This window comes from Zingiber officinale, chromosome 8B (genome assembly GCF_018446385.1).
Source record: "Zingiber officinale cultivar Zhangliang chromosome 8B, Zo_v1.1, whole genome shotgun sequence".
Taxonomy (NCBI): Eukaryota; Viridiplantae; Streptophyta; class Magnoliopsida; order Zingiberales; family Zingiberaceae; genus Zingiber; species Zingiber officinale.
This window is the reverse complement of record NC_056001.1, coordinates 68,739,585-68,811,673: the sequence shown is the minus strand read 5'-3', so window position 1 is coordinate 68,811,673 and position 72,089 is coordinate 68,739,585. Positions and strand designations below refer to the sequence as shown.

Here is a 72,089-nt window from a genome sequence, read left to right as displayed (position 1 = left end):
GTGGAGTGAGGGTAGAAGATAATATGTTCGTTGGGATCCTCTGGAACTGTGATAATGGTAGAGAACCTCCCAACGTCGTCTATCTTCACGTCCCAGAACAGGTGGAGAAGATTCCCACAAACGACTCCAAATTGATCCTGTTCAGAATCTGAGTCAGATGGACCGTCGGGTGAGGTGGATGGAATGTTGACCGAATCGCGATGTCCCCGAAGAGGGTATGCTGAGTTGGTTTATATGTTGACCAAGTCTTCAGAAGTCCCCTGGTCAACGCTACCTGTAACCAGCGACCGGGTTTCCCCCGGTCCTTGGTACCCCGAGGCTCGAGGCGGATCCAACGAACATATAAGTAACAAACTAATACTGGAATAATAAAATAAATGGAGAGTGAGTACTGTTGGAATTTCAAGGTGTTTTAATGTGATCAAACAAGTTAAACTAGGTCCTGTTTGGTTTAACCCTTCTGTCTAAGTGTGCAGGAGCTTAGGAATATAGGAAGTCGAGCGGAAGGTGCGACTAGCGAGAAGGACAGCACGGGAGAGAGCCGACGGGTTCGGTGCGTCCGAGGGACGAGGTGATCGCGGAAGAGTATACCGGTCGACAAGAAGAACGTACGCGATGTTCGAGGGACGAGAAACCGATAAGGAAAGCTGCTCGAGGAAAAGGCCGGAACTTGGGTTCGAGTGAGCCCTATTCCGGATGGCCGAGATCATCCAAGCTAGCGGAATCAGAGCGGAAGACCCAGACCGAGACGAGCTGAACCGGAGCAGAAGAACCGAACCACAGAAAGTCAACTTGGTTGACTTAATGGTCCGGGCGCCCGGAGTTGGTCTTTATCCAGATCTGTTAAAGTTTTATCCCCCTAGGGTACCCGGAACCCCTTCGAGGCTCCCCGACCAAGGCTATAAATATAACCATGGTCCAAAAGCTTTTCAACAATCACAAGTAATTCAATTCCAGCACTTGTACGCTCCATTTTAGAGTTAAGCTTCTATTTTTTGTGCGTCAACATTGTAAGAGGCTTCTCCGCCCAGAGGAGATCTTTTCTAGTACGCTTTTCATCTGCCTTGGATTAACAACCTATCCGATTGTAACCAAGTAAATTGCGAGCCTCGGTTTTTCTGTTCTATTTTGTTTATTCTATTTGTGCAAGTGTTTTAGTTGAAAATCCGAGAAAGGGATTATTTTATTTTGCAGGGTAATTCACCCCTCCCCTCTTGCCGGCCTCCAAAAGGACCAACAAGTGGTATCAGAGCGAGGACGATTCAGAAGGACTAACCGCCGACCGAAGCAAGCAACCAATGGCCGGACCAAGCATCGTTCCACCAAAATTCGAGGGGGACTTCGCACACTGGAAGCGTCGTATGGTGGTATTTCTAAAAGCTGATTTCAAAATTTGTCTAATTATAAAATATGGTTTTGTAGCTCCTACGAATCAGAATGGAAAAGAAAAAAAAAGAGCCTTTGGACAAAGAAGGAACAAAATGATTCCGTTGCAAACAACCGAGTGGAATATCACTTGCTGAGCGTGCTGCTGCCTCAAGAAGTCAACCCCATCGAAAGTTAATCGTCGGCCAAAGAACTCTGAGAAAAATTCCTGGAACTCCACGAAGGGACATCCGAAGCCAAACTTGCAAGGAGAGACATACTTTGGAACAAATTGACGAACATCCATCTTGAAAGAGGTGAGAAAGTAACCGATCTACACGCAAAGGTAAAAGAGTTAATTATCAGACTCAAGAATCTCGGTGAAACGGTAACCAACCGGGACACCATACGCTATGCACTCAACGCTTTTTCCAGAACTCCAGAATGGACATTAATCATCAACGCCTACTACATTTCAAAGGACCTGGAGGTAAGTACCCTAGAGGAGTTATTTTCTACTATTGAATTACATGAAACTAGATATGCAGGGATACAAAGGAATCGAACCAGATAATGGCGCTAAATGCAACCAAGAAGGATGAACCTGAGTCGGATTCAGAAGAAGATCAAGAAGCATATATGGTAAGGAATTTTAAAAAATTCTTTCGATCTAATAAATTTAAAGAAATGCAGAATAAGAAGAATTCAAGAAATAGAAGAAGGCTTCGTTGCTACCAGTGCCAAAAAGAAGGACACTTAAAAGAGGATTGCTCATAACTCAAAAAGGACAAAGTCAAGATAACCAAGAAGCACAAGAATCTAAAAGTTACTTGGGACGACACTTCATCATCTGAATCCGAAGTACAAGAATATGTCGGACTAGCACTGATGGCGAGCTATGAAGGGCAAAGTACATCGAAACCCAGCATCGATGAAGGGGGAACGACTTCAGATGAATGCAGTGAAACAGGAGGAGAGTCAGGCTTCAAGTCTGATATGGTAAGTGAGGTATGTCTCCTACCTCCTAATCGGCTTTATTTCTATATTAAAGTTATGACAAAGTCTATGTATAAATTAAAAAGTGAAAAATACTAAATTAAAAAAATGAGAACTTAGAAATAAAAATAACTTTAGCAAAATCTTGTCTGATAGAGGATTTTGATAAAATAAAATTTGAAAATGAAAAATTAAAAGAAGAAATTGAAAAATTGAAAAACTCTACCTGTTCGAATGTTTCTGCTTTTAGAAATTATAGAGGATTAAACTGGTACTATAGGTTTCACCAAAGTCAAATCAGAAAAATATCAAAAGGCTATATACCTAGAAAATATTTAATTAATCCTGTAGGAAGGAACCTCTACAGGGTTCCAAAAACCTGTTTAACTTAAACTGTTAATTAAATTTAGCGTTTTCAGCGAGAAAATTGAACAGTGAATTTTTTATAAGGCTTTGTCTAAGAAAGTGGTTGTTGCTCCAATACCCAAGAAGGCCTAGTGTCTCACCACTGCCTGAAAGCTAAGTATTGAAATAAACAGTTTAATTGACTAACTGAAAAAGTATTAAAATTAAAATTACTTAATGCTTTAAAGGGTTACTCAATTTGTTTTAAAAAATATTTTCAAAAATATTCATGTCTACGAAAACTTAGAAAAAAATTTTTTGTTAGAAAATCTTTCCGCAACAAATTTAAAAATAAAAAAATATATATTCTTGCCTTAGAAATTTTTTTACTTAGAAATTTTTTTCTAAAAAATTTTTTTCTTAGAAATTTTTGCTTCAACACTTATGAAAATTTCTTATTTTGAAAATTTTGAAATATACCTCAAACTTTGAAAAATAATTTTAAGTTATTTATTCCGTTGCACAAATTTTTAACTTAGAAAATCAAACGTTTTCCAACTTACTTAGGTATTTTTTACTTGCCAATTCCTTTTAAAAGTTTAAATTACCTTAGATTTATTAAAATAACCTCAATTTTTTTATGTGATCTTAAAATTTCTTTCATTGAGAAATCTTACTTATACTTATTTACAACATTATTTGTTTTTATATTATGTTTGTTTTACCCTAACTTAACCTGTGTTGCTCACATAAAAAAGGAGGAGATTGTTGGAACCCCAAGGTGTTTTGATGTGATCAAACAAGTTAAGTTAGGTCCTGTTTGGTTTAACCTTTCTGTCTAAGTGTGCAGGAGCTTAGTAACACAGGAAATCGAGTGAAAGATGTGGCTGGCGAGAAGGACGGCACGGGAGAGAGCCGACGGACTCGGTGCATCCGAGGGACGAAGTGATCGCGGAAGAGTACACCGGTGGACGAGAAAAACGTACGGGACGTTCGAGGGACGAGAACCCAGGAAGGAAGACTGCTCGAGGAGAAGGTCGGAACTTGGGTTCGGGTGAGCCATATTCCGGATGGCCGAGATCACCCAAACTAGAGGAGCCGGAGCGGAAGACCCAGATCGAGACGAGCTAAACCAGAGCAGAAGAACTGAACAACAGAAAGTCAACTTAGTTGTCTTAATGGTCTGGGCGCCCGGATCCATTCCGAGCGCTCGGAGTTGGTCTTTATCTAGATTGCGGTCAAACTGCGATCCGTGTGTTGGGGATAAAGTTTTATCCTCTCCGGAACGCTCGGAACCCCTTCGGGGCGCCTCGACCAAAGGCTATAAATATAGCCTTGGTCCAGAAGCTTTTCAACAATCACAAGTAATTCAATTCCAGCACTTGTACGCTCCATTTTAGAGTTAAGCTTCTATTTTTTGTGCGTCAACGTTGTAAGAGGCTTCTCCGCCCAGAGGAGATCTTTTTTAGTACGCTTTTCATCTACCTTGGATTAACAACCTCCCCGGTTGTAATTAAGTAAATTGTGAGCTTCGATTTTTCTGTTCTATTTTGTTTATTTTGTTTGTGCAAGTGTTTTAGTTGAAAATATGAGAAATGGATTATTTTATTTTGCAGGGCAATTCACCTATCTTCTCTTGCCGGCCTCTAAAGGGACCAACAAGTACGGTAACATACCCTGGCCCAAGGGGGCGCCCTCAGATGGGACGTTGCTCGAGTTGTCATGACCCGGAAGAGTTATGAATGCACCGGACGAGGAGCTGGATCTGACGACGCGGAGTCTGACGCGACATGGAACCGGAAGACGAGCTACAGGTCCAAAGATAATAACGACATGCAAGCCGAGATAAAACATCGGCACGTAGATTGGGATAAGATATCGGCAAACGAGCTGGGATAAGACTTCGACACGCAGGCCGAGATAAGACACCGGCACGCAGGCCACGATATGATTTCGGCAGGTAGGCCGGGAAATGACAACAAAAAGAACACTAGACACAAAACCCACAACCCAAAATACATCCACAGCTCAAAGGCTAGAGATTGGTCAGATTGGAGCATAATGGCGATAGTGGTCCAGAGACTCGATCGATGGAGAAAACATATAACAATACGGATCGAGAGCCGGAGAACCGGACCGACAGATCTGCGATGGTGGTGGACTGTGGAGCGGGTAACGATGTTGGAAAATGCAGGGATGGTCGGTGGCGTGCCCCACCGACGATAAGGGATGCGACAACTGAGAAGGAATGGACGAGGTGTGCGAAAAAAGAGGGAAAAGCAGTTGTGGCGGTCGACTGCAGTGCCGGCAGCGACTCCGATAGCAGCAGCAGGAAGAGAGGAAGAAGAGGGCAGTGGGATGTTGGCTCTGACGACGCTGGTGGCGACTTGAGAGGGCGACATGTGCGGAGCTATAGACGAAGGCAACGGTCGAGATGGAGAAAAGAGGTGGTCGGCCTTGGGGGCAGCCGACTTTGGAGGAGAGCTGAGGCGGTGATGTCAGCGGTCTACGTGGAGAAGACCTTCTCTTTTGCGTGCACCTTTGGCAGCGACTACGGGAGGAAGAGAGTGAGAGGAGCGATGGCCGACTTTGGCAAGGAGAGGAACGCAAGAGGGAGATGCTGTGGTCGACGCCACGAGGAGAAGGAGGAAGGGGAGAGACTGTGGTAGCCGACAACCATCTCTCGAGGGTGGCGGCGAGGGAAGAAGAAGCGGTGGCGGCGGAAAAACCCTTAGCGGTGAAGGCGAGAGAGTGTGAGAGAGGGGCGGTGCGCGTAAGCAGGGAGAAGAGGAGGAGGTGGTGACCGGAGGAAGAGGGGGAGAGTCACCGTCGGGCGACGTCGTTGGTGAGGAGCGTGAGGACGAGGAAGAATATCTGCTTCCTGGTCCCTGTTGGCGGCTGCGAAGCAAAGGCCACCCCCTGTTGCTACAGTATTCTTCCTCTTAAAACCTTCGACAGTGCTTTTACCAAATTACCCCTCCTCCCCCCTTTAATTCCTCCTTTGCCCCTAACCCATATCCACATCACAGTTCAAACATCTTGCCTAGTTCTCCTGATTTTTTTTTATATCTCCACCTGTATATGGCATAGCTGTTGAGCTCATAACTGGAGTTTTCTCCTTTGGTGGCTCAGGTCGGCCTAAAACATACAAGCCATTGCTTAGCTGATGGGAAGGAAATCTTGAACCCATTGGGTTTTGAAGCTTTCTCAATTTTCTTGACAAGCTAACTGTAAACGAATAAGTGTAATTCACACTGACTAGTGGTGGAAAGTTGTAATAGCTGGAAAACTCATATCATGTTCCTGTTGTAGAGGGTAGAGCAGCTTTCTCAATTTGTAGGTTTTTGTAAAATTTGGAAGCTGGAGATTTTTGATGGGCTGGATTTTGTGAAAATTTATGGATGAAGAATCAAAATCGTGGTGGAGCTGATTTGAGTTTGCTTCTTTAGTGTTAAACTAAAATTCATGTTGATTAGCTTGTAAATATTTGGTTTGGTTCTCAGGATTTTAGTGTGAATGTATTGATGTGGGATTTGTAGATTTTGTGATGATATTATTTTATGGTGATAAGTGGATGAGATTTGGTGTATGGCTGACATTATGTTGGTTTGCTATATGGTGATTTATTTACATTAATTGGAGGATTATATTAATATTTGTAATTTTCTTGTCACCCAAAGTTGATGTATTTGTCTACTTCTGAGAAGCTACAGAAGCATTAATTGAAGGATTACATCTGCATCTGTTTCTATGCTTTGATCTATATAGTTTAGTTTATGCCTTTCCCAATTGTTTGAACAGATAGATGGGAGAAATTTTCCTCGCAAAGTGTCTTCTTTTTTGTTTAATTATGGACTTGAATTTAGCTCACTTTAAAATATCCCCATTTAACAATCTTCTTGCAAGGCCTAGATGGCTTGGTGTTAATTTCCTGCTAAAAAATGCACTGTTTATTGCTAATGTATACGGCTTTGGTCCATGATTTATGTTTTTGGATGGCTGGGATAGAAAACCATTCAAAATTCACTAGCTGGAAAAGTAATTTTGTCATTGGTTAGTTGCCCTTATTTCGCTTACCAAAAATAATTAACAACATTTTTTTTGGTATTTTGTTTGGACAAGATTTTATGTTCAACAAAAACCACTTATATTTCTCTAAAAAACATAACTGTTTTTCGTTTTTTTTACTTATGTTTGCTACTAATGGATGTAGGGATGTCAACTCTCCAGTTCCATCCAAGCATAGTATGTGACATCCTTTTTTTCAGGAAAAGCACATGAAATGAACAATGGTATCGGAACATACTATGACATCCTCTTTTTTAGGAAAAGCACATGAAATGAACAATGGTATCAGAATGCCAATGTTTTCTGTGATAGATAATTTGGATATATCCACACTATAAACTAGGTTTACTTTGAACTGATGGATCATATTCAGATACAACTTGTAAGTTAAGTTTGCAAGCTGCGTGTCTTGAATTGACTCTCTCTCACTGGATCAATAAATCCTTGCCCTACATTCATGAGGATATTTAGTGATACACTTACAAATCTTGTGCAAATTCTGTAATATTATCTTTGTATCGATTACAACCTTACAAGCTATTTCATAAATCAATCCAAGTTACTCGGCTAGGTTTTTATATGTTTCAATCTGACATTTGTGACCCCCATTCATGACATCCAACATGTTTTCCCTCCTTGCAATATGATATAAACATTGTTGCAGTATAGACAATAAAAAATAAGTTTACACTATGATATTTATGCATTTGGTGTATGTACAACCATTCTCGGTATGCATTTGTTACATCTAACATGTTTCATTTGTCTTTCAACAGGCTAATTGAAAATAAGCTTCTCTACACTCTGCAACAGGAACATGATATGAGTCTTCCGTGTCACGCCCCGGAGGAGTCCCTGCCCGAAAAAATTTTGGCAGCATTTCCCCTGTACGGCGGACAATCTGAAACTTTCTACATCACCATATACCTCAGCCACATGCGGCTGGAATAATAATAACAATAATAATAAACAAACAACCACACCATCCACACAGTTTATATCAATTTCAGCCTTTGGCTGACACAACCACGTAATTTAGTAGTAAACAAACAGAACAGTAATACGATGACTCGAAAACAACCCTACTCATCTACACCCATAAAGCTCAAAACATATTCATACTCCACTACACTCGTAAAACTCAAATCCGACGATAAAACCAACTTACCTCTTCTGCCATCTAGGCAGGCATGTAGTAAAAGTAAATCCAAAACCAAATCCATCGACATCACAAAATCCATACAATGTCCATACCATCAAACAGAACAAGTTTAGCATAATCTAAATAAGAAAACTAAAAGACCAACAATATCCTCGTGGTCTGCAGGGGACTAGCAACTGGAACTCTCTCCTGACAGCATCAACCTGAAATAGCAACGGAGGAGGGTGTGAGTCCAACACTCAGCAGGTACAGCTGATATGCATAATAAAGAATATAACAACTATCACTAATCATGCGTACAGTCTCCTGACACAAGAAAGGTAAATGCAACTGAGGAATGCAGGAGAAAAGCTGTACTAACCCGGACCAAGGTATAAGGGTAACAGGGTCGTCAGACCGAGGGTGTCATAATCCTGTATGCATGTCAATCATATGCATCCATATAAATGCAGCAAGTAAATGCAGCAAACACAAGCAATAAATGCATCATGCATATGATGCCAATGACATGGTCACCCCTGACGCCAGTCAGTCATCACACACACAATGGTGAGTCCGAGGGGATAGGGCTGTGACAACCGTGCACTCTGACATCACTGCCCCTGATGAGTGACCGAGTGGACGGGATGCTATCGGAGTACACACATACTCCTACCCCAAATCATAAATGGGGGAGCGCAATGCTCTCATCTCCCGGTACACAATGACGGGGAGGAATCTCTGCCGACTACCACGCTGCGTCACACTATCCATGAGCGGACCAACGGAGCCAAACAGAGTCCAACCGCCTGCATGCTAGCACGCTGCTACACTAAACCAACGTAGCTAAACAGAGCAGAACTGTCTGCCGGCTACCACGCTGAGTCACCAGTCCAACGGAGCCAAACAGCAGAACTGTCACACACCTGTCTGATCTACCACTAACCCATAAGTGGTGGTGTGTATGGAAACATGTAACCGGCGATGTGCTTGATAATAATGGAGCAGACTATCACACAACATGCAATCATGCAAAATGATGCATGACACTAAACATGACAATATCATGAATAACATAGCAAGATCCATATATAAATATAAAATGTGTACCACAGGACAATGTATCAAATGAAAGGTACACAAATCAGATAGGGTATCAAATAAACCCTAGGTCCTGAACATAATGTATAATATGATTGTGTTACTACCTCTAAAAGCAGGTATGATTAGGTAAGTACCAACATGCAGTGCATAATAAGTAAACAAGCAAGCATGAATCAGATCATGTAGTGACCAACCAAAACAAATGGAAAATACAATCATTGCTATTTGTTAAACACATTATTATGCATATCAAAAGACATAAGTCAAAGTACCCGCCTCCGATAAGAAATGTCCAATATGGTCCAATCAGACGTCGAGATACTCGTCTCGCGTCAAAGCCCTGTGTTACCAATTGAATATATTTTTTATTTAGCTACATTCTTATAAATAGCTAAATAAACTCTCTAATCCTAAATTAGGGCAAATCCCTAATCAACACATAAACCTAATTCAACCCATACATGATCAATAGCATATATCAAATTCCTATGCCTTACCTTAAACTCACAGCCGTTTATCACTGTTGGAAGTAGGGTCGTTTGCTGCTGGAATCTACTTGCTGCCGGAGATCAAACGATGCTGCAGAAAAACATTCACTACCACAGTGATCAGCCAAATCCATTCAGCGCAAGCCCCCAAATCAAAATCCAAATACCTAACATGCCTTACCTACTCGATACCTTCTTGTTTTCTCTCTACCGGCAACTGGTGGCGAAGAAAGAAGACTCACAGTGGAGTTTAGGGCATGAAAGTGAGCAGGGGGAGGCACTCTGCACTATGGCTCGCAGCGAGAAGGAAGACTAGGGCACTGTGGTCGGCTGCCGGCACTAGGGCATAGCAAGCACGGCAACACCACTGCTCCGGTGAGGGGAAACGCTGCCCAGATGTCAATCGGCACAGGGAGGAGATGGCGCAATGTTGCTTAGCACGATTTGGGGATCTCCGGGACAACCAAAAGAAGGGTAGAGGATGCTAGGGCATAGGGGAGTGTCGATAGCGCCTTTGGGATCTCCACGGCAAGGGGCAACGACGCCGGCGGCGTCGTCGGGCAGTGATGAGAGGTAGGCGGACGACGACGCGATGAATCGAGCTAGGGCTCGGCTCCGGGTCGGAGTGGCGGCGATGCTATTCGATGCGATTCGGGGATCTCCGCGGCAAGGAAACGATCAAGGCAGTAGCGTGGGTTCAGGCGGAGAAGCATCAGGGAAAAGAGGAGGAGAAGAACTGCCGCGTGCGGTTAGGGCACGGGCACGCGGGGGATTCGGCAGGGAAGGGAGACTCGGGCGCGCATGGCTTCGGCGAGGAAGACAAAGAAAGAAAATAAAGAAAAGAAAATAGAAAAGGAATTAAGAAAATAACATTTCCTCGCTTAAATGGGAAACAGACTTTTCCGGGACCCATATTTATCCTTGTAAACTCGCTCATACAAGCTTCGAAAAATTCTCGAAAAATTTCTAAAAATTCTGGAAAATTCCCTTATTAATATTCGTCTATTTTCGGTATTTTACATTCCAACTGTTACAACTTCCCACCATCGATCAGTGTGAATTACACTTGTTCGTTTCCAGTTAGCTTGTCAAGAAAATTGAGAAAGGTTCAAAACCCAATGGGTTCGAGATTCCCTTCCCATCAGCTAAGCAATGGCTTGTATGTTTCAGGCCGACCAGAGCCACGAAAGGAGAAAACTCCAGTTATGAGTTCAACAGCTATGCCATATACAGGTGGAGATATAAAAAAATAAGGAGAACTAGGGAAGATGTTTGAACTACAGGTGGAAAAATCCAGAAAATCTAGATCTCTAAATGCCCCTCCAAGGAACACATCATTTGGAAGTGCAGCTTCTCATACAGGGCCTATCATACCGAATGCCTCTGGTCGGTCTAGCTATTCTGGTTCTCTCTCTTCCGCAGGACCAATTTCTAGCACCTCACTAGTTAGCGGAGGTCCCATCATGCAAAAATCTAATTCTGAGCCACTTAAACATGGAGATCTTTTGAAGAAATCTTCTGGTCTTCAATCTGGAGGGGGAGCGATGGAATTCGGGGTCGTTAGAGGTCGCTGGAAGTCGCCGAAAGGAGGTTGAGGGTGGTCGCTGGAGGTCGGTGGCGCTGGAGGGAGGGCGCTAGAGGTCGGCGATGCTAGAGGGAGGTCGACGGAGCTGGAGGGAGGGCGCTAGAGGTCGACGATGCTAGAGGGAGGTCGACGGAGCTGGAGGGAGGCCGTAGGTGACGAGGGAGGCAGCGCTGGAGGGTGGCGACGTCGGAGTTCGCTAGGGCTTATGTGCGTTGGCGCGTGCACACGTTTTGCACGTGAGGGAGATATTTATATCGATGTGTGATCCAGGGAGAGACAAGTAATAAAGGGTCTAGAAGATCCGGCCCCCTAAATTTCAGCACAAGGTCTAGACTCAAGTTTGTTCAGCCATCTAAAAAAAATACACCACTTGGTTTAACTAATTGTACCAAAAAGTTTACTAAATTCGTTCCTATAATTCTCTATCAGTGCACACCCGAACGCATGCTACACAGAACATAAAAGGGAAGTAGGGTTTTGCGGGGTCTCTAATAGGGTCGTTTTTAGTCCTTGGGTTGTCGCTTGACGGACCGACGCGATGCTTCAATCCCTGGTCCGCCGCCATGCCTTCCTTCCTTCGACCCAACTCCACCGCTTCTTCTTCTCCACCGGCACATCCGTCTCCGCCTCAGGCGCCACCGCTTCTCCCGATCCCCACTTCCTGGTCGAGTACCTCGTGGATACATGCGGGTTCTCCGCCGACGATGCTTCCAAGGTCTCCAAGTTTCTCCCTCGTATTCAGTCCACCGAGAAGCCCGACGCCGTTCTTGGATTCTTCAGATCTCAGGGCCTTGATGGTGCTAATCTGAGAAGGATACTAGCTTGGAAACCAGGATTGCTCTGCTGGGATGTGGAGACGAACCTCGCTCCGAAGTTTAAAATTTTGCGCGAAATGGGATTATCTGAATCCGACATCATCAATGTCGTTCGGATTAACCCTATGGTTATTGGCTTAAAGAGCCAGAACACGCTTCTCCTCAAATTGAAGGCTTGGGAAAATTTATTTGGATCGAGGGAGATCCTCCTCAAGAATCTCCGGAGGCGTGGATGGTTTTTTTGCAGCAACATTGAGAATGTAGTGCGCAACATGAACTTCTTGCTGGACGAATGTGGTATTCCTGAAGACCGGGTTTCTCATGTCATTAAAAACCACCCCAGCTTCATCGTGCCAAACCCTGATGCCGTCCGGGCTCTAGTAGATAGAGCTGATGGGATTGGTATTCCCCGTGGATCCGGCATGTACCTCTGGATCCTTTTTGTGCTGCGCGGGGTCAGCAAAGAAAAATTTGAGGCCCAAGTTAAGCTCATGAACAGTTTTGGTTTGTCGAACTCTGATTTCAATACTGCAGTCCAGAGACATCCAACTTTTTTATGGAGTTCCACAGAGGCATTGCAGAGGAAGATGGAATTTCTTATCAAGGATGTCGGGATTGCACCTGTAGACATTGCTTACCGCCCGTCGCCTTTAGGATTAAGTTTGGAAAAGAGGTTGATTCCTCGATTTCGTGTGATGGAGATATTGAAATCTGAAGGGTTATGGGAGTCAACAAGCAAGCTACCTAGATTTTTCTCATTGTCTGGTCCAATCTTTTTGCAGAAGTATGTGCTCCCTTACCAAGATAAATTACCCAAACTGCTTGAAGTCTTGTGAGTTGTAGTCTCGAGTTCTAGGGAATAATCCAAACTGCCAATGAATGCAAAGATTTAGATAGGTTTGTTTTTGATGGATAAACAATGATATTGAACCATTCTTGTTCTAGTTTCTCATATGGTTTACGTATTACTTTCCTAGTTGATCGATTATAAATGTTAGCTGCTAATGTAGACATGAGGATGCTTGTTTTTTCCAAATTCCTTTTTACAACCTGTTTGACTTGCAAAACACTTATTTTAGGAAGTTTTCAGTTGAACTCCTCTCAAAGTAGAAGACATTGTGTCTTTTAAAATGTGAAAAATGTGTTCTGTTTTCCTTTTTCTGCATCTGCCAAGGTTAGTGAAAAATCACTTTCCTTCTATTAAATCTATCCCATCTGTGAATATTCTAGCTAGAAGCTTCTTTGTCCAGCTTCATTGAAAGTGTCACTCTTAAATTTCCTTGTTTGTTAATACAAAATTATGGAGTCTATTCCTAAATGTTGTCAATTACAAATTGTTACTTGTATGTGAAGTATTGTTTGCCTGAGATTCTTCTAGTATAGTTATTTGAGTTGTAAAGTGATCAAAAAGATCTTATACTACTCAAAATTAGCCGGGGCAATCGCCAAGGCAACTTTGTTATGTAGTCCATCTCATACTTATCAGCCCTCTTGACTAGGTGCTTGATCTATTCGACTGCTTAATCTACTTAGGTCAAGCGGCTTAGTATAAATATCGAGTAGGCTCGAGTGTAGCAGATAGATGTCTTCACAGATTTATCCTCTGCTGCAAACTGCAGTGTTCTTCCTCTTTGCAACGAGCTATTTATTTTCTATCTTCTTTTACCATATTATTCCTTAAACTCATTAATTTTATGTGCTTATTTATAAGTTGTTCGATTGGATTTATAATGCTCCATAATCTATTTATGTATGTTATTGTATTGTTTTTTTATGACAATACGAAATTATAAATAGTTTGTTGAATATGCTAATCACTTATTTACTTGAGATTTGATTTTTTTCTCCACTGTAGTAGTAGTATCAAATGAGTGACAGATGGAGTTGATAAGTAGAAGTCCATTTGCTTGGACCCTAAACATACCGCATAATGCAAACATCAGAGGCATTGTACAAAATATGTTTGATAATTGGATTCACAAGAAAAGATTTGTACTTATTCTAGGACTTCCAATTCATAGTTATGAAGTCCCTTTGCATTTGGATGCTACCTCCATCCTATTCTACCTTCAACACTTCATAGATCGGAATTGTCTAAAGAATGAAATAGAGAACAAGCTTATCAACTTCAACAAATAATCATATCCTAAATTGATCTTTTCTTTTGCCAACTTGTTATTTTATATATTTTTATATGGGTGTTATTTACTACTCCTAACAGTATTTCTATATTTTCAATAAATTTATTACTTGATTGTATAAATGATTTTGAAAGTTTATATAGATATAATTGGTATAAGCTGTATATGACTATATCATCCACAGATAGAGGGCATTGGTGTGATGCTCTCATTGAGGCCAAAGCCACCAGATCTTGAGGGAAATCAAACTCATGATAAATTTTACTATAACTTCATGATTCAAAATTTATAATCATACTTATTGCATTACAGGTTTAAATGTGTGAACATGTTAGAATTATAAAGTCACATAAGAACTTTATCCTTTCAAGAATATGCCAATGGAACTGGGCAATCTCATGTGTATCTACAATAAAGACGATGATTGACAAGTTGTCTTTGTAAAAAATAATAGCAACTTTGGTTTCATTAGATTTAGAGGAATATTTGCAATCAACTGATTTCCTAGTAGCTGTGGAAGTGTAATTTGATGATCAAATTACACAGAAATTTGCCAATGTATCTTTTCCTCAGCAAGCAAAGAATGTTAAGGAGCATGTAGTAGAGGATGTTTAGGAGCAAATTGAATATCAATATTTCAAAGTAAAAGATGATCAACTTGTTGAGATACATACTATGGTTGTTCGGTTGAGAAGGGAAAACGAAGAGAAGGAAAAAAAAAAATAAAGGAAGTTGTTGATTTAATGGAGAGGACTACCGGTAATGTTAACATTAGCATTGTTGAGAAGGACATTACTATAGATGAAAATGATAGAATTTTAGCTGTAAAAGATAAAAGTATAACAGAGCAAGATATTAAAATTGCGGAGCTCCAAATATTGCTACAGAGCAAGGCATCAGAAGAGCCACGAGCAGCCCCTACCTCCGATAAAAAGGTCATAAAGCCTAATCTGCCAACACATATAAGAATAAAGAGATGCTATAAAGATTATTGGATCACTACCGACTAAAAAATTTAAACAAGCCCAAAAAAAGAGAATATATAGGATTGAAAATAAATAACTAAGGGGAAGGAAAAAGACAGAGATTATTAACTATGAAAATCCAGAAGCCCCTATCCCATCAAATAAATTTGCCATAGTTTTATCAAATCATCAAATCAAACTTATTGAGATTTAGAAGCTTAAAACTAAAATATTGAAGGCAGGGTTGATTGTAGTTAATTCTTGTTATTATTAATCCTCAATGACATGTTTGTCTATGTATTTGATTAGCAAGCGAAGACATGTTTTAAGAAGAATATGCTTTTGATATGTTTATTTATTACTAATGTCATTTATGTGCAGGTGGAGTTTTTTAAGAGTCTCAACTGGTCATACTTTCACAGATGTCATCAAGGTTTAGCATCTATTTCTGGAAGTGAGTTTAAAACAATTTAAGTAAATGACTCCATACAAAGCAAATCGTAATTTGTAAGTATTTATTTATGTATCATATTATTGATTGCAATTATATTCTTATAAGTTAAAAAAAATTATCTTACAGATTAGATTGTGTCTTTTTTGTGAAATGCTATGATGAGAGTTTGATGATTCAAAGATTAACTGAATTCAGACAACCTGAAATGAAAGTTTATAGATTTAGAGTTGGATATAAAATTATGATAAACAAAGATTGGAAGGTGGAAGTATGATGTTATTGTTTATATAATATCAATGACAAAATTCAAATTGTATATTTGTATTAAAAAATTATGATATGATATTATTCACATGATGTTGATTTGGTTGTATCAAAATTTAAGTTTGTATGTGTACAATCACATTGTAGCAGTTACGAGTCCGTAGCTGCTACAACGTTAAATCTATGTTGTAGTAGGATCGAAACTGTTGTTGTTTCAACATGGTCATGATTTGTTCAATAATGTTGTAGCAACTACGAGTCCGTAATTGCTACAACATTAAGTCTGTGTTATAGTAGCTATGAAACTGTAGCTACTACGACATGATCATGATTTGTTCAATCACGTTATAGCAGCTATGAGTTCATAGTTGCTACAACGTTAAGTCTGTGTTGTAGCAGCTATGGAACCCTAGTTACTACAATGTGGTCATAATTTGTTCAATCACGTTGTAGCAGCTACGAGTTCGTAGCTACTACAACATTAAGTCTGTGTTGTAGCAGCTATAGAACCGTAGCGTGATCATGATTTGTTCAATCACATTGTAGCAACTATGAGTCTGTAATTGCTACAACGTTAAATCTGTGTTGTAGCAGTTATGAAATCATAACTGTTGAAACATGATCATGATTTGCTCAATCATGTTGTAGTAATTACAAATCTGTATCTGCTACAACATTAAGTTTGTGTTGTAGCAGTTACCAAACTGAGTTTGTGATGTAGTAGCTATGAAACCGTGGTCATTATAATATGGTCATGATTTGTTCAATAAAGTTGTAGTAGCTACGAATCCGTAGCTACTATAATATTAAGTCTGTATTATAGCAGCTAAGGAACCGTTGTTGCTACAATGTGGTTATGATTTGTTCAATCTCGTTGTAGCTATTACGAGTTCGTAACTGCTATAACATTAAGTCAGTGTTATAACAACTAGGGAATTATATTTGCTATAATGTGATCTTGATTAATTAAATTTAAGCAACTCCTCCCTTGCATTTAATGGGCTATAACTTTGGAAATGATGTTTCAACTCCTTGAATTAAATTTCACTAACTTCTTTCTTGTATTTAATGATCTATAACTCTGAAATTGATGAAATTTACACCATTATAAAGATGACATCCTAGCATATGTTGACTCTTCACTTTTAGATCCAGCATATGCTGATTCTTCACAAATCATGGCACGTTTGTGTCACCTGAAATGATGACCTTCTTCTAGTCTCCTAATAGTGCTTGATGATTCAAGTTCTGATACTTCTATGGGGTCTTGGGAAGACTCTTCCCCTTTTTTGCCTCTGAACATTTTGGCAAGGCCTTCTATGTAGGATCAAAATTTTTTAAATATCTCTATAATAGTATGATATTGTCCACTTTAGGTCAAAGTCTTTATGGATTTATTTTTGGGCTCTACCCAAAAGGTCTCATATCAATGGAGATATCTTCATCTTATAAACCCATGATATTTTCCATGTATTTCCAATGCAGGACTTTGATTGTATTCTTAACAATCATCTCTTCAAACAAAGGACTACTATTATTCTCATGGTTTGAGTCTCCCCTCAAGTATCAAGTCACTCTTGACCTGCTTAGGCTCTCTCCTACTTCGTTTAAGGTTTCACCCATATTGTTCGATCTGGATCATGACTTTGGCTCATGCTTCTTTTGACGGTTAGTCTGGTGAAGAGTGACCTTGCTCTAATATCAATTGTAGAACCAAAATATTTTAGATATTTCTATAATAGTATGATATTGTTCACTTTGGGCTTAAGCCTTTATGGATTTAATTTTAGGCTCTACCCAAAAAGGCTTCATACCAATAGAGATATTTTTATCTTATAAACCCATGATCTTTTTCATGTATTTTCAATATGGGACTTTGATTGTATTCCCAATATTTTATACTAGTGGATCATCAGCAGGATCGAGGGAAAGGGAGTTGAAGGCTGCCCTTCTAACACTAGAAAATGTTGGAGATCGGTGACCGCCTAAAAGGATGGTTGAATAGACGATGCCCCCAATCCGTGGTTCTCTCTTCCTACACTTGTTAGTTGTGTAGAGGAATAATACAAAACAAGCTAAACACTAAAGAGAAGAAAGCAAACCACTAACATGTTGTTTAACGTGATTAGAAGATAAAAATCCTACTCCACGGCTGTTCGTAAGATGGACGATCCCAATCCGTCGGTGGATAACTCCCTGACATACTCTGGCTAGCTCACATAGCTCCTTATGGGTGGAGAAACCTCACCACAATTCTCACAAGAACACTTGAGACGCTAGGGCACTGGTAGCCCCCTAATAGGGGTTAACTGTTAGTTAGAACCCTAGAGCTAATAATATGATGATTGTTGTATGAACTCATTATATCATATTCCTATGTTTATAAAGGCATGGTTATTATACTTACTTATATTGGTGCCAAATAACTAAGTATAATAGCGTCCTTCAGTAGAAAGTTCTTATCTATATCAATCGATTGGTTGAATCGTTAGTGAGATGATATAGAGAACACTACTCTTACTCATTCCTAGTCAAGTATTAACATTTAGGGACAATGTTAATGCGACGAGACTAGCATGTACATCAACTCGATGACTTGATCTCACAAGTCATGGATATGGAGATATCAAGTTGACATATGAGTATGCATTGGAGAATGTATACTGAATGACCTGCCATGAGAAAGTATCATGGATCGTTATATGAGTGTCATATACTTTCTCATGTGACTATTAGTATGACTATTAGTCCTTGGACCTGAAGTCACAATGGTTCCCTACATAAGGAGTTACATACTTTGGCTTCGTCAAACGTCACCCGTAACTGGGTGGACTATAAAGGCGATTACTGAGTATGTAACAAATTATGCGGAGGGATGTGAGTGATGTAGATGAGATCTATCCCTCCTATATAACGGGAGTGACATCGTTATTCTTGATAGAGTGAGACCACTAAGTGCATGACCATGCCCAAATGAGTTAATATGAGATATTGAGCTCATTTGATTATAGTGAGTCTACTTGGAGTTCAAGATTTAGATTGATCAGAGAATGACACCGTCTATGCCTCAAATTGATCAACCTAGATGTCAAGGATAGAAGGACATTGTCATATATTGTGATGAGTCACAATTAGTAGTCACAAGGTGATGTTGGATCTCAACATTCTTGTAACTTGGGTAGTAATGATGTGTTGCTAGATACCGCTCATTACTTATGCTTCTAAATGAGTTTAGGAGCATTGCCAACGTTACAAGAACCTATAGGGTCACACACAAAGGACAATTAGATGGAGATTCGGTTCATATGATGAACCAAGAGGATTAGGTTCATGTGATGAACCAAATTGGATTAAGAGTAATCCAAATTAGATTAATTGAGTAAGACTCGATTGAGTTAGACTCAAGTGAGGCTAGACTTGAGTTAGACTCAAGTGAGGCTTAATGGTGATATTCATTGAATTTTGAATTCAATGATAAATGGAATTCAATTTGAATTTTATATTTAAATTTCGAATGAGTTTCAAAAATGGCCATATGAAGATGCTCCTACTCCACGGCTGTCCGTAAGGTGGACGATCCCGATCCTTCAGTGGATTAGCCCCCGACAAACTCCGGCTACTCAAGCAACTCCTTGTGGGTGGATAAACCTCACCACAACACCAACCAAGAACACTTGGACACAAGAGACCTTAAGCACTTTGGTGACTACTAATTAAGCTTTAACCAAGTCTAATTTTGTCAACCTGTGCTGGCCATCCCAAGCTCCTTCTTATAGAGCTTGAGGAAATCAGCCTTGCTGATTTGCCCGTTACCAGTCGACTGGTCCTTGCACCAGTCGACTGGTGCCAGCCCAACGACTCTCTCAACGACTATCTACCAGTCGACTGGTCACAGGACCAGTCGACTGATCCCAGCCATTTCGGGCACAGAGAGCTTCTGTGCTCACTACTAGTCGACTGATCCCAGTACTAGTCGACTGGTACAACCCTATACCTAGGGTTCCCATCCCGAGTATATTTCTCTCAGCACTCGGACCCTCACGATTCACTTGACTTTTTTTTGATGCTTTGACCTCTTGCCTTCAAGCTTACTTCCTTTGGCTCTCGTCCCTCGGATGCATCTAAGCCAGCGGCTCGTTCATAATGTCATCCTTCGCGTATGCCTTGAAGTCGCTTCCTTCGACCCTTGTCCTTGCTATCTTGTCCAAGGTCCCTCGGATGCTCCATCCTTCACCGGACCCGAAGCCGTCAACCTGAGTCACATGTGTTACCTGCAGTGCTGCACAACTCAAGTACACATATCAAATAATAAGGGTAAATCTAACTTAAACCCTTTACCCAAACACCAAAACACATGGCCCCGCGGACCATTGAGATTGCTCCAACAGTATAGAGGTGTGTCCACTTGAACACACTCGAGATCCAACAACTTTTGGACGAGCGGGATTCGCGAAGGGCTTCGCTACAAGGGTAATCTCTTAACCATGTAGATCTAATGTAGATCTAGGATAGAAAAACATGTACACGAAATTTTTGTTCTTTTAATTTTTGCACGGATCCGGTGGCATGGGATTTCGAGGTTTTCGCAATGCAAAAAACGGTTTTTGCAGCTCGAAAATCCCAACATTAACCACCTCTATTTCGTTGACCTTAACCAATCTCTCAAGCTTTGGTTATATAGGTCATAGGTTGGAAAACCCCACCTACTAGTCGACTGGTGAAAATGTCAGTCGATTATCCTCTGTTAATTTCGATTGTTACAATTCAACGGCTCGATACCAATCGACTGGTAAAAGTATCAGTCGACTGTTCCACACTAGCTAAATGAACATAGACATTCTGTTCGCTCCCAGTCAATTGTCCAGTCGACTACACCAGTCGACTGATGAAAGTACTAGTCGACTGGCACCCTGAATACAATCTCTCAGCACTTGGACTGTCACCCTTATGACTCACTTGACTCTTCCTCACAGTCTTGACCTCTTGCCTTCAAGCCGACTTCCTTTGGCTCTCGTCCCTTAGATGCATTCAAGCCTGCGGCGTGTCCCAATGTCATCCTTTGTGTATGCCTTGAAATCGTTTCCTATAGCTCTTATCCTTGCTGTTTTGTCTACGGTGACTCGGATGCTCCATCCTTCATCAGATCCGAATATATTAAGCTGAGTCATATGTGTATCCTGCAAACCTACACACTCACATACACATATCAAATACAAGGGTAAACTTAACTTAAACCCTTTGCCAAACATCAAAACACATTGCCACACAGACTCTCAAGATTGCATCTAACAATCTCCCCTTTTTTGATATTTAACAATACATTTAAGTTAGGAAAAACATAATAGCAAAATAACATGCTAATAATGCATTTGGACTTACGTTGCTAAGACTACACACTTGGACTTACATCACCATGGAAATATGGAACATGCATTGAAATCTATCACAAGGCTCCCCTTACACCTATGCTCCCCATTGAGCTAGGAATTTTATCACAGGAATATTTAAAAACCTATCACAAGACTCCCCCTATAACTATGCTCCCAATTGGCAAGGATTTTCTCACCGTAAAGTCATTTAAAGTTTTCCCAACTAAAACCTTATTTCTTCCCATTTTCCTAATATCAAAACTCTTTCAACAATATCCTAATTGTTGAAACTTGATCATCCAAACTGATCCTAAACTCATATATTTATCCACCAAGGATCTCATATACCTATACAAGTTATTTTGATTAAACACAATGCTAAAAAATAGTTTTCAAACTATATCAGTCAACTGCCATAAGTACCAGTCGACTGCCTGTAAGGAACTAGGACGCTAAACATGCGAAAGCGCAGCGAAAAACATCTAGTTCCTCTCAGAAGATCCATGCGAAGGAAAACCACATACTAAGGTTCTACATGAAAAAGAGAGTTATACCTTTGTTGCGTGCCCTTTGCAATCCCGACAATAACTTTTCTTTAGATGTGGATCTTAACGCGATCAAGTGCCCGCACCTCTATGGTATTCACAGTAACAAGCCTCGTTTGTCTCACAAACTCACAAAGTAGAGAATGAAACAACCAAAGGTTGTGTTAGCAACCCTTCTTGGGAGTTTTGGCCAAGTGGAAGAGAGGAGGAGGAAGAAGAGCAAGAACACCAAAAAACTCATCATCAAAATGAATCTAAAAACCCCTTTTTAGCATAAGGCAATTTCATTGCCACATGAAATTGCCTTATGCCTTAATGTCAATTGCTTAATTGACATTAATATTTGTCTTCATCTAATGAATCTAATGCATCCAATGCATGAACAATTCAAATTATTCACTCTTCATCCAATGCATCAAATGCATGAGTAATTCAAGTTGTACACTCCTCTTTCTTCATGAATTCAAATTCATGTAATCACTTAATAAGTCCAACTTATTAATCATCAATCCAATTGACTCAATAAGTCTAATTCAAATTGGACTTAATCCAATAGTTAGATTCAATTGAGTCTAACTCAATGAGTCTAATTAGAATTAGATTTAATCTAATGATCCATCATATGAATCTATCTCCATTGACTTATTTTTTTGTGTGTGACCCAATAGGTTCTCGTAACGTTGGCAATATATCTAAATCAATATTTAGATATATAAGCAATGAGTGACATCTAGCAAGGCATCATTCCTATCCAAGTGATGAGAATGTCGAGATCCGACATAACCTTTTCATGGCTATTATCTTTTATGACTCAATCCTTCTATCATTGATATCTAGATTGATCAATGAGACATAGACCGTGTCATCCTATTATCAATCTTTGTGTTTCTTGATCTCTAAGTAGATACACTCAATCAAATAAGCTCAATATCACATATTGACTCATTTAAGCATGACCATGCATTCTTGTGTCCTACTAATCAAAGGGCCCACAGATATCACTTCCGTTATATGGAAGGGATAGATCTCATCTGCATCACTCATATCCCCTGCATAACTTATTGCATACACAGTGATCGACTTTATGGTACACCCTGTTACGGGTGATGTTTGTCGATACCAAAGTATACAACTCGTTATGTTGGGAATCGTAGTGACTTCAGGTCTAAGGACTATTTATACTAATAGTCACATGAGAATGTTTATGACACTCATATAATGATCCATGAAACATTCTCATGGCGGGTCATTTAGTATATATTCTCTAATATATATTCATATGTCAACCTGATATCTCATATCCATAACTTATGAGATTAAGTCATTCATTGACCTACATGCTAGTCTCAACGCATTAATATTATCCTTACATATTAATGCTTAACTAGGAATAGTTAAGAGTTGTGTTATATGTATATCTATAATATCTCACTATTAATTCAATCAATTGATATGTTGTAGATTAGAACCTCCTACCCTAGGAAATTATTATACCTATTCATTTGGAACTAAATTGAAGTAAATATAATAATAAACTTTTCCTTTATTAATAATGAAATATGATGCAAAAGGAGCTCTTTACAATCATTTTATACTTGGTACTAGGGCTAATACTAACAATCTCCCACTAGCACTAGTGTCAATCACTGAAATATCTAATATCCAGTAACCTGGTATGACCATCATGCTTCCTTTGTGCCAAAGCCTTGGTCATGTGATCTGCAATGTTAGCATCAACCAGTACTCTGCATATCCTCACATCTCATCTATTAACAATCTCTCGAATGAGATGGAACCGCTGTAGTATCTAATACCCATCACCACCATTTAAACAAAATATATACCCTAATTGCGATATAGAATCATCCTTATCAGTTTGAAAGCTAGCATCGGTGTAACCCTTTACAACAAGCTCTTCATCGCCTCCAAAGATTAAGAAATAATCTTGAGTTCTTCTCAAGTACTTAAGAATATTCTTGACTACTGTTCAGTAACCTTCACTTGGATCTGACTGGTATCTGTTCACCATGCTTAACTCATACGAGACATCTGGGCGAGTACAAAGTATGACATACATGATAGACCCTATAGCGGATGCATAAAGAATCTGATCCATGCGGTCCCTTTCTTCCTTAGAAGAGGGACATTGAGTCTTCGAAAGACTCATATCATGTGACATAGGTAGGAATCCCTTCTTGGAATTCTCCATGGTAAAACGTTTAAGCATCTTATCAATGTATGTACTCTGGCTTAAACTAAGCAATCTTTTAGATTTATCTCTATAGATCTTAATGCCTAAAATATAGGTTACTTTATCTAAGTCTTTCATTGAAAAATAATTCTCAAGCCAAGTCTTTACTGATTGAAAAGTAAGGATATCATTTTCAATGGGAAGTCTATCATTCTCAAGCCAAGTCTATCATTCTCAAGCCAAGTCTTTTCAATGCCAAATATGAGAAAGATGACTGTGCTCCCACTAACCTTCTTGTAGACACAAGATTCATCTTCATTCTTAATGAAATCAAACATTTTGATTGCATCATCGGATAGAAGATTCTAGCTTCTAGAAGCTTGCTTCAATCCATAAATAGATCTTTGCAACTTACAAAACTTTCCAGCATTCTTTGGATCTACAAAACCCTCAGGTTGTGTCATGTACACATCCTCGAGTAGATTTCTATTAAGAAATACAGTTTTGACATTCATCTGCCAGATCTCATAATCATAATAAGCTACAATAGCAAACATGATCTGAATGGACTCGAGCATCACAACTGGTGAAAAGGTTTCATCATAGTCTATACCATGAATTTGCTTGAATCCTTAGCCACCAATCTACCTTTATAGACATGCATATGACCATCCATGTCAGTCTTCACTTTGAAGACCCATTTACACCCAATGGGTTTGATTTCTTCAGGTGGATCAACCAAAGTCTATACTTGGTTATTTTACATGGATTCTATTTCGAATCTCATGGCCTCTAGTCATTTCTCAGAATCTGGGCTCTGTACAGCTTCTTGATAAGATATAGGCTCGTTGAGATCAACTAGCACTACATTACTGTTGTCAAACAAGAGAAAAGAATATCTCTCAGGTTGATGACGGGTCCTATCAGATCTGTATAGAGCTTGTGCTACTTGAACAGGTTGTTGCTCCACAACTTCTTGTGATGTAACAAAATCATGATCCACAACATCTTGTGGTACATGTTCAGTTTCCATTAAGGCTTCGGAGCTAGTTTATGTATCTTGAATTTCTTCAAGATTGACTTGACTCACACTAGTTTTTCTAGAAATAAATTCCCTTTCTAGAAAGACACTAGTTCTGGCAACAAACACTTTGCCTTGTGTGGGATTATACAAGTAATATCCCTTTGTTTCCTTGGGATATCCTACATCTTCATGAAAGACATCTTGGGACTCTTCCCAGTCCATATTGTATATGGGGTCTTTATGACGACCTTAGATGGAATGCGGTTAAGTGTGAAAGTGGCCGTCTCTAGAGACTCAAGTCCGTCTCCTAACCACTTGGCACATTTGATATCCCATCTACCATGGGCCCCAAAGGCTCTTTGAGCTCCTAACCTTAGTCACCTCCCTAAATGACTCATCCACTATGGCAACACCCACATGGTGCACCAGAGGTGTTTTCTTCTTCTTAACCTTAGACATCTTGTTCTTAGTTAACTTCTTACCTTTAAATGGATTTCCTTTGCCATTTGTTGACTTCTCCTTGCTATAGTCATATGCAACCCTAACATAAGATTTTCACTTAACCTTGGAGACATTAGATCTATATCCCAAACCTGATCTATCATTGTTTGGTCTTTAACTATCCAACATCATATCTAACCCTCTAGATTTAACCGTGAATCTCTCTAGGGTTTTTTCCAAGTGATCAAGCATTGCCTTCAAAGCTTGATTTTCTATTTCTAGGTTCTTAAACCTAGAGTTAACATGTCCACCTTGGACATTCCTAGACTTATCCTTCCTAGGCATGTGTCTCCCATTTTTGGGATTAGTGCCTTGGTTCTCCATAACCTTCTTCTCCTTAGGTAATAAGAATCTAACTTGTCTAGGTTTATCATGCATAGGTCTCGTAGGGTTCTAATATACATTGACCCTATTTCTATCATGATATCTAAAACTAAAATTATGCATGAGTTGTTGGGATATGCCTGATGCGGGTACGTGCTAGAACATATTTCATAAACATGTGTAATGGAAAATTAAATAATAATAATTTTAATTATTACATCATACACACTGCACACATACAAGGATATAATATGTCAAACATGATCGCATAATTAAAATTTTACGAGAAGTAAATTTACGCTAGGTACGGATGACTTGTAACGAGAAGAGTATCGACTGTAGTAACGTGGTTGAACCTCACCTCTATTCGTATCCACGCTGAGCTCCTCAAGACAACTTCATGAGTAAAAGCCCCTTCTTCAAAAGTTACTAGCCACGAGCGAAGAAGAGAGATCAAGAAAAGAAGAAGCAAACAAGGAAGATGTCTCTTCCTTGATTGGTGATCATGGCAACAAGGAGAAGGATTTCTCCTTGTTGTGGGTGGCGGCAAAGAGAGGAGAGAGAGAGAGGAGGATTGTGTTTCCAAAATCTAATCAATCAAATAATGAAACTTGGATCTAATTCTCTCTCAATTACATCTAATATATAATTCTTTTTAATGAGTTGGATTAGAAAAACCAAATCTAACCCATTATTCGTTATCCAAAAATTAGCCCATTAACCCCTTGGTTTAGTTTATAACTAAACTAAGTTGGTTCATGACTAATTCATGATTAAACTAAATATGGTTCAACTCTATCATAAGAGATGTAGATCATCCACGCTTTTATTATGACAAATATTTTTATATTTGTCTTATGTATGGTCCAACCAAGCATTTATCTCTTGATCTAAGAATTTTATTCTTTAACGTATTTTACATATTTTAGAGATTAGTTAGTGCATGTGACCCAATAGGTTTTGGATTCATCTTGGTTATTCATAATTAACTACTTAATTATAGAACGATCATGAGTAACACCTAGTAGTACATTATGATCCTCAATTAGCCAAAAAATCATAGTTGATCTTAGAACTAATTCAAAACCCTTCAGCAACTACAGTGAGTCGTGCCTTGTTCCTTTCACTCGTCTTACACCCACTTGGTTTAGGACATGATCTATGTGTCTATCCCCACTAGACTGGCTACGTCACACCTAGCCTAAGTAATACTTCCTTGTTCTACGGATTCAAATTACTTGTGTATATGTCTAAGAGTCTCGTCCTCTTAACATGTGATGCTTTGGACAAAGACTTTGAGTAATAATCCTAACGAGTGGACATAGGGTATACGTCTCCTTGCAAGTAGTGGTGAATCCTCTGTGGACTATCAAACATCGTTGGGTATTTTGACTTATACCCAATCATCTAGGGTCCACACCCCAATGAGGTGCTTGCTTAAGATGCCAAAGTATAAGTCTCCATAACCAAAATAACTTTATCTCAAGTTGAAGGAAACTTGCACTCGAGTTGCAATAAGAGCTTTATAGACATATCCATATATATAGATAACCATATGAAGTCTTACAGTGAGTCACTTCAATCAATTAGTTACCATAACTAGCATCCATGTTTAACTCTTGACATCCTAATGTCTCCAGCCAATGAGAAAATAGATGTTTGGCGAATCAAGGAGTATAACCCCTGCTAGTCTTATAGAATTGATGATGTCTAAATGCATCAATTCGATAACTAGGGAAATTCTAATACGTTCATAATTACACATGTAGAGATAATCACCAGTTGTGACTCAATCATAATTTATCTTATATTATGAATTGTATTGCAGACATTTAGTAAATGAGTTTAAGACAATCAAACATATAATATGCACTCAAATAGTGAATCTATATTTAGTAAAAATTATCTTAAGATATCCCTCACCATCTAACATGAGTAAATAATGAGAATTATTCCTAGTATACATGAGAAAACAATAATTTGAATTACAATTCAAAATAGGGTTTACCTCCCTTATCCTTGAATCTCCCCCATGATTTGAGCTTTTCTTCTTCTTCTCCCATTTCTTCAATTGCTCCAACTTCTTGAGATCTCCCTTCCTTGGGCATTTGGTGTGGTAGTGACCCATTTCACCACATGTGAAACATGTAATGTGTTTCTTCTCCTTCTTCTTCCTACAACTCAAATTAGATTCTAAAAGAATTGAATTGAGTTTAGGAGTTACCTTCTTCTTATATATTGGACACCTACTTTTGTAATATCCCTTTTCATTGCATCTGAAGAAAATAATGTGGTCCTTTGGCTTCTCTTCGGTGTAGATACTTACAAGATTGACTTCTAAGACTTCCTCTTCATTTGTCATGGATTTTTCTTCAACCTTTGATGATATTTCCTCATCCACACTTGTAGATGCCATTTCCTCATCATTCTTCTCCTCCTCAGATGTTGAGCATGAGTCAACTTCCGATTGCTACACCTCCACTTGAGCCACCTCATCCCTTTCTTCAGATTTTTCTTCTTCTTATGTAGGCTTTGGTTCTTCCCCTAGAATTATCTTTACTTTGCTCTACAAATCGTGAGCATTCTCATATTCACCTACACAACTCATCACATCATTAGGCAAAATATCGATTAAAATTGATATTACCTTTGATCGTGAGGCTTGCTCTTCCGTCCAATAGCGTGGTCGGAGTCTCTTCCCTTTCTTGTTTCTTGGGACTTCGAATGGCTCCTCGACAACCATCATGGTGTCTCAATCCATCTCGAAGAAGGCCTTCATCTTCATCATCCAATATGTGATGTCCCATAAACATCCTCCTTCATACTTTGGAGGTTTAATTAAGCCGGTCATGTTCTTAAAGTTGCTCTTCTCGGCGGTTAGTCCGGTGAAGTGCGACCTAGATCTGATATCACTTGTTGGAGATTGGTGGGCGACTAGAAGGGGGGGGGTTAAATAGATAGTGCACCCAATTTGTGGTTCTCTCTCCTACACTTGTTAGTTGCACAACGGAATAATACAAAATAATCTAAACAATAAAGAGAAGAAAGCAAACCACTAACACGTTGTTTAACGTGGTTCGCAGATAAAGCTCCTACTCCACGGCTGCTCGTAAGGTGGATGTTCCCGATCCGTTGGTGGATGACTCCCGGGCAAACTCTGGCTAACTCACGTAGCTCCTTGTGGGTGGAGAAACATTACCACAATTCTCACAAGAACACTTGAGACGCTAGGGCACTGGTAGACTATTAATAGGGATTAACTACCTTTATTTTATCAACCTTTACCAAGCTTCCAAGCCTTGATTATATAGGACACGGGTTGGAAAACCCCGCCTACCAGTCGATTGGTGAAAATACTAGTCGACTGCCCTTTGTGAAATTTTAATTATTATAACCCAACGGCTTGATACCAGTCGTCTGATAAAAGTATAGTTCACTGCTCCATACTGGCCGAGCGAACAGAGGAATTCTGTTCGCTCATAGTCGACTGCAACAATCAACTGGCACCCTGAGTATAATCTCTCAGCACTCGGACCCTTACTCTTATGACTCACTTGACTATTTCTCGTAGCCTTGACCTCTTGCCTTCAAGCTTGCTTCCTTTGACTCTCGTCCCTCAAATGCATTCAAGCCCATGGCTTGTCCCAATGCCAACCTTCGTGTATGTCTTGAAGTCGCTTCCCTTAGCTCTTGTCCTTGCTATCTTATCCACGGTCCCTCGGATGCTTCATCCTTCACCAGACTCGAAGCTATCAAGCTGAGTCATATGTGTATCCTGTAAATCTGCATACTCACATACACATATCAAATACAAGGGTAAACCTAACTTAAACTCTTTGCCCAAAATATCAAAACACATAGTCACATGGACCCTCCAGATTACATCCAATAGAAAAGACTCATGCCACACTTGACAAGTTTAATAACCAAGTGACAGAGGTTAATGCAACTCTAAAACGGTCATCAATCTGCTAAAAAGGCCTTAGGATCATTTTGTTGATCTTTCTTTTGCTTTAGGTTATAATGACTATTTTCCTTCTTTTGTATGCCTTATAATTTTTACTTTTAATATTGAACATTGGGTTAATCTATCTTAGCCTTGTGCAAATATATTATATCAGCTACGGGTCTGTAGCTGCTACAACACAAGTATGAGGTTGTAGCAGCTACGAAACCATAACTGCTACAACGTGGTTCTTAGCCTTGCACAAATACATTGTAGCAGCTATAGGTCCATAGCTACTACAACATAAGTTTGAGGTTGTAGTAGCTATAAGAAATCATCATTACTACAACATGGTTTTTAGCCTTGTACAAACACATTGTAGTAGCTACGGGTCTATAGCTGCTACAACACAAGTTTAAGACTGTAGTAACTATGAAACTGTAGCTACTACAACATAATTCACAACTTTGTACAAACACGTTATAACAATTACAATTTCGTAGCTACTACAATACAAGTTTGAGGTTGTAGAAACTACGAAACTGTAGCTGTTACAATGTGATTCGCAACCTTGCACAAACATGTTGTAGCAACTATAGTTCTACAATTGCTACAACATAAGTTTGAGGTTGTAATAATTACGAAATTATAGTTGCTATAACGTGGTTCACAGCCATATACAAACTGAAAATATTTAAATAGTAAACATAACTACAACCAAAGAACAAATATTCAAAAGAACCATCGAGATCAAACAACGAAACAAATGACATTAATTGCATAAAAAGTTCATAAATAATTACCTAAACAACTTAGGTAATTGATATTAGGAACTAATTCCAACTTTGGTAAATGACACTATAGTTAACTGAACATAGTCTCATTGACCATAAACACTACTCGGGGCATCTCCGTAGTAAATATATAGACTCTAGTATAATAGAGTAATATGTGGGAACTCGACCAATACAACTCCCACAAGTCATGATTGTTTGCTTAACCTTCATTCATCCAAGCGCATGTTATTAGAACCTGCAACAATAAAGATAATTATTAACTTCAATTCTTTATTCAACCATTATAATTTAATAAAATGAAACTATGATATTACTAGTTATAGATGTCAAATCTTCTTCATATGTGTCATCATTGTTGTTATGATGATTATCTATAGTTGATCTGGTAATCGACACATAATCACATTTATAAAATTTAATAAAATTAACTGGTTTGCAAAATATAATACCAATACAGAATTAATTGACACATACTCTTGTTATAAAATTGGGCAATTGCATTTGTCATGTGATATACCTCGATGCTCGCATCTACAATAAAGTCGGGATTTTGAGGTTGATTTCTTCTTTGATGATTTCAATTTCTTCCCATATCCCTTTATTCTTACTGAAGAAGGATAAAAAATAACAGGGGCCCCATCTATGAATTTTTTCCTTTGACTTTCTTTGCCACATTTCTACTATTGTTTATCTCTTGAATTTTATTATAGATACAATCAAATTGTTAATCCAGGAAGTTTATCCCCTCATTAGTCAAAGATGAATCATCAATTAATACTGAAGCTTTATAGGATAACCTAGAGTATCTTGACATCAAAAACATTTCTAGATCATCAATGAAATTTTGCTCTTCCAAATCATATATTGCTCCAACCTTTGCATCTTGTGTTCATCATTTGAGTATATATTTATCAGACAAATGAAACACTTAGTTGATACGAAAAAAACTAACATATGCCTGCATGAAGTTCCATCTAACTCAAATTTCCTACAATTAGAGGATATGTAGTTCCTTTGTTTGTCATGCGTGAGGACCTTTGGTTTGGAGGAAGAATAACTTTGAAAATTCATCACATGGTAAACCACTAACTCAACTCCTATAGATGTTTGTTGCACATAATAATCATGACTCTCATTCATTTCACTTTGAAACTCCACACATTTCTTTTTCATGTACAACCTAACCATTTGAGTTTTCATTGTCCAGTTTGTCTTAATCTAGGATGCTCATTTATATCAATATGCTTAGTAACTAACTCATTTTCTTTAGTATCTCAATTCCCTATTGAAACGGGTGATGAAATCCATTAATGAGTTTGTATTTAAGATATATCTATTGAAAAATGAATATGAGCCTTTAGATCTCTGACTACTTGACATTTAAGCACAAAATACACGGCTAAAATATGCTGGCACCCACTTGTGTTGCAATTCATATATCAATGACAAACAATCATTTTTCTCTAAGTTAGCACACTTGATAACATCTTTCTGTTGGTACAATTTGTAATAACAATTTAACTCAGGTTTTGATGAATAACAAGTGAGTTAAGTTATGTGTTATTGTAATCTAACCTTGTTATCAAGTGTGTAGGGTTGACTAACTTAATGAGTCAAGAAGACCTAATACTATGTTGGAAGTTTAGTAGGGATGTTTGATTCCCGTGTGGTGAAGTTCGGATGTGTAATTCCGGCAAGAGATCGGGATGTGCGATTCCTGAGTGGCGAAGTCTGGATGTGCGATTTTGGCAAGAAGACTTGGCGGGTCAGATTGACGTCAAGGAGGTAACTTGGCATACGGTTAGTAAAGGTAAGTTACTGGAGGAGAGTGACTAAGTGAGGATGTGTCCTGGTTCAGGGGGCAATAAACGTTGGTCCAATTTAGGTTCATTTCGGAAATCTGAATTGAGATCCTGATTAGATCCTGGTTTGGAAGATAGGGTCCAAGTCATAAATTAATCATATTATTATTATACTAATTTTGTTTTGCAGGTTAGATTATTATTATTTTGGACTAACTTAGCTTGTAGGGAAAAATAAGTAAAAAGGCCTTGAGTGAACAGTAGCTGAGATTCCTTCAAGCATTGGAAGACGTCTTCATAGTATTCAGGAAGGCACCTTCGATGCTATGGAAGGCGCCTTCCCATGAATAAATTTTAGACTTCATCGCAGATAAAGAGCGAGCTATTTGGGATCAAATTTCACACATTGGAGGCACCTTCAAGGTTATGGAAGTCACCTTCCATGCTCAATAAAACAAGTGCTCGCCCAAGCCATTGAACACAACTTCAATATGAACTTCTACGCGTCCAATTGGCTTTCTGACTGCTCCGGCTTGCTGTTGCTACCCTGCTACGACTCTACTACGCCCAACTACCATCGAAAAGCCTTCCAAACACCGAGTTTGAGCCGATCGACTACAAATAGTGTTTGGTAACAAAGTTAATTACTGTACTTAATTTCTGTAAACGGGAAGTGTAGCGTGCTACACTTCTCCGACTATCTTTGTACTTGATCCCCTCTTTTGCAGTTCTTGAAGAAGTTTTTTAGTGAATTACCTATCGATAGATTCACGAGACTTGGGTCTTAGAGTAGGAATCACCGAAGGTTTCGAACCAAGTAAAACCGAACGTGTGTTTTTTTCTTGTTTTTCTATTTCGCTTTCTTACTTAATTTTCTGCTGAGCACTTGATTTTATAAAACCAAAATGAATGAGTTTTTGAAAACTACATGATTTACCCCCTTCTCATGTGTATCTCGATCCAACAAGTGATATCAGAGCAGATTCTGCTTTGAATTGGTGCAACTACTAATCAAGCCAGGGGAACAATTTTAATTCTTTTTCAAATTTCTATTTTTATGTATCCTATTTGAATTGGTAAAATTTACCTTTTTAGATAATTATTTCTTGTTCGGTTTTTACTCAAAGTTGGTGCAACACTGTAGGGGATCGGTGGTCGGCTAGAAGGGGGATTGGATAGCTAGGTCACCCCCAACTTCAATCGCTTCTCTACAAGACGTTAGTCGCAAGTGGAATATACTAAAACAAAGAAAACAAACAAGAAGGAACACAAACGCTAACACAAATCTTTTACGTGGTTCAGAGATTGCTTGCTCCTACTCCACGTCGTGTCCTTGAGGTGGACGAACCCTTGATCCTTCGGTGGATCAGTCCCCGGCAATCTCTGGCTAGATCTTACTCCTTCTCGGTGGAGTACAACCTCTCACAAAGCTCTCTTCCTCTTACAAGATAGAACTTAGGTTTGGAGAGGAAGAGTGGACTTGGAAGCTTTGGACAATGACTCAAGAGTTATTCAAATAGCATGAGTAACCTCCTTCATGCCCCAAAGCTTCCTATAAATAAGTGAAAAGAGTTGATCAACAAATCAACTTATCTCAACAACAGTCGACTGACACTTCCATCAGTCGACTGGTGCTACCGTTGGAGGTAGCCAACGACTACTTCTCAGTGCCAACGACTACTTACCAATCGACTGGTAAAAGTATCAGTCGAATGGTCACTGTTGGTTGAGCGAACAGAATGCTTCTGTTCGCTCCCAATCGACTGCATAGTCGACTAGACCAATCGACTGCAAATTTCAGCAGTCGACTGATCCCGATTACACACTCACACTCATCCTCTCCGGAGTCACCCTTGAAGTCCTCTTCCTCGACCTTCGTCCCTCAGATGCACCCGAGCCCGCGGCTCCTCTCCGTGCCATCCTTCATGTTGCTTTGAAGCCCACTTCCTTTGGCTTCACTCTGTTGCTCCTCGTCCACGGTTTCTCGGATGCACTATCCTTCACCGATCTCATGGACCCAAGCCGTAGGATGAGCTTTCCAAGCTTAGCCGCACCAAGCTCCTTATGTGTGTTTCACCCAGTTCTGCATGACTCAAACATATATCAAAATAATATGAAAGTCTAACTTAAACTCTTTGACACACACATCAAAACCATGATCATATCGATCAAACTTGGGTCGATTGCACCAACAATCTCCCCTTTTTGATGTGTAACAATATGTTTATGTTAAGCACAAATAATAACTTTGAAAATTACAAGCAATATGTAAACATGAAGCATAAAACCCAACCTCCCTCTTAACATATGTTCTCAACCTTAATTTTCAAAGTTTTACACACAATTAGGTTTCTAACTTAAACCTTCCCATTTCTCCCCCTTTGACACCATAAAAAATTGTACCAAACAAGTATAGATACCAAGGTATCAATGTGGACTTAAAAATGCCCCAAACTAGCTTCTGAAAGTGCTGGAAAATAGCTGTCAGTCGACTGATAGCTGTTGTAATCGAATGGCACAAACCAATCCAAATTTGAACATTCTGAAGCCAACTTCAGAAATGCATAAATTTTTTTAGAAAATTCAAAAAATAATGAAATTTTGAACACATATTTCTTATAATGTTCTTTAATAAGGGAAAAAATATTTTCATAAAACTTCATCATATTTTTGGAGTTTTGATAAAAACTCAAACACCTTAAAAATCACTTAAGTTTGTATCAATTTAAAAACTTGTTTTGACTTCATATGTTTCAAAATATCTATATCACAGTAAATAAAACATAGAGTTATTTTTAAAACATTTAAAATGTCAAATTATGATCTATGGAAAAGATGTCCATTAGTTAAACATTTACTTTCCACATAGTTGACCTATGATCACTAAAAATTGATACATTTCATAACTCATCAAAATGTCATAAGCATAAGTGAATTATATTGGTGCGATTAGCACTAACGGTCTAACTCAAGTTTTGATGAATGACAAAATAGGTTAAGTTAGTTTCATTGTTATCTAACACTCTGACCAAGTGTACAGGAGAAGCCCAGACAGGTCGACGGGCTGACCTGATGTCTTGCACGAAATCCAACTAGGTCGATGGGCCGATCGAATAGTTGGCATGAAGTCCAAATGGGTCGACGGGCTGACCAGACATTTAGCACGAAGTCCAGCTAGGTCGACGGGCTGACCGGATAGTTGGCACGAAGTCCAGACAGATCGAAGGGCTAACCGGACGTCTGGCAGGTAAGTGAAGGTAAGTCACTGGAGGGGAGTGACTGTGAGGACGCGTTCCCGGGAAGGGAATACTAGGTGTCGATCCGACTTAGATCCATTTTGGATATCTAAGTAGAGATCGTGACTAGATTCCGGTCTCGAGGAGACGGAATCTAATTACTATTTTATTTTATTATAAATTGTGCTAACACTTTGTCTTACAGGATATATAATTTACATTGTCTCGGACTAACGTTTTCTTGTAGGAAGGAAGCTGTTGGAAAACAAGGGTCCGGGCACCTGGAGGCAAGTTTTATCCATAACGTCGCTCCGCCACGTGGAGATCACTGACTGACTCGGCTACGTCACATTCAGGGCGCCCTGAAGGGATCAGGGCACCCCGAACCTCCTATATAAGGAGGGTGAAGGCTGAAGCAAAGAAACAACACATCAACTTACGATCTGTTCTCCTGTGCTCTTACGACGCTACGAAGATTCTCCGACGAAGTTCTGTTTTTTTGTTTCAGTATTATTGTCGGTATTATTTTAAAGCACTTGTATTTTAATTGTAACATTTATTTCGAATTGCTAGTGGATTGCCAATCGAAAGCACCCTTGCATGCGGGCCTTGGAGTAGGAGTCGCCGAAGGCTCCGAACCAAGTAAAATAACTTGTGTTAGCGTTGTTCTTTCTTTTCCGCTGCGTACTCTTTCTAAATTTTTAAATCGCTATTCATCCCGACCCCCTCTAGCGAAACTCATCGATCCAACAAGTGGTATCAGTGTTAGAGTGTATACTAAAAGCCTAGCTTTTGTAAACATTTATTTTTGAAATAGAAGAATCACATTGGTCAAATGTCTACATTTTATTTGTTAATTGTAGTTGTTCAATTAATTTATATTGTAGATAACATGGTGTATGGTGTCACACACAGAAGATCATGTTATCAGTTCTTTATAAATTATAAACAGTTGCTCACGACTAAGATGGAAAGGAACAAACCATTGGAATAATCGTAGTGTAATTAGATATTAGTTTATCTTGACTAATAAATTACACTAGTACACTCTAAGTGTATCGAGTAGGACTATTTTAGGTAAGTTCTTTTTATACTGACTTAATAAAAGAACTAGATCTTAGTTATTATGGAAGTGTGTGCTCTTAATCCTAATATAATAACAAGCATATATATTTAGTATTTATTTCTTTAACTTATCAAAAGGTGAGATTTAGCTTGATAAATCAATAGGCCCGATAAGTTGGGAAATGATATTACTTATAGTGTGTGTTGTTGATTATAGAAGGAAACTGTGTCCTAGTTCTCTAGGTTGAGAATGTCCTCAAGAGGAGCTCATAAGGTTTGTCATGTTAAATCCTGCAGGTGGACTTAGTCCAACATGACAATAAAATTGAGTGGTACTACTCTTGGACTAAGACATTAATTAAAGTGAGTTGTTAGTAACTCAATTAAATTAATGGACATTCGATATCTTAAACACAGGGAGACTAACACACTCATGATAAGAAGGAGCTCATAATGTAATTTGGGATTGGTACGGTAATGCAATAATAACTCTCTAGTGGAATGAGTTATTATTGATGAACTTGAGTTGTGTGTTTGGGGCGAACACGGGATACTTAAGCTCATCGGAAGGCCAAAACTAATTTTTCTTCTAGGTCCCTGTCGTAGCCTCATTAATGCCTCAAGTCCATCTAAATAAAAGCTCATTATGGTATCCAAGAAGAGGGCCGGCCCAAGGCTTGGTGACTAAGCCAAGGGCCGGCCACCATCTCCTCAAGAGGGCCGACCCTATGATTGGTGCCCAAGAAAAGGAAGGGTCGACCACAATAATTCAAAATAGGAGAGTTGTTTTGAATTTTTTAAATCTTCTCTTTGTAGATATCTACAAGTTTTAAAAGAGAGATTTTAAAATATAAAATTTTCCTTATTTGAATTAAGCCACATGGTTTAAAAGAAAGTTTAAAAGTTTTGAAAACTTTCATTTTTTAACCATCCTCATTGTTTTTAGAAAAAAAGAAGAGAAGTTTTAAATTTGAAACTTTCTATTTTTGTAACCATGTTAAAAAAGAAAATTTTAGAAGAGAAGTTTTAAATTTTAAAACATGGTTTTAATTTTTAAAACTTTCCTTTTTTAACATCCACAATAGGAAAGAGAGTTTGTAAAATTTTATAAGAGGATATCTTCTTTTATAAAATTTTATAAAAGTTATTTTTCTCCTTGATGATGTGGCCGGCCACCCTTGCTTGGTGCCCAAGCAAGGGGCCGACCAATTAATCCATAATTAATGATTGAATCAATCAAGGGAAAGGAAAAGGAAAAATAAAAAGGGAAAAGAAAAAATAAGAGGAAGATTTTAATTTTTGTAAAAAGTCTTTCCTTATTTGTCTTGGGCAAGTAATATAAAAGAAGGGGAGAGGATGCCTCTTGTATTATCAATTCTTATTCTCAAGTTGGTGCTTCCTCTTGTGGCCGACCCTCTCCCTCTCTTTTTCCCCTTGCTCTCTTTTGTTCTCTTGTGGTGGTGGCCGGATTTTAGAGAAGGAGGAAGAAGGCTTTTGGGTGGTGTTCATCTTGGAGGATCGTCATCCACACGACGTCCAAGGCGAGGTGAGGAATACGGCAGAAGATCTCGAGGTTATTAGCATACAAAGAAAAGGTATAACTAGTAATTGTTTTCCGCATCATGCTAGTTATTTTTCTTTGTAATAATTCTAAACACAAGAGGCATTAGATTCTAGTTTTTCGAATTTGTTATTCTAGTTTGTGTTTTTTATTTATCGAATTTGTGATTCGATTGTTCCTTTTGGTTAAACCTAGAGTTATATAAGGAAATTAAATATTAACTTTCCTTAAAAGGCTTTGTCTAGGCGGTGGTGGATGCTCCCATACCCAAGAAGACCATGTGCCTCGCCATGCAGTCCTTGAAGCCAATTTTGGAAATTAATATTTAATTGAATTTATAACATAGGTTGCTTTGGATCAATAGTGTTAAGTTTCGCTCGCGATCCAAATCTAAACCATTAAGAACAGATAAGTTAAATTTGGAATCAATAATGTTAAGTTCCATTTGTGATTCCTAATTTAACTTCTAAAGAATACAATAGGTTGTTTAGGAAAAGAAATTTTTTTCATCGCAATCAATCTGAATTGGTGCAACACTAATTCAATTTTTAAATTATTTTTATCTTATCCCGCACTACTAATCCAAGACCAAGTCTTGGGACTTCTTGTCTATTTTTTACTTGTGTGCAGGATAATCATGTCTCAAATTGAAAGCTTCAGCACAGTACGTCCTCCCTTATTCAACAGGGATGATTTTCTGTACTGGAAGAAGAGGATGGAGGTCTACCTGAAGACAGATTTCGACCAATGGTTTAGTGTCACTAGAGGCTACAAGGTGCCGGTCGACAACTCCGCAATTCCACTAGACTCGAAATAGTGGACTCCGGACATGAAGAAAAAATCATCAATGGTCTTCCAAACACTCAACACGCAACAAAGCGGACTGACGAAGGAAGAGTTGAACCGGGTAGGACCGTATCAAAATGTAAAAGAGTTATGGGACAAGCTGATCGAATTACATGAGCAAACTAACGCTGGGACTGAGAAAGATATTGCCTTATTTGCAGGTTTCTCCAAGGAAAGAATGAAAACCAAGTCTGAACATGAAGATAAGTCTGACCAGGATTCTGAAGACGAAGAATACCTGGTGAACCTGGTAAGGAAGATGTTCATCAGGAGGAAGAAGAACTTCAACAAGAAGGACCTGCAAAAGATCAACTCCCCAACCAAACCTAGGAATGTGACCTACTTCGGGTGCAACAAGAAGGGTCACTACAAGAAAGAGTGTCTGAGGCTGAAGAGCGACAAGATGAAGACATCCAAGAAGAAAGCTCTCAAAGCAACCTGGGACGACTCTTCATCAGAAGAATTGGAGGTCGAAGACCAGAAGCACCAAAGTCACCTCGCATTGATGGCCCTCGAAGTAGAGTCGGAGGATGAATTGGAAGACGGGTTCGAATCCGAGTCAAGCCACGAGTCGGTACTCGTTTCCGAAGGTCCCGAAGAGGTATACTTTAATTTGAATAGAAAATTAATTACAATAGAAAATGAAAACAAATTGCTCCTTGAATAGAATCAAAATCTCAAGGAACAAATCATAAATTCAAATCCAACTCAAGACCTAACACTTGAGGAGGAAAATTTATCACTAAAAATAGAAATTAACAAATTAAAAGATTTCTTAGAAAAATTTACAACAAAATCTAAGAATTTAGATCTAATTTTAAATAATCAAAAAGTAATTTACAATAAAATCGGACTTGACTACAAGTCAAGTTCAAATAAAACATTTAAATCGTTAATAACCCAACACAAACAATCAAGTAAAGTTTGGGTTCCGAAAGCGTGCTTAACCACGCAAGTAGGACTTAACCAATACTACATACCCAAAGAAAAAATATATTATGTAAAATCGAATAAATTAAATCAAAAACCAAAATACAAACCTAGACCAACAAATTCAAAATCTAAGGGTGCGTTTGGTACGCGCGTTTTCATTTTTATTTTATGAAAAATGCGTGTTTTATAGAAAACAGAAAATGACTTTTTGTCATTATCTGTTTTTCTAGAAAATGCTATCTATATTTTTAGAAAATAGATATAAAAAAACACAAACCAAACACCATTTTTTAGAAAACGCGCGTTTTTTAGAAAATGAAAATGAAAAACACGCGTACCAAATGCACCCTAAATATTTTAAAACCCACCAAAACTTAGAATATCATCAAGTCAATTATTATTATAAAAGTAACAGACATAAACCAAGAACTAAAACTCAAAAATAAAAGCCAATAATTCAGGGGGAGGCTCCAGAATAGCTGACACCTCAAAAAATAATCTACCCGATAGGGTAACCGAAACTAACCTACCCGGCAGGGTAATTAGGACTAGTTAAAAAGGGACCAAGTTTAACTTGACCTATCGTACTGGTGAAATTTTGGATGATAGTACGTTAGGAAAACTTAGTCTATACATGTCTAGGAAGATATGACTTCGACCTGGTGCATTTAACTAAGTGGAACTAACCGAAGCTACCCTTTATGGATCATAACTAGTTAGACCAAGGTTTTATATTAAGTTCAGTGGATAGGACTATTTGAAAAATCTCGAAGGCATGGTTACTCTAATGATGTCCAAGTGACTCACCATAGCCGAGAAGTTTATCCAGAAAATGCCTATTTGGTGAGCCCAAAGCTAAACCTAAATATACCACAAAGTTAAACTAAACCCTAAAACTAAACATAATTCATCTCACAAAATTATAGGATTCTCTGATTGAAAACGTAAATCGGGTGAGATGACTAAGAACTTACTTAAATAAAATAAAATTAATTAATTAAAATTAAATTAATTAAATCAAATTAAATTAAAATTAAATTAATTAAATCAAATTAAATTAAAATTAATTAATTAATTAATTAAAATTAAAATAATTAATTAATTAAAATTAAATTAATTAATTAAAATTAAATTAATTAAATAAAATTAAATTAAAATAAAATTAATTAAATAAATTTAAATTTAAATTAAAATTAAATTTAAATTAAATTAAATTAAAATTAAATAAATTAAATTAAATTAATTAAATTAAATTAATTAAAATTAAATTAATTAAAATTAAATTAATTAAATAAAAAACATTTTAAAAATTCTTTAATTTTTTTTAAATTTTATTTTAAAAATTAACTTGAAATTTTATTTTAAAAATCAACTTAAAAATTGTTTTAAAAATTAACTTACAAATTTTTTAAAAATTAATTACTATTCTTACCTAAGTAAAGTTGGAATTAAAACATAGAGTAACCCTCAACTCCTACATATTGTAAGAAACCAAGTGGATCTTGGACAGTGGTTTCTCCAAACATATGATTGGAGATCACACCAAATTCACTCAACTTACCTACAAAAGTTTAGGAACAGTTGCCTTTGAAAACAATGACAAACTCAAGGTAATTGGTATAGGTAATATTGAACTTAAAATTGACTTCATTATTACAAATGTTTTACTTGTTGAAAATTCACTACAAGAAAAACCCGCATAGACATAAGTGGAACAACATCAGTTTTAAGAAAAAATCAATGTCTTTGAGTATTTTACACCGATTTTTCCAAAAACCGGTGTCTATAAGCCCAGATTTTCGCTCATAGACATCGGTTTTTTAAGCCGATGTCTATGAGCGCCTTTTTTCATTAATAGACACCGATTTTAACAGCGATTTTTAAAACCCGGTGTCTATGATAAAATGAAATAATATATTTTTCCCACCAATACTTAGCCGAAATTTGCAACACTTCACTCTTCCCTCTAAACCTAAACCTATATCGTGCCGTTCACCGTATACCGTCATGACGCCACCACCACTTTTCTCCTCGCCGCAGGCAGTCCAACCATCTCTCTTAGCTTCATCTTCCTCTTTCCCTTCTTAGATTGATGCCTCTTCCTCTCCTGATCAGGATTGACTCACGACGCATCTCCTCCCTTTGGGTAAGAAGAGGAACGAGAAAGGAGAGGTGACGAGTTGGTCTTGTTTTCTAGGGTTTCAGAGTAGTAGTGGCGGAGGGAGGCAAGATGAAGACGACTAGAGGAAAAGATGATACTGATCAAGACGATCAAATTGTACCTTTTATTTCTAAATTCTAAGTTTACAGGAACCTCACCGCTGCCCTCTTTCCTCTCTCCCTCTTCATCAATTCTAAGTTTTCGATCTTCTTTTTTTCGAGGATCTCGACATCTCGTCACGGAGGAGACCAGAAAAGCGAAGCCCAACGCTGGCACTTCCCTTTCCCGAGCCGCCGTCAGTGTAAGTTCCCACCTCTCGAGCCGCCGTCACTTCCCTTTCCCGAGCAGCTCAATCGGCCAAAGCATGCCCAGTCTCCGACGCCACCCACCGCGATCCTCGCTGCCTCAGCGCCATCATCTCCGGCCTCGCCCTCGACGGTCGCCCGCTGGAAGCTCTTCACCTCTTCAAATGGTTCCAGACCTCCGCCCTCGACCCCGACGAGTTCACCCTCTCCAATGCGCTCTCGCTCTTCGCCAATCTCAGCGCGCTGGACCAGGGAAGGCAGATCCAAGCTTTCGTCTTCAAGAAGAATCTACCCATGGACGTCGCCGCCACCAACTCGCTCATCAATCTCTACTTCAAGTGCGGCAGCATCGCCGACGCGGAGAAGGTGTTCGACGGTATGCTTCTGAGAGACGTCTACACTTGGAACAATAGAAACAAAACGTCATCTAAAACACTCCCTAGATTCCAAAAACTCTACTCGAGAAGAAAACTCCTCTCTACAAGTTCTTGTTCTCCAAGATTCATTGCACGTGCGTTAATGTGTTGTTTTAACTTTAGTATGCAATTGGGGTAAAAAAAAAATCATAGTACCGAAGTTACAACTCATCACATGCTTTGTGTAGGTCATGCATGCTGTGCACAGGTGTCATACTCATTTGGGCACATGATGTTCTGCTCAATACTGAGAAATACCATACCAAGCAATTCTCAGTAGAAATCATATTAAGTGGAAATCTCCTTGAATGTGTTTGGACGGTCTACTTGCACGATTTGTTCTTAGACATAACACAGTTCATGTTTTTTTTTATTCCTCTAAATATTTATTCTTTTGAAAGAAACATTGGCTAGTAGCTTCTATATCCAAAATGTTCTCTTTTAAAGTTTTTCTGAATCTCAATCATATCTAGGGACACTGTTGGACAAGAGAGATTTAGGAGCCTCATCCCAAGTTATATTCGTGACTCATCAGTTGCAGTGATTGCTTATGATGTTGCAAGTATGCTTCCTTGGTAAATCTTGTGCTGTATTTAACAATAATTATCCAAAGGGCTCAATCCCTGAGTGTTTTCTTCTTCTTCTTCTTCTTTTTTAAATTTTTTTTCCTTTTTCTCTCTTGACTTTCTTCTGCTTGTTGTAACTTTGATTGTTTCACTCAATATTAATGTATGATAAATGTAGGTAAACATTTAGTTTTATATCCTCTATTTGATATAGAAAACTTATTAGTTGCTTTGTATTTGATGTAGATCGTCAGTCTTTCTTAAATACTTTAAAATGGATTGAAGAGGTTCGAACGGAGAGGGGAAGTGATGTTATTATTGTCCTTGTTGGGAACAAAACTGACTTGGTCGACAAGAGGTGATTGATATCTCTTATTTAATTTGGTTTACTTCGAAACTATGCTATTCTTAGGTAACATGCTTACCAAAGAATAAGTGTTATCATTGTTACATTGATGTTTATCTATATCTTCATGTATCACCATGTTCCATACTTTGGGCCTGTTCAAAATGAACCTGAGAATTTTTTGTAAGAAAACAACAAATTCTTGCATATGTAGAGGATTGAGATTGTGAAAGTTGGTGAAGTTCATATAGAGAATGTAAGCCCACCAATGGTTAAAAAAGAACTTGATGATTTTTTTTCATTTTCAATTGACAAATTTTTATCTTATTCATTTAATTGGTCAATTGCTTGAGTAGCATGTAATTATGTTCTATTACTTGAGTTTATAGATCACTATGACCTTCTATATTGAAAGTGTATCCCTCACAGAGTGACTAGTCATTTTAGGATGAAATGAGTTTTACTCATTAATCCCACATGGATGAATGTCGGTTGTCCATTATACCTATATATTACAAGTGTGTTGCCCTCTCAAGTGAATAAGCTCTGCTTGAATTCAGCACTAATGCTGCAAAGTGGTCACCAACAAGTCATCAAAAATACCATTAGTCACTATAAATGTTTCTTATCATCTCATGTCAGCTTCTTTTTCCAAGTGTGTCCTTGAGGATGGGAACTGACTCATTGCATTGTTCTTTTTATTATTATTAATAGGCAAGTCTCCATAGAAGAAGGAGAAGGTAAAGCACAAGAGCTCGGTGTCATGTTTATCAAAACAAGCGCAAAAGCTGGCTTCAATATAAAGGTAGCTATCATACCATGACAAGAACCTATTATGCTTCAAAATCACTTCATGTTTATGCTTTTCAAATTACCAATGCATATATGCCTGATCACAGCTGAAACAGACAAATACTTGTACTGCAAACATCTCCTTTAGGTGCACCAATGACTTGGCCCAAAGATCATTAAACTAATGATGTTATACTTGTTAGACAGATGCACTGAAAGCAAACATATGTCATCTTTACGTGCCTAATTATGTTCAATTCTTGACAAAATTCTTAACAATGGCATGCTAATTTAGTCTCACAAGGCTAGCAAGGGAAGTTAGCTAATGAATAGGATTTATATGGACTTAACATATACACTATTATTAACTCGGGCTTCAATATTTTATTCTCATGGCTGAGAATAAGTTTGTGGATCAATTTTTTCATCAAATCCAATGACTTCTTATTTATTTATCTGAATATTTCTGATTTTTCAAGGACTGCGGTTACTAATTGCTTCCTCAATCTTTTCAGGCTCTCTTTCGAAAGATTGCGGCTGCCTTGCCCGGGATGGAAACCTTTCTCCTCCATGTTGCTTAGATTTATGAGGTTTAAGAATGAAGGAAGAATCTTTTATTTTGTTCTTTTGAAAATTTATTATGTCAATATAAGTAGAATCTTTTTGAGTTTCTGAGGTTATCTGTATAAATAAAAATCTTCTCTTCCTATTTCATTTTGTTCTTTTGAAAATTTATTATGTCAATATAAGTAGAATCTTTTTTTAGTTTCTGAGTTTATCTGTTTAAATAAAAATCTTCTCTTCCTATTATCTAATTTTGTTGCTTGCTAGTGATTATGCTTATCTACTATTTGCTTTACTCTCACATGTGAGAGTCAGTTCTTTTCTTACATGTTTCTTTATATCAGATATTTAAGTATATTTTATTTATAACAAGTACTCTCTTTTTTCCTGGGTTTAGGAAAGTGAAAGTGAGGATGATGGTCTTGACATGAGTGATGATGATGATGTTGAGGAACTTGAAAATGAATCAGAGGCTGTTAGGAAAGAACCAACCATTGAGAAATCTGCTCTTGTTTCAGCACCACCCAAAGATGCTGAAAGGCAACTGTCAAAGAAGGAGCTTAAGAAAAAGGAAATGGCAGAGCTGGATGCACTTCTACATGAAATGGGCATTGCAAATAAAGATAGTAATACTACACAAAATGAGACAGCTAGTAATGTCTTCTTTCACATAATTAGTTTATTTTTGATAGATAGTAATAAAGGCCAGCATGTTCCACTGATGTCTATGTGGGTTTTTCTTGTAGTGTTAAAAACTACAAGTAAAGTTTACCTACCCTATTATGACTTCAGAAGAACATGCTGAATTTTCCATGTATGCTGACCTTTAATATAGAGGGCTACAAGAGGATTATATCTTAGGTCAAGACACTCCAAATCCATCATAAACCAAAGGGAAAATAGTTTCTACTTACTAGAGGATTGAATGGATCCAAAAGGAAGCTCTAACTTGCTGTTTTGGGTGCTGAACTAAGGAGGCAGCTGCCTTCTTGCTGCATTCCTTGCTGTTGTGGTTGGTAGCAGAAATCACAGAAAATAGGGGGCTTAGTGCAGGATATTCAGGATACCAAGATGGCATCAGAGGTAGTACAATAAATAGTATATCTCTTCATCAGAGGTAGCTTTGTTCTTCTATGCTTCCTTCACTGGATTTGTTGTGTAGTCATATTTCTTTGTTCAACCATTATCATGCCTAGTAAGTTGTTGTATGATGCTGTCGGTTCTTATCAATCTGTACACTTGAATTAGAAGGAGTAAATTATCTATGTTATATTCTAAGCAGCATATACTAAGTGTCATATATGAAAGTTTTAGATTCTATGTTATATTCGTTATCTTCCACAGTAGCCTTTTAAAACTCAGTATTCTATTTTATTTGATACATGTACACATTTGTTTTAGTTATTTGACATATGGTGGATTATTGGGTCCTGATCATGAATTAACTTTGTATAAAGTATTGTAGATTATCTTTGTTGCAAGTATCAATTAGAAAGGGACTTTCTTTGGTTTAGATATTTTGCATTCCAAATTTAGTTTATTGGTAGTTCTCAACCCAAAATCAGATCACTGAAAAGCTTTCAAAATGCTTGATTTCCAGCTTTCAAAATTGCATCTTTAGACTGGCCTCGTTAGAGCTAGAGCAGATATTTGGAAAAAATAAATAAATCAAAATTGCATCTTTACCATTTCCAGCTTTCAAAATTGCATCTTTATCATTTCCAGCTTTCAAAATTGCATCTTTACTAATATATTATTTATGTGTTTTTACAGTTTACAAATCTCAAGTACTCCAGAGTTGAAATTGATGAAGTGCGGTTCGAGTGGGTTGAATGCATGCTAGATTACATTTGAAGTGTGGTTCTACCTTGATGTGTTGTTAAAAGAATGTTCTACCTTGATTTTGATATCTATTAGCTAGCTTTTGATGTAAAAAGAATGTTTGGGTATTTTATGGATACTGTTGTAAGAAGATTATTTATATAATTTGTGAATATTTGTGTATTTTATGGATATTGTTGAATGAAGAATATTTGTATAATTTGTGAATATTTGTGTATTTTTTTTTATTATTTTTGGTTTTTCATTGTTTCGGAAATCAAATTTATGCTGTTAAAAAATATACATATTACATCGGTTTTCCACCATTGCAAAATCGGTGTTATTAACTAATATTACATCGGTCATTTACCGCTGCCAAAACTGGTGTTATTAATATACAATATTACATCGGTTTTACACCGTTGATGAAACGGTGTCGTTAAGTGATACTACACCGGTTAATAACCGATTCGAAGATCGGTGTCGTTAAGTGATACTACACTGGTTTTAACCCGATGTCTAAAATGGAAGACTTTTAACATCGGCTTCATAGACATCGGTCGAAAATGAAATAGACACCGGTGGAAAACCGATGTCTATGAGGGTTTTTGTTGTAGTGATTTCAAGTATAATCTCCTAAGTATCAGTCAATTGTGTGACACTAGGTATAAGGTTAGGTTCTTATCTTCGGAATACTTAATCAAAAACCTAGAAAATCCTACGATAAGTATAAAAGGGTTTAGAAAAGATAACATCTATGCAATTAACTTAACCACTTCTTCAATTAAGTGTTATTTAACATAAAAAAGAAGAAACATGGTTATGACATAAAAGAATGCCACACACAAATTTTAGAAATATAAGCAAATTAAATAGATTAGTTAGAGGATTACCAAAATTACCTAACTTAGACTCAACAATATATAATGCTTGTCAACAAGGTAAACAAACAAAATCTACTCACAAACCAACTAATCAAACTCAAACCAACTCAATACTAGAACTTCTACACTTAGACTTATTTGACTCTCATGGGGTCAAATTAATAAATGACAGTTTATATTGCCTAGTAATAATAGGTGACTATTCTAGGTTCACTTGGGTAAAATTTTTAAAAAATAAGGATGAAACTTTTGAAATTTTTACAAACTTTTACAAACAAGTTGAAAATGAAAAAGACCTTAAAATTAAAAGAATCAGAAGTGACAATGAGGGAGAATTTAAGAATCATAACTTTAATAAATTTTGTCTTGAAAACGGATATCATCACGAATTCTCGTGTCCTAAAACTCCCCAACAAAATGGAATAGTAGAAAGAAAAAATAGAACTTTACTTGAAGCCTCTAGAACTATGCTAAATGAATATAATTTACCCAAGTACTTTTGGGCAGAAGTTGTTAGTACAGTCTGCTATGTGCAAAATAAAACAACACTAAATAAAACATATAACAAAACTTTTTTTTTCAAAATATATTATAATAAGCAACCCAATATAAAATATTTTAAAGTATTTGGGTGTCCAACTTTTATCTTAAACATAAGAGAACTCCTAGGAAAATTCACTTCTAAAGTAGAAGATGGAATCTTTGTAGGATACTCCCTAAACAGTAGGGGGTACAGAATATATAATAAGGTTACACTAAGAATTGAAGAAACTACTAGTGTAAAATTTGAGGAATCTAAACAAAACCTAGAACAAACACTTCATCCAATTGAATTTATTCAAGAAAATAGTAATCAAGAAGGAACCAATGATCACGAAGAAGAAGAAGAACCTCTAGAGAATCAACCTCATAGAACCATAAGAGTCAACCTAAATCATCCAATTGACCAAATAATTGGTGATCCAGGCTTAAGGGTTCAGATTAGGTCATCTTTTAGAAATCTAAGTCAAATTTATCTGATTTCAAAAACTGAACCCAAAATCGTAGCTGAATCATTACTTGACTGAGAATGGGTCATAGTTATTCAAGAGGAACTATCTCAATTTGAGCGTAATGAAGCTTGGGACTTAGTACCACCACCCAAAAATAAGAAAATAATAGAAACAAAATGGGCGTTTAGAAATAAATTAAGCGAAACTGGGAAAATAACTAGAAATATAGCTAGCTAGTCGCTAAGGGGTTTAATCAAGTTGAAGGACTTGACTATGATGAAACTTATGTCCAGTAGCTAGATTAGAGTCCATTAGAATGTTACTCGGTTATACAACCCATAAAGGGTTCTGACTGTATCAAATGGACATCAAATCTGCCTTTCTAAATGGACTGATAAAAGAAGAAGTCTATGTAGGCCAACCACCTGGGTTTGAATGTCTAGAACAACCTGACTATGTCTTTAAATTAAAGAAAGTCTTATACGGACTTAAGCAAGCATCCAGGGCTTGGTATGAAAGGTTAACCTCTTACTTAATATCTAAAGGGTTTAACCAGGGCCAAATTGACACAACCCTATTCATTAAATTAATAAAAGAGGATATAGTTATAACCCATATGTATGTAGATGATATAATTTTTGGCTCGACTAACTCAGAATGTTTAGAAGAATTCACAAATTTAATGGAACAAGAATTTGAAATGAGTTTAGTAGGAAAATTAACTTACTTTTTAGGATTACAAATCAAACAAACAAATGAGGAAAATTATATTTATCAGCAAAAATATACCAAAGAATTACTTAAAAAATTCGGGATCGAAAATACTAAAGAAATAAAAACACCTATGGTAATTAACTCTATTCTAGATGACGACCCAAATGAAAAATCAGTTGACTTAAAATACTATAGGAGTGCCATAGGTGCAAGTCGACTCGACATCTTATTTGCAGTGAGTATGTGTGCTAGATACCAAACCTGTGCTAAAGAATCCCATTTGACTCAAGTCAAAAGAATCTTTAGATACCTTAAAGGAACAACAAATGTAGGAATTTGGTATCCTAGAACTAACAATTTTGAATTAATAGGGTATTTTGACTCAGATTATGCTGGGTGTAAATTAGACCGCAAGAGCACAAGTGGTGGATGTCAATTACTAGGTCCATAACTTGTCAGCTGGTTTAGTAGAAAGCAATACTATGTTGCTCTATCTACAACTGAATCAGAGTATATAGCCATAGGAGAATACGTTGCCCAACTATTATGGATGATGCACACTTTAAAAGACTTTAACTTAAATCTTACAAATATAAAAGTTTTAATTGACAATATTAGCTCAATTAATTTGACAAAAAATCTTGTGTATCATTCCAGAACCAAACACATTGAAATAAGACACCACTTTATTAGGGATCATGTCACCAAAGGAGATATTGAACTCAAGTACATTGAGTCCAAATCTAATTTATCTGACATATTTACCAAACCCTTTCCTGAAAGTGAGTTTAGCAATTTACGGAAAAAATTAGGGATGCGTTTAATAGACTAGGACTCTTAAATTGAAAAAAAAACTGTTTCTAAAAATAATGCTTTCAAATTCTAAGATAAAATCTTTATTTTTTAAAAAACTTTTCCATTTCTAGAATTTTAAATCAGTTTTAGCCATAGACTAGAACAATTCCTTAGAAAGCATGTTCCCTTAGGCTAGTACTTGAGCATCTCACCACCACCCTAGGATTCCCTTGTTTGTGATTGTCGAATATAGAAAGGGGTGAGATGTATAGGCAAATTACCTGAACTTAAGATGCTTATTTCAGTGCATCGACATAAGTCTCGGTGTTAAATACCAAACAAACATTAATCAGGTTAAGTTATTCAGTTTAGTCAAACACTAACAGATTACAATTAGACTTAACTTGACTAACTAAGTAAAAGGTGCTATCCTCTAATAGTCAATAAGTAGCTAACTAGTTAGACAATTTTTGTAATGTCAGGTTCAGGGGGAGGATTAATTATTTTTATACTTATGTTGAAGTTAATTTTTGAAAAATATCTTTTCTTAAATCAGTTTAACACTAACTAAGTGTTTTAATTTTTTTTTTGGATTTTTCAAACTTAGTTAGATCTCCTTAATTGGATTGTTTTAAACTTAGGTTTGAAAATTGATTTTATTCCTAGACTCTAAATTTTTCAAATTTAATCTTGAAACTCATGCTTTTTAAACTTAGTTTTAAAATTTAGACCTTCCAAACTTAGGTTTAAAAAGTTGACTTTGAAAAATAAACTTTATTCGAGTTTGTAACTTAGATTTTTCATTTTGAAAATTATATTCTACTTGGTTTTAAAAACATATTTTTGGAGATTTATTTTAAAAATAGGACGTTACAAACTTAGGTTTGAAAATAGATATTACTTAATTGGATTTTACAAACTAAGTCTTGAGAAATAAAATCTTCTTTGAAAACTTGATTTGAAAATCGGACTTACCCCTAATAATTATATATATATGCTAATATTTGAAAATTATGTTTGCAAAACTTATTTCGGAAAATTAAGTTAAAATTACAAATTTTAAAGTTAACTATTTTTTGAAAAAGATAAGAGTCCTATCTTAAAACAAAAGTTATCTTTCTATATTTCTAACTTAAACTCCCCCAACAAAAGTTATCTTTCTATATTTCTAACTTAAACTCCCCCAAGATAATCTGACTTACAGTTCTAGACCTCCTTGCATTTTTTTAATTTATTCTATGTTAATTTTTTGATGAATGCCAAAGGGGGAGGGTTAGGTGGTTTAAGTTAGTTAAATAACAAAATAACAATTGGTATTAGAGCCTGGACTGCCAGAAGGTTTAATCGCCGATAGTGCACAAGAGCTATGGTCTGATTGAACCATATAGATACAATATTAACCTCGAACAAAGAAAGTAAGGGCTCCTATGTTCAGATCAAGAGGACCAGACACCAGGCAAGAAGTCCTAGTTGCGTCTAGGCAAAAGAAATCCTTGTAGGCCGGATGGACCGAGGGGCAGGAAGACCTTGTGGATCGAGGATCGAACGTGGGAAGCTTGTGGTCCTTTGTTTGAGGGGGAATTGTTGGGGTTGCAAGGTTGCAAATATAATCCCACATTGAAAACACATAGAAAAGAATATGGGTTTATAAGAGAAAAGATATCTCCATTGGCATGAGGTCTTTTGGGGAGAGCCCAAGAGTAAAGCCATGAGGGCCTAGGCCCAAAGTGGACAATATCATACCATTGTGGAGATATCTAAATTATTTTCGATCCAACAATTGGTATCATAGCATAACTTGGAAAATATATTTTCATGAAAATTCATCATATTTTTAGAGTTTTGATAAAAACTCAAACACCTTGAAAATCACTTAAGTTTGTATCAATTTAAAAATTGTTTTGACTTTATATGTTTCAAAATAGCCATACCACAGTAAATAAAACATAGAGTTATTTTTAAAATATTTAAAATGTCAAACTATGATCTATGGGTAAGATGTTCATTAGTTAAACATTTACTTTCCCCATAGTTGGCTTATGATCACTAAAAATTGATATATTTCATAACTCATCAAAATGTCATAAGCATAAGTGAATTATTTGTATCATCCTATCCTCTCACATCTATGTTTAAAAATAATGCAAGTCATTGTTGTTGGTGCGGGTAGCACTAACGGTCTAACCCAGGTTTTGATGAATGACAAATAGGTTAAGTTAGTTGTGTTGTTGTCTGACACTTTGATCAAGTGTGCAGGAAAAGTCCAGACAGGTCGACGGGCTGACCGGATGTCTGGCACGAAGTCCAGCTAGGTCGACGGGCTGACCGGATAGCTGACAAGAAGTCCAAGCGGGTCGACGGGCTGACCGGACGCTTGGCGAGAAGTCCAGCTAGGTCGACGGGCTGACCGGATAGCTGGCGAGAAGTCCAAACGGGTCGACCGGACGCTTGCAGAAGTCCAGCTAGGTCGGTAGCTGATAGCTGGCGAGAAGTCCAAACGGGTCGAAGGGCTGACCGGACGTCTGGCGGTAAGTCACCCGAGGGGAGTGATTGCGAGGACGCGTTCGGGAAGGAACATTAGGCGTCGATCCGCTTAGATCCATTTCGGATATCTAGTCGAGATCGTGACTAGATTCCGTCTCGGAAGACGGAATCTAAGTCATACACTGATGCTAATTTTTATTACTGAGCGTACCTGTAAAAATGTGCTAACAAACTGTGCTGCAGGGTTTATTTGCCTCGGACTAACACTGTTTTGCAGGTAGGAAACAGTGGGGGTCCGGGCGCCCGGAATGGCTCCGGGCGCCCGGAAGGGATCCGGGCGCCCGGAGGCAAGTTTTATCCCCAGGACGACGTTGACACTTGGAGCATGCTGGTTGGGAGTGTTACGTCACATTCCAGGCGCCCGGAAGGGATCCAGGCGCCCGGAGCAGCTTATAAAAGAAGCCCCAGGCAGGAGCTTCAACATATATGCTTTCTGAGAACTCTGAGCTCAATCACTCTGCTACTCTGCGCTCCAACGACGTTCACAAAGCTTCGACGACTCACTCCGGTTTCCTTTAATTCATTAGTTGTCGGTATAGCTTTGTTTTTCTTTCATTAGCAATATTTGTACGTAAATTGTAATTATCCGAATTGCTAGTGAATTGCCCAACGAAAGTACTCAAGGAGTACGGGCCTTCGAGTAGGAGTCGTCACAGGCTCCGAACGAAGTAAAAATCAACCGTGTTCATCTCTTTACTTCCTTACTTTTCCGCTGCGTTTTAACTCGAGATTTTCGAATCGATATTCACCTCTATCGAATCTAACGGTCTTACAAGTGGTATCAGAGCGAGGTTCCACTCTGATTTGGTGCAACCACCAATCAAACAAAGAGGGGGTCTTTTTAAAGAAAAATTATATATCGTTAAACTGTTTTTGACGTCTGGCAGGTAAGTAAGGTAACGCCTTTCGTTTTTTTCCCTCCAAAACTGTTTTTGAAAAATACATCGTCATCTTTTCACTATTATTTAGTATCGACAAAATATTACATTTTCAAAAATTTGAGATAATATTTTTTATTAATATTTTAATAATATTTTATTATTTTTTTTTTTAAAAAAATTATTAGTGAAATATTATTTTTTTCCAGCACTGCTAATCCAAGACCATGTCTTGGGATTTTGTCTTTGTTTCATTGTGTGCAAGAACAATGTCTTTTCAAGAAGGATGGAACCCCAATGAACCACCACCGTACGATGAAGATTTCAACTACTGGAGGCGAAGAATGGAATGCTTCTTAGGAAGCGTAGATATCGATTATATGCTAATATTGAAAAAACCTTCTCAGAACTCGGAACTGAATAAAAACGTAAGTAAAATTATTTGTAATATTTTACCTAACAATATCATATGCAGACTAGAAAAATACAAGAATGCATATGAGCTGTGGACCCAGTTGATCAAGCTTCACGAGACGCCAATGGAGCTAGAAGATCAAGTTAAAGTCGAATCCGGACTCGAGTCAGATCCAACGGAGAAGCCTGCTGAATTAGGGGTTGCGCTCAAGGTTAGTAATATTTACCAAAACACCCTTGCTAGTAGTAGTTTAAAATATGTGCATGTTAATTTAGATATATCTGAAAGTATATGTGAAAATAGTGTACATGACAATACTTGCGAAAATACCCCTAGGACATTTTCTGATAAAACAAATATAATTAATTCAGAAAATACAGAAAATACCCCTAGGATATTTTCTGATAAAACAAATATAATTGATTTAGAAAATACAGAAAATCTGAATATAATTAATAAATCTAAAAATTCGAATTTAAACCTAAACAAATTTGAAAATTCAAACAAAAAGGATGACAAGGTCAATATCAATCTAAACACAATTAATAAATTGTTTAATAATCTAGACAATATCAATCTAGAAAATTCTATCCAAACCCAAGATAATTTAATTAACAAAAAATTAAATTTTAATGATAAGACTTATTTAATAAATTCCACTAATTATATCAACTTAAAAGGTAAAGAAAATATAAGGATAAAATCAAACACTTTGATAAAATCAAAACGGAAGTTAACAAACTTAAAATTAAATGTTAAAGATAACATATTAAACAAAAATAATCTAGAAAATTCAAAATTAACAATCAATAAAAAGTTAAAAGATAAACCCTTAAAGAAATGTAATTCAAACAATTTAATTAACTCAAAATTAAATAAAAACCTAAACTTTAAAAATAAGCTACTAAAGAAAGATAAGTCAATTAACCCAATAAAATTAAAATTGAAAGAAAATTTAAATATTAAATATACTCTTTTAAAGAAAGATAATTTGACCAATTTAATTAATTCAAAATTAAAAACTTAAATTTAAATTACAAATTAAACATTAAAACTTAACTAAAACTAACTCTAATTATACAAGAAATCTTAAAAATAAAAATCAACAATTTAGGGGGAGGCTCCAGAATAGCTGGCACCTTTGCCCAACAGGGTAACCGAAACAAACTTACCCGGTAGGGTACCCAAAAACCAACCTACCTGGCAGGGTAGTTAGGAATAGAATAAACAGGGATAAAAGTTTAACTTGACAAGTAGTACTGGTGAAGTTTTGGATGATAATACGTTGGGGAAGCTTGGGCATTGCATGTTTAGAAAGATATGGCTTCGATCTGGTGCATTTGGCCAAGTGAAACTGACCGAAGCTACCCCTTACGGATCCTAACTAGGTAGACCAAGGTTTGGTACTAAGCTCCGTGGATAGGACTATTCGGAAAACCTCGAAGGGTTGGTTACTTCTAATGATGTCCAGGTGACTCACCAAGCTTAGAAGTTTATCCGAAGAATGCCTATTTGTTGAGACCAAAGCCAAACCTGAATCTAACACAAGTTAAACCAAACTCTATAATTAAATTTAATTCATCTCACAAAATTATAGGATTCCCTGATTGATAATCTAGATCGGGTGAGATGAATAAGGATTAAATTAAATAATTTTCAAATTAAAACTAATTTTCAAATTTCAAATTAAATTAAAATTAATTAAAATTAAATTTCGAATTTCAAATTCAAATTATAATAACTTTAAAAACCATTTTAAAAATTCTTTAAAAACTATTTTAAAAATTCTTTAAAAACTGTATTTAAAAATTATTTTAAAAATTCTTTGAAAACTATTTTAAAAATTCTTTAAAAAACCATTTTAAAAATTCTTTTAAAATTATTTTAAAAATTCTTTAAAAACTATTTTAAAAATTCTTTAAAAAACTATTTTAAAAATTCTTTAAAAAACTATTTTAAAAATTCTTTAGAAAACTATTTTAAAATTCTTTAAAATCTATTTTAAAAATTCTTTAAAAACTATATTTAAAAATTATTTTTAAAAATTCTTTAAAAACTATTTTTAAAATTCTTTAAAAACCATTTTAAAAATTCTTTTAAAATTATTTTAAAAATTCTTTAAAAACTATTTTAAAAATTCTTTAGAAAACTATTTTAAAAATTCTTTAAAAACCCATTTTAAAAATTCTTTAAAAACTATTTTAAAAATTCTTTAAAAACTATTTTAAAAATTCTTTAAAAAACTATTTTCAAAATTCTTTAAAAACTATTTTAAAAAATTCTTTAAAAACTATTTTAAAAATTCTTTAAAAAAGTATTTTAAAAATTCTTTAGAAAACTATTTTAAAATTATTTAAAATCTATTTTAAAAATTCTTTAAAAACTATATTTAAAAATTATTTTTTAAAAACTATTTTAAAAATTCTTTGAAAACTATTTTAAAAATTCTTTAAAAACTATTTTAAAAATTCTTTAAAAAACTATTTTAAATATTCTTTAAAAACTATTTTAAAAAATTCTTTAAAAACTATTTTTAAAATTCTTTAAAAACTATTTTAAAAATTCTTTAAAAAAATTATTTGAAAAATATCTTTAAAAACTATTTTATTTTTAAAATTCTTTAAAAACTATTTTTTAAAATTCTTTAAAAAACTTTTTAAAAATTCTTTAAAAACTCTTTAAAAAATTATTTTAAAAATTATTTGAAAACATTTTAAAAATTATTTTTAAAACTCTTTTAAAAATCGTTTTAAAAAACTTTAAAAAATTCTTTTAAAAATTATTTTAAAACATCTTAAAAACTCTTTTAAAAATCATTTTAAACTTTAAAAAATTATTTTAAAACATTTTAAAAACTATTTTAAAAATCATTTTAAACTTTAAAAAATTCTTTTAAAAAATTATTTTAGAACATTTTAAAAACTCTTTTAAAAAATCATTTAAAATTTTTTTAAAATTATTTTAAAACATTTTTAAAAATTATTTTAAAAACTCTTTTAAAAATCATTTAAAAAAAAAAAACTTTAAAAATTCTTTTAAAAAATTCTTTTAAAACCTTTTAAAATTTTTTGTTATTTTAAAAACTATTTTAACTTAAAAATTATTTTAACTTAAAAATTATTTAAAAAAAAAAAATAATTTTTAAAAAATATTTTAAAAATCATTTTAAAATATCTAAAAATTTTGTATCATTTTGAATGAAATTTTGTTAACTTAAAAATAGTAATAATAAATTATTTCTATAGATTATTTTCACTTTAAAAATTATTATTTTGACTTTAAACTCATTTTTAATCTTAAACATCATTTTAACCTTATAATTAATTTTTAATTTGACTTAACTAAAAATTAAATCTTAAATTAAAACTTAATATTGAAATTACAATTAAAATTAAAATTTTTAACTTAAACTTGAAATTAAACTTAAACTTAAATTAACCACTAATATTAATTTAAATCGAAAATCAAAACTGAATCAAACATATGTTAATTGACATAAAACATATTATAAAAATCATTTTAAATTCCTTTTAAATGCTGTTTTAGAAATCCCTTTAAATTTTTTTTTAATAATAATAATTATAACTAACACTTTCATTGACCAGCTCAATCAAGTAATATGAAATTTAAATTATTTCACTAAGTATTAAATTATTAAATCAAGTAAAAACTAATCAATAAATTATTGATAATGCTTAACTGTTATTGAATTAATAAAATCTTATCTTATTTAACCTTAAACTAAAGTTAAGCACCTGAATCTAAAATTAATTAATAATTGATTATTCAAATTCAAATAAACAGTTATACCAAGGATACAGAGATAATAATATATGTATTACTAAATTAGACAAATGTGTTAGGGCTTTGAAATTTAACACAACCAAACCTTAGTATTAAAGGGGAGATATTAAATTAAGGGGAGTAACCAATTCAGGGGGAGGTTCAATTTCTTTTAAATCCCCTAGAAAAATTAATAAATAAGGAGGATTAATAAATTAAAGGAATATCAAATTAAAGGAATATCAAATTCAGGGGGAGGTTTATTTTTTAATTATCTCCTTAAGCGTTATTTTTTTTAATCTTCTCTTTAAAATCTCTCTAGAAAATTCTACCTCATTTAAAAAAAAAAAATTACTTTGAATATTTTTAGCAAATATTTTCAAACTTTTAAGTATAAGTTCAGGGGGAGAAATTAATTAAAATTTTGTGTGTTTGAAAAATACTTTTTTACATCTATTTTAAAACTAACTTATTTTTAAAACACTAGTTTTCAAAAAGTTAAATTTAACTAAGTTTAATCCCACCTAATTTTCAAACCTGATTTGAAAAATTAACTATTTCCAAAATTAACCTTAAAAATTAATTTTGGCAAAAATTTTATTTCTTGAAAAGTTTAATTTTAACTTTAACTTTTCAAAACTCAACTTGTCTACCCCAAGTCAACTTGACTATTTTTTAACTTGGTGTTAAAAATTGCACTTTTATCTTTCAAATTTTGAACCAAACTTAGTTATCTTTCAAAATTTGATTACCTGTTACAGTAAGTCTTCACTATGATTATTTACCTTTGTTCATTTTTTGATGAATGCCAAAGGGGGAGGAGGGTTAGGTGGTTAAGTTAGCTAAACCAATTTGAAAATACAAACTAACAAACTTTAAAACCACATAAATGCATGTTGTTTCTTGCATATGTTTTCACTAACTTAACCAGGTTGTCATTCTATCAAAAAGGGGGAGATTGTTGGTGCGGGTAGCACTAACGGTCTAACCCAGGTTTTGATGAATGACAAATAGGTTAAGTTAGTTGTGTTGTTGTCTGACACTTTGATCAAGTGTGCAGGAAAAGTCCAGACAGGTCGACGGGCTGACCGGATGTCTGGCACGAAGTCCAGCTAGGTCGACGGGCTGACCGGATAGCTGGCGAGAAGTCCAAGCGGGTCGACGGGCTGACCGGACGCTTGGCGAGAAGTCCAGCTAGGTCGACGGGCTGACCGGATAGCTGGCGAGAAGTCCAAGCGGGTCGACGGGCTGACCGGACGCTTGGCGAGAAGTCCAGCTAGGTCGACGGGCTGACCGGATAGCTGGCGAGAAGTCCAGACGGGTCGAAGGGCTGACCGGACGTCTGGCAGGTAAGTAAGGTAAGTCACTGGAGGGGAGTGACTGCGAGGACGCGTTCCCGGGAAGGGAACATTAGGCGTCGATCCGGCTTAGATCCATTTCGGATATCTAAGTCGAGATCGTGACTAGATTCCGGTCTCGGAAAGACGGAATCTAAGTCATACTCTGGATGCTAATTTTTATTACTGAGCGTACCTGTAAAAATGTGCTAACAAACTGTGCTGCAGGGTTTATTTGCCTCGGACTAACACTGTTTTGCAGGTAGGAAACAGTGGGGGTCCGGGCGCCCGGAATGGCTCCGGGCGCCCGGAGGCAAGTTTTATCCCCAGGACGACGTTGACACTTGGAGCATGCTGGTTGGGAGTGTTACGTCACATTCCAGGCGCCCGGAAGGGATCCAGGCGCCCGGAGCAGCATATAAAAGAAGCCCCAGGCAGGAGCTTCAACATATCTGCTTTCTGAGAACTCTGAGCTCAATCACTCTGCTACTCTGCGCTCCAACGACGTTCACAAAGCTTCGACAACTCACTCCGGTTTCCTTTAATTCATTAGTTGTCGGTATAGCTTTGTTTTTCTTTCATTATCAATATTTGTACGTAAATTGTAATTATCCGAATTGCTAGTGAATTGCCCAACGAAAGTACTCAAGGAGTACGGGCCTTCGAGTAGGAGTCGTCACAGGCTCCGAACGAAGTAAAAATCAACCGTGTTCATCTCTTTACTTCCTTACTTTTCCGCTGCGTTTTAACTCGAGATTTTCGAATCGATATTCACCCCCCCTCTATCGAATCTAACGGTCTTACAATTGTGAGATAAAGGTAACCTCTACTTAACCCTCTTTATCATGAATTTCTATCAAAGCTAAGTGCTCCCCCTTAAGGTCTCAAGTCAACTATTTTTCAAAGATTTGAATTATGATTTCTATGGTTGACTAACCTAAAATCCTTCAACCTTTGAGGATTGATTTTGGTAGCCAATAGATATTCTTCTTGATTGGGTTTATAAATACTCCTTAGGAATCCATTTCCTATCTATGATCTTTGTCTTGGGTTGCCCCCTAGCAATTAGACAATAATAGGCTTTTTCATTATTGGATTTCTTATACCCTAAACCCTTTTTGTTGAAACTTGCCCTTTGGTTCCCAATTATCATGTTTAGGGTTTTGGATCCAATTTCAAATTTTCTAAGGGTATTGGTAAGGTATTCTACCTTTTCACTTAAATCCTTATTTTCTTCTAATAAACATAAATCATTTGAATTTAAAGAAGAAACATGCATATCATTGTCCTTAGAACACATGGATTCTAATTTTTCTTCAAGGCAAATAATATCATTTTTTAAGGACTTATTTTTCCTTTTAGCCTTGAACAAATCCTCATTTGTACTTTTAATAATCTTAATTAAAACATGAGGAGGAAGATTATATACCTCACTTATCGAGACATCCGAATCCGATGTTTGACCTCCCCCTTCACTTGAGCTTCCTTCTTCATCTTCACTTGAGCTCCTTCCTTCTTGTTTGGATGAGGTAGAGTCTACATCATCAATTCCCATTAGAGCAAAATGGGACACATGGTGCTCTTCTTCCTCCGATGATGATAGATCATCCCATGTTGCTTTTAGGTTTTTGACCTTCTTCCCCTTTTCTTTTGACTTCCTCTTCTCTTCCTTCTTCCTTCTTCTTTCTTCTTCAAGAGAGGGCATTCATCCCTCATGTTCCCTTCTCCTTGGTAATTGTAGCAAATAACTCTCGTTTTACTTTTGCTTCTCGAGCGTTTCCTAGCATGAGAATTGTTAGTTGAAAACTTTTTAAATTCCCTTCTCATTTTCCTTACCATATACGCCTCTTGATCGCTATCCATTGAGGCGCTTGATTCTTTGGAGTCGGAGGATGGTGAGGATGAAGACTTCTTCTTCTTACTCTTTCCCTTGTTTGCCACAAGGGCTACTCCTCTTGTTCTATGGGCTTCTCCATCTAGCTCTTCAACTCTAGTTTCATGAAGCTCCATTGTTGAGAAGAATTCATCTAGAGAGGATTTCTCTAGATCCCTTGAGATGTAGAATGAATCTACAATTGAGCTCCAAGTTGTGGTTCTTGGGAAAGTATTGATGGCTTTCATCATTATGTCTCGATTTGAGGGTGTCTCATCTACACTTGTTAGTCCATTCAAATTTCCTTAATCTTAGAATGAAGTGTAGATACCTTATCTCCTTTTTCAAGTTTCACATTGTTGAGTTGTGTTCGAAGGAGATCTCTTCTTGCCAATTTTGCTTCCGATGTGCCTTCATGAAGCTCTATTAGCTTTTTCAACAAATCCTTGGCACTTGTATAGTTTCCAATCCTTATTATTTCTTGTTGAGGAAGAGCGTTTAGTAGATGATGCAAAGCCTTTGAATTTGCTAAGTGCTATTCCTTTTGCTTCTTGCTCCATCTTGCTTTGTTGATTATCATGTTGTTCTCATCCCTAGTTATTTTGAAACCATTTTTCATAATTAGCATAATATCAAAATTGGTATCGAAAAATACCTCCATTTTCTTTTTTCCACCAAGAGAATTCTCCTTCGAATTTGGGTGGATGGATGCTTGAACCGACCATTTTGATGAAGTTGCTCTTCTTGGTGATTAGTCCATTGAAGGGTTTCCTTGCTCTGATACCATTTGTAGGGAATCGGTTGACGACTAGAAGGGGGGTTCGATAGCTAGGTTACCCCCAACTTCAATCTCTTCTCTAAAAGACGTTAGTGTGCAGGCGAAATATACTAAAACAAAGAAAACAAACAAGAAGGAACACAAACGTAACACAAATCCTTTACGTGGTTCAAAGATTGCTTGCTCTTACTCCACGGCGTGTTGTTGAGGTGGATGAACCCTTGATCCTTCGATGGATCAGTCCCCGACAATATCCGGCTAGATCTTACTCCTTCTCGGTGGAGTATAACCTCTCGCAAAGCTCTCTTCCTCTTACAAGATAGAACTTAGGTTTGGAGAGGAAGAGTGGACTTGGAAGCTTTGGACAATGACTCAGGAGTTATTCAAACAGCATGAGTAACCTCCTTCATGCCCCAAAGCTTCCTATAAATAAGAGAAGAGAGTTGATTAACAAATCAACTCATCTCAGCACCAGTCGACTGACACTTCCATCAGTTGACTGGTGCTACTGTTGGAGGTAGCCAACGACTACTTCTCAGTGCCAACGACTACTTACTAGTCGACTGGTAAAAGTATCAATTGACTGGTCACTGTTGGTTGAGCTAATAGAATGCTTCTGTTCGCTCCCAGTTGACTGCATAGTCGACTGGACTAGTTGACTGCAACTTCCAGCAGTCGATTGGTCCTGATTACACACTCACACTCATCCTCTCCGGAGTCGCCCTTGAAGCCCTCTTCCTCGACCTTCGCCCCTCAGATGCACCCGAGCCTGCGACTCCTCTCCGTGCCATCCTTCACGTTGCCTTGAAGTCCGCTTCCTTCGGCTTCACTCCGTTGCACCTCATCCACGGTCCCTCGAATGCACCATCCTTCACCGATCTCATGGACCCAAGCCATAGGATGAGCTTCCCAAGCTTAGTCGCACCAAGCTCCTTATGTGTGTTTCACCCAGTCCTACATGACTCAAACATATATCAAAACAATATGAAAGCCTAACTTAAACTCTTTGACACACACATCAAAACCATGATCATACCGATCAAACTTGGGTCGATTGCACCAACAAACACCACTCTAGTTCTCGATATTTTCTTTGTACTCAAGCACTGCTAATCCAAGAGAAAGTTTTGCTACCTCCTTCTAGTTATGTTTTTCAGTAATTAATGGCCCAACTTGAGGGATTCAACACCACTCATCCTCCTCTCTTCAATGGAAATGATTTTCTGTATTGGAAGAAGAGAATGGGGGTCTACCTAAAGACGGACATCGAGCAATGGTTCACTATTCGATGAGGGTACCGAGTGCCTATAGACGAAGCAGTAAAAGTACCACTCGATCTTGAAAGATGGAGTCCAGAAGATAAGAAGAAAGTCTATATCAACTCAAAAGCATTGAACATGATCCAGTGCAGACTTACGAAAGAATAACTCAACCGAGTTGGCTCGCACAAAAACGTAAAGGAGTTATGGGATAAGCTAATTGAGATACACGAAGGGACTACCGACTCAAGGGTAACGAAATGTGATCTTTTGTTGAATTCTCTATTTAATATTAAATTATAGGATGGAGAAACTGCAAGCCAACTACATGTGAGGATCAAGGATATTCTCAATGGCCTACACATGATCAGACATTAACTAGAGAATCACGACGTTATCAGGTATGCTCTGAATTCGTTCCCTCGAAACTCACTGTTGGCATCGATCATAGATTCTTATAAGATTTCAAAGAACCTCTCTAAATTAAAACTAGATCAATTATTTTGTGAATTAGAGCTGCATAAACACACTAACAGCCAAAAGGTTGAGAAAGGAATTACTTTTCTTGCAGGTACTTCGAAGGGAACTAAACCCGAAGCTGAAACTGAATTCGAATCAGAAGCAAATGAAGAAGAGTAGCTGGTGAACATAGTAAGGAAGATGTTCACTAGACGCAAGAAACACTTCACTAAACGTGACATAAAGAAGATGTCCAAGTCTGCATCCAACAACTCAAAGGAGAATGTCACATGCTATGACTGCAACAAGAAGGGGCACTTCAAAGATGAATGCTCGAATGAAGACTAACTCAAGAAGACAAAGAAAAAGAAAGCACTAAAAGCGACTTAGGACGAGTCTTCAGACAGATTGGGAGCAAACAAATCAAAGCAAGCGAGTTACCTCACACTGATGGCAACCGAAGGTGAAACAGATCAAGAAGATGAGTGAGAAGATGAGTCAAACAATGGATCTGCTTCTGGTTCAGACGAACCAACTGGGGTAAAGTTTAATTACACTGTAATTTTTTAAAAAATTATTTCATGCTTAAACAAGAAATTAACTAAAACTGAGGAACACGCTAAACTCCTCCTTAAGGAAAATAACATCCTTGAGGAACAACTAAGCTTTATCTCTTTAACTAACCAAGTTCAAGATAGAAATTCAACTCAAGCTGTAAATCTTGAGAAAGAAAATTTTATTTGAAAAATTAAGTTAAAGAGTTAAAAGAACAGTTGGAAAAGTTTACCTCAAAATCCAAGTATCTAAATATGATACTTGGATTCCAAAAAGCTATGTATAATAAATCTGGACTCGGATACAAGTCTAACTCAACATTTAAATCATTTCTAACTCTAACTAAAAATAAGAAATTAGCCAAAGCTTGGGTTCTGAAAGCGTACGTTACTATGCAAGTATGGATCAATCAATACTATGTACCAAAAACTAAAATTCACTACATAAATCAAAATAAACCAAACAACTCACTCTTAATTTCAAAAATTAAATCTTAAAAAATAAATTCAAACCTAAAGAATAAAATCAAATCAAATAAATCAAAACCAAACCTAAATTGAATAAAAATAAAATTAATTTAAACTCAAACTATAACCAAGTCTATTATAACTATAAAGCAAATCAACACAAACCTAAAATGTAAACTCAAAGGTCAATAATCTAAAGGGAGACTCCACATTAGTTGGCACCTCTATAAATAATAATTTACCTGACTGGGTAATTAGGACTAGAATAACTAGGGAGAAAAGTTTAATTTGATAAACGGTACTGGAGAAGTTTTGGATGATAGTAGGTTAGGGAAGCTCTGTCTATGCATGTCTAGGAAGATATGCCTTAGACCTAGTGCATTTGACTTAGTGGAACTAACTAAAACTACCCTTTACTAATCCTAACTAGTTAGACCAAAGTTTTATATTAAGTTCAGTAGTTAGGACTATTTAAAAATTTTTGAAGGCATGGTTACTCTAATGATATCCAAGTAACTCACCACAGTTTAGAAGTTTATCCAAAAAAATGTCTATTTGTTAAACCCAAAGCTAAACTTGAATTTAACACAAGTTAAACCAAATCCTGAAATTTAACCAAACTCATCTCACAAAATCATACGATTCCCTAATTGAAAATATAGATTAGGTGAGATGAATCAAATTAAAATTAAATTCAAATCTAATTAAAAATAAAAATTTAATTTAAATAAAATAAAAATAAAAATAAAATTAAATAAAAATTAAAATAAAAAAAAAATTAAAGTTAAAACTATGATTAAATTCAATTAACTCAAAATCTAAATGCAAAATTAAAACTAAGAGCTTAGTAAATTAACTTTAAACTTAAAAATTTTTAAAAAATACTATAACCACAGAAGGTGCCTCTGATACAATCGAAGGCACTCTCGGAAAGGTGGGAAAATCCCACCCTAATTGATTAAAGGCGCCTTCAGTTGGTTAAAGTCGTCCTTCATTGTGCATGGCTGAAGGCACCTTCAACCCGACTTTTTCATAACGAACAGAGGCTAGCTTTGTTCACATTCGTTTCTCCTTCAAGGCGCCTTCGAGCGACAACTCAACCCCTCTTCTACTTCAAAACCTTAACAATGCCTCCTCAGTATACTCTAACTTAATCTATCTAGTTAGTTTTGGCTATTTGTATGTTTCTTTTGTAAATTTTTGTTTGCATACGCTATTGTGCTAATTTAGGAAAGAATGAAATGTCATTCCATCCCAGCCTAGTTCGAGTAGTACCCCCTCTGCCGATACTAGATTTCCCACTGAGCGACTTAGGCTAGATTTTTTATATTATTCATATATTGCCCTTAAATCTAGGTTTCTGAGTAGGTCATTCTTCACTCGACACTATGCCCCTATCATAGAAATTATTGACTATTATAGTTAGATAGGCTAGTTTATTATAGTCATTCAATAAACCTAGACTTATGTGTCTAGTTTTAAAATAATCTAGTTAAGATTAATGATTTAACTTACTCCACTAGAGTTGGTGGGAAGAACTTTAGCTTCTCCCCCACTTTATTGTATGATAGCTTAGGACTTAGAAGATTTGCCTATCCTTTTTTTGGTTACCCTAGTAGGGATTTACCATTTGGTGAACCCTATTCCCACATTATATTGGATATTATCCACATATATTTTTTTAGGAGGAGAGACTACCTATTGTGACTTACTTTAGATTGCTCTCTCTTAGGGTTCAGGATTATGTCTTATATCGAGTCCTGCCCACCTACATTTTGTCGATCACATCTCACGATGTTGCGATGATGCGACCCTCCCACTCCTTTCTGTATGCACTTTGCTAGCGTCTAGACATCGACATTGCATTACACATGTTTTAGAATTCATGCATCCAGTCTCATCACTATGTGATAGGTTCATATGCTCCATTGTCATATTTTGACTTACATATTCTCGACCATAAGGGTAGATATGACCCAGGGTATGTCCACCTCCCTTAATGCATATGATGAGATTGGTCAGCGCCAACTTGCATTAGTGCATATAGACGTCACTACTCAGGGGGGATTAACTTGGAGAGTGAGACCGTAGCCAGACGCTCCAAGCGAGGCCGAGGATGATTTTCCACCCATCATTCCATCCGAGGGGGAGGAGTTGCCAACATTTACAACTGAGGAGTTCTTTAGACCTCTTCTGACCTAGCCCTTGACTCCGAACCAGCCCTCAACTTCACTATCCATCGAGGACCGCCTTGCTCGAATTGAGGAGTCTTTCGCTTAGATTTAGCAGTTAGTCTCAGACGGATTCAATACAATTCGGGGAGAGATGACCACCAGATTCTCCTCTCTCTGGGAGAAGATGACCAATAGATTTTAGCAAATTCTTTGGACTTTACGAGCACCTGAGCAGCCCCCACCTCCTCCAACTGATGATGACCAGACCTGATTATTAGTACACTGTTATACATTATATATCTGATTGACATGATTTATACAGTTAGCTACTTTTTTCCACTTTATTTGGATAATCGTTTTAGACTAGGACTACTATCTTCAAATACTTTTGCAAATAATTTATAAATTCTAGGGAAAAATCTTTGCTTATATTTTCTAAAAATTCCCAATTCCTTAGTTTTTCAAAATTAATTTTGACGATAGATTTGATCAAATCCATAGAAAACATGTTCCTATAGATCTAGGTATTTAGTATATCACAAACACAATGGTCTACCTTGATTGTGTATTCACAAACATAGAACGACGTGAGATGCATAGTATTGGTTGTTACTCGGAATACCGTCCTAGTTCCCCTGTACAAAAATTTATACAAGCATAGAACTATCCTAGCTACCCATGTGTTCTACTGAAGTTAAATTTGGATTGCAAATGATGCTTAACATTATTAATCCAAATTATCCTTCAGAAGTTAAACTTGGATTGGAAACGATACTTAACATTTTTACTCCAAGTTTAACCGATGTTATTTTCCTAAGTTAAACCATATTACAGAAGCTATCAAATATCTATTTCAAATATCAGCTTCAAGGTTAAACATGGCGAGACACTAGTCCTTCTTGGGTATGAGATCATCCACCACTTCCTAGACAAAGCCTCACAAAGAAATTAGATATTTAACTTCTTACAATAAACTAGGTTTAACTATAGAGAGCTCAATAGAAACACATTATCGAAACATGAAATCGAAAAATAAAATCGATAACAAAAATGATAACTTAAAACCGATAGCCTCTTGTGTTTGGTTTTTCAAGATCTATACAAAGAACATGAACTAGTTATGATGCAGAAACAAATAACTAGTTATACCTTTCTTTGTAGCTTAAAGACCTCTTAATCTTCTATTGTATTCCTCTCATTCTCTTGGACGTCGTGTGGGCGACGATCTACCAAGATGAAATCCACCCAAGCCTTCTCTTCTTGCTTCTAAGTTTCGGCGACCAACAACCTCCAAAGGATGATGAGTTTCGGCCACCAACCAATCTCCAAGGGATGCTAGGAAACAATGCCACCTTTCTCTTCTTCTTCTTCAAGTAAGATCCGGCCACCAATGAAGCTCCAAGAGGTAGATGCTGCCGGCCACAAAGAAGAAGAAAAGGGGAGTGGAAGGGCCTGCCACAAGAAATAAGAGAGGAAGAATAATAGATGTGTTCTTGGGTGAGGCACCCCCTCCTTCTCTTTTATATTCCTTGGTCTTGGCAAATAAGGAAAGTTTTAAACATAATTAAAACTTCCTTATATTCTTTGTCAATGACTAAAAAGGAAAGTTTTAAAACAAAAAATTAAAACTTCCTTTTTTTCTTGTCATGGCCGGCCACCCCTATTGGTCCAAACAATGAAAGTTTTAAACATGAAATTAAAACTTCCTTATTTGTTTCCATAAAGAAAAATAAAAATTTCTCTATTAAATCCCTTGTTGGTTATAAAAGGAAAATTTTATAAATTAAAATATCTCTTTTAAAACATGTGGATGGTTACAAAAAAAGAAAGTTTTATCAAAAATTAAAATATTTCTCTTAACTACAAATAAGGAAAGATAACAAATCTTTCTCTTAATCCTTTGTAGAAAGATTTTAAAATTTTAAAACTTTCTTTTAAAACCATAGCTCCCATAATAGGAAAGATTTCATGTAACGACCACCCTTCTCACTACTCTCTAAAGGTGTCCGTTATATAACTACTATAAACTCTTACTTAACTAGTGCAACAAACTGTACTTAATTTTTTTCAGAAAACTTAAAATTTCGGCAGAGTATATGCAGTACAGCAGGACTAAAATACAATACAATACCGACATGCACATATAACACATAATAGCAGAAACATATGAAACTATATCTCAATGCAAACACAAAGTATCTACTTACTAAACGGAACTCATCTTAGCATGCAATCTAAAACAAGAATAAACTCGAATGACATGGAGTATAAAGTACAATCTCAAATGACATGGAATATAAAGTATAATCTCAAATGTTTCTTATCCACTAAAACACGGAAACTCAATAACGTCCCAAGTCTCTCCCATAGTCCTGGCATCACACATCATCGAACACCTCCTTGTCGCCTTCCTTTGCTATAACTTTTCCTTTCTTTTATCTGCATTAAGAGGAAATGCAATCTATAAGCAAAATTACTTAGTAAGCGCTGTCTAACTCACAAAAACTCGAGTATGCATGTGACTGGAAGAAATCTAAAACTGAATGCTTTAAAAGAAAACATATATAGCTGCTCATGTTAATCTAATAGCAAATGGAAAACTAGAAAATCTACTCATGTAATTCTAATAGCAAGGAATCTAGAAAATCTGCTCATGTATACCTCGTAGCAAGGAAAAACTAGAAATCTGCTAATTACAAATTAATATCTGCAATGCTTCATGAAAGTAGCAATCAAACTAAGGTTTGTAGTGCTAAAAGAAACCATCAATTCTAACTTGCTGATCTTGGAAATAAAGAAGATAACTTGCTGAATTAAACTTCTATGACACTTGCTTTGCTAGTTCAAATACATATAGTTTAATACTTCAAAATAATAATAAAATTTTCTTGGGCCCAGGGTTAGTACCAATGCGCGCTCCCTAATAGAGACTGTGGTAGCTAGTCACTAGTCCTACGAGGGTAAAGACCTTGGTCTTACCAGGGCAAGACCTTGGAATTGGTCACCTGGATTTGTTTAACGACAACCTTGGAAGTCGGGTACTAGCCTTTTTAAAATTAAATACTTGTTATCTTTTAATATTCTTATAATAAAATGCCTTAGAATTTCTTTGAGCACTTGGTGTGCTGCTGATCCCAATTATTAAAATTTAGGAATCCTATCAAGACCTTGGTCTTTTCTTACTTATAGCTACTCATAATCCTCAAAAAGGGTTTAATGGAACACATAAACACTTCACCAAAATTCATGGCTATTCATGCTTATTAAATGTCACAGAAAATCTAGGACTACATGCACAAAATGAAAAACTGTTCAGGTTCATGAAAGTAGCATAAATTCTGAAATTGCATGCTCTAAAATAAAACTGCTCATACTCATTGGATAGCATGGAATTAATTAAATCTGCACGTTCATGGTAGGGTTGTTCATGCTCACTAAAGCCACAAAGGAACCATAAACAGAAAACTGCAAGGCTAAACATAAGCCATTCATGCTTAGTACAGTGCCAAGGTAAGAACCTAAATCTGCATGCTAAGCATAAACTGAAGTGTCTTAAAAAAAACATGGCACAACTAAACCAAAACCTGCTGAAGCTTAAAACTGTGCGAAACTTATTCAAAGCTTACTACAGCAGGAATACTACAGCAGAAATACTACAGCAACAACATATTCCAGAAACTACAGCAGGAATACTACAGCAGGAATGCTACAACAACAGCATATTCTGAAAACTACAATAGGAATACAACCATGGAAGAAAATCGAATGTTCAACAACTCCAAAGAAGAAAGCTTTAGAATTAAGCATTCTTTAAACATTCTTTACAGTAGCAAAGAACCAAAAGGAAACCATGTTCCTAGCAACCAAAATTTTAACAGCATGTTTTGGAAACAAAAAGGAAAACCTAAATAATCCCCCTTCCGTTTCCTTCATGTAACCCACGACAGAAACATCAAAACCCCAATCTATATAGCATGCTTCAGAAAAAATGAGAAGAACAACTCCACAGCTACTCTTACCGCAGGTGAGAAGCAACTTACCTTGCTTCTTGGACTCACAACCGAACTAGGAGGGCTTCTAGGGTTCGGATAACTCGAGTTTTCCGGCCTCTTCTTGCGCCTACGTGTTCTCCTTGCCGAGAGGATTATGAGGATAAGAAATCTCTCGGAAAACCCCCTCGACCAACCACCGGAGTGAAGCCCTAGCCTCCTTTGTGTTTCCGCCCGAGTAGAGAACGACGCGCACGAGAGAAGTGAAGAGAGGAATTAGGTCTCGGGAAAATTAAGTCCTCTTTTTATAACTAGGGCATTCTGTTATCTAACTACTGCTTAAATATAATTCCGACCTCTATTTGGTCAACAACGCCCGCTTGGACACTTGGTCAGCCAGATTCGCTTAAGACTTGATTCGGCCAGAGGTCGCGGGTTCGAATCTCGGCTTGGACATTATTTTTGTCGATACTTTTTTTCGTTTAGTAAAAATATCAAACGACCTCCAAAAATTACATAAAAATACTCTAAAAATTTCTAAAAATCTCTAGAATATTTCTATAGCATTTCTAAGTGTTAATAAGGACTTTTAGAACTTAAGACAAGGAAATTTTGGGTCGTTAAAATCCCCCATACCTTATAAAAAGTTCGTCCTTGAACTTAGAATAATTCTGGATATTTCTGTCTCATACTGTCCTCACGCTCCCAAGTGACTTCCTCGTGCTTCTGGTTCTGCCAGATGACCTTCACTAGTGGTACTTTTTTGTTCCTTAGCCTCTTAACTTCTCTGTCCACTATCTGTGTAGGTCTTCTCTCATAGCTAAGATCCTCCTAGATCTGCACTGACTGAGGCTCAATCACTTGGCTAGGGTCGTGAAGGCACTTCTTCAGCATGGAGACATGAAATACGTTGTGTATTGCTAACATGTCTTGTGGTAAGTCCAGCTTGTAAGATACTTTCCCAATCCTCTCTATGATCAGGTAAGGTCCTACGTAGTGAGGACTTAATTTGCCTTTCTTGCCAAATCTCATCACTCCCTTCATAGGAGCGACCTTGAGAAAAACTGAATTCCTTACTTGGAATTCAAGTGGCCTACGGTGTGTGTCAGCATAACTTTTCTATCTTCTCTGAGCATTCTCAATTTTCTGTCTGATCTTCTGGATAGCCTGAGTGGTCTCATCTATCATCTCTATCTGAATGCCCAGCTCTACTTCCATTTCTTTTCTTTCACCTGCTTCTTGCCAGCAAATGGGTGATCTGCACTTCCTGCCATACAATACCTCATAAGGTGTCATCTTGATGGTGGCCTGATAGCTATTGTTGTAGGCAAACTCAGCTAAGCATAGATAC

The 72,089-nt window shown here is 36.6% G+C and overlaps 3 protein-coding genes across 10 annotated transcripts; all 3 read left to right on the top strand.

Moving 5' to 3' along the window:
- Positions 1 to 11,630: 11,630 nt before the first annotated feature.
- On the top strand, positions 11,631 to 12,743 carry LOC122013945 (transcription termination factor MTERF15, mitochondrial-like). Its single transcript, XM_042570154.1, has one exon. It carries the CDS (start codon positions 11,631 to 11,633, stop codon positions 12,741 to 12,743), a length of 1,113 nt encoding a protein of 370 aa, XP_042426088.1.
- Positions 12,744 to 41,852: 29,109 nt separating this feature from the next.
- LOC122016076 (ras-related protein RABH1b-like) lies at positions 41,853 to 46,852 on the top strand. 8 transcript variants are annotated; one of them, XM_042573252.1, is made up of 7 exons: positions 41,858 to 42,149; positions 42,254 to 42,713; positions 43,227 to 43,315; positions 43,566 to 43,677; positions 44,380 to 44,470; positions 44,973 to 45,047; positions 45,419 to 45,558. In XM_042573252.1, the coding sequence occupies exons 2-6, from the start codon at positions 42,397 to 42,399 to the stop codon at positions 45,036 to 45,038; spliced, it is 675 nt and encodes a 224-aa protein (XP_042429186.1). In that variant the 5' UTR covers positions 41,858 to 42,149; positions 42,254 to 42,396; the 3' UTR covers positions 45,039 to 45,047; positions 45,419 to 45,558. The 8 variants fall into 8 exon arrangements, with proteins under 8 accessions (XP_042429184.1, XP_042429187.1, XP_042429183.1 ...); XM_042573249.1 differs by lacking the exon at positions 45,419 to 45,558 and adding an exon at positions 46,795 to 46,852 and having other exon boundaries at positions 41,857 to 42,713; XM_042573248.1 differs by having other exon boundaries at positions 41,857 to 42,713.
- On the top strand, positions 45,449 to 63,740 carry LOC122013944. Its single transcript, XM_042570153.1, has 3 exons — positions 45,449 to 45,674; positions 63,398 to 63,495; positions 63,666 to 63,740. Exons 1-3 carry the CDS (start codon positions 45,449 to 45,451, stop codon positions 63,738 to 63,740), a joined length of 399 nt encoding a protein of 132 aa, XP_042426087.1.
- The last annotated feature ends 8,349 nt before the right edge of the window (positions 63,741 to 72,089 follow it).

Bases quoted from the DNA above. Each gene is read 5' to 3' on its own strand.
- LOC122013945 (XM_042570154.1), top strand. From the start codon at position 11,631: ATGCTTCAATCCCTGGTCCGCCGCCATGCCTTCCTTCCTTCGACCCAA.
- LOC122016076 (XM_042573249.1), top strand. From the start codon at position 42,124: ATGATACTGATCAAGACGATCAAATTGTACCTTTTATTTCTAAATTCT. The intron at 42,714-43,226 runs GTATGCTTCTGA...AATCATATCTAG, and splicing joins CGCGGAGAAGGTGTTCGACG to GGACACTGTTGGACAAGAGA. The intron at 43,678-44,379 runs GTGATTGATATC...TATTATTAATAG, and splicing joins ACTGACTTGGTCGACAAGAG to GCAAGTCTCCATAGAAGAAG.
- LOC122013944 (XM_042570153.1), top strand. From the start codon at position 45,449: ATGAGTGATGATGATGATGTTGAGGAACTTGAAAATGAATCAGAGGCT. The intron at 45,675-63,397 runs GTAATGTCTTCT...ATTAAATTATAG, and splicing joins TACACAAAATGAGACAGCTA to GATGGAGAAACTGCAAGCCA. The intron at 63,496-63,665 runs GTATGCTCTGAA...CTTTTCTTGCAG, and splicing joins GAGAATCACGACGTTATCAG to GTACTTCGAAGGGAACTAAA.